This window comes from Hyla sarda, chromosome 1 (assembly GCF_029499605.1).
Source record: "Hyla sarda isolate aHylSar1 chromosome 1, aHylSar1.hap1, whole genome shotgun sequence".
Lineage (NCBI taxonomy): Eukaryota > Metazoa > Chordata > Amphibia > Anura > Hylidae > Hyla > Hyla sarda.
In genome coordinates, this window is record NC_079189.1 from 184,679,632 (window position 1) to 184,750,426 (window position 70,795).

The 70,795-nt window shown below is 45.1% G+C and overlaps 9 non-coding genes across 9 annotated transcripts; all 9 read right to left on the reverse strand.

Annotated features, from left to right (window-relative positions):
• Window positions 1–6,977: 6,977 nt before the first annotated feature.
• Window positions 6,978–7,049, reverse strand: TRNAC-GCA (transfer RNA cysteine (anticodon GCA)). Its single transcript has one exon. It is a non-coding gene; the product is annotated as a tRNA-Cys (tRNA).
• A 13,194-nt stretch (window positions 7,050–20,243) lies between these two features.
• Window positions 20,244–20,315, reverse strand: TRNAC-GCA (transfer RNA cysteine (anticodon GCA)). The gene has a single exon. It is a non-coding gene; the product is annotated as a tRNA-Cys (tRNA).
• A 2,021-nt stretch (window positions 20,316–22,336) lies between these two features.
• Window positions 22,337–22,408, reverse strand: TRNAC-GCA (transfer RNA cysteine (anticodon GCA)). Its single transcript has one exon. It is a non-coding gene; the product is annotated as a tRNA-Cys (tRNA).
• A 2,197-nt stretch (window positions 22,409–24,605) lies between these two features.
• On the reverse strand, window positions 24,606–24,677 carry TRNAC-GCA (transfer RNA cysteine (anticodon GCA)). Its single transcript has one exon. It is a non-coding gene; the product is annotated as a tRNA-Cys (tRNA).
• Window positions 24,678–26,758: 2,081 nt separating this feature from the next.
• Window positions 26,759–26,830, reverse strand: TRNAC-GCA (transfer RNA cysteine (anticodon GCA)). The gene has a single exon. It is a non-coding gene; the product is annotated as a tRNA-Cys (tRNA).
• A 7,470-nt stretch (window positions 26,831–34,300) lies between these two features.
• On the reverse strand, window positions 34,301–34,372 carry TRNAC-GCA (transfer RNA cysteine (anticodon GCA)). The gene has a single exon. It is a non-coding gene; the product is annotated as a tRNA-Cys (tRNA).
• A 9,431-nt stretch (window positions 34,373–43,803) lies between these two features.
• On the reverse strand, window positions 43,804–43,875 carry TRNAC-GCA (transfer RNA cysteine (anticodon GCA)). The gene has a single exon. It is a non-coding gene; the product is annotated as a tRNA-Cys (tRNA).
• A 7,870-nt stretch (window positions 43,876–51,745) lies between these two features.
• Window positions 51,746–51,817, reverse strand: TRNAC-GCA (transfer RNA cysteine (anticodon GCA)). Its single transcript has one exon. It is a non-coding gene; the product is annotated as a tRNA-Cys (tRNA).
• Window positions 51,818–56,273: 4,456 nt separating this feature from the next.
• Window positions 56,274–56,345, reverse strand: TRNAC-GCA (transfer RNA cysteine (anticodon GCA)). The gene has a single exon. It is a non-coding gene; the product is annotated as a tRNA-Cys (tRNA).
• Window positions 56,346–70,795: the final 14,450 nt, after the last annotated feature.

A 70,795-nucleotide genomic window follows, 5' to 3' on the forward strand; every position in this document is an offset into this window, starting at 1 on the left:
AATAAAACCCCCCACCTTTTTATTTTCAACATCCCACAACAGACACAATACCACTTTTGGTAGATCCACAACCTAGAATCCTCCATTCTAGTGGATCACCGTCCACAATGCCCCACAACACTCTCTGACCACTTACCTTGAAAGCCTCCTCTCCTCAGTCCATCGATCTCCTCCAGTCCCACTGCTCTCCAATCTGCTCTCCTTGACATCCGCTTGACTCAGTCCATCCATCAATATCTTTCAGTCCCATGATCCATGGCTCTCCAATCCTCCAGTCATCCCAGGTTCTCACGATCAATCTCATTTAACATCTTCCATCATCAGAATCTTGACAGGATTCGAACTCACAACCTCTGCGCTCCAAGGCAGCAGCTCTAACCACAATGCCATGGGAGCTGCTTGGCAACAAAAGGCAGAGACCAAGGTCTTGTCCTGTTTTGGCACACAGAGCAACTGCACAGAGGAAGAGAGGAGAGGGTTTTGAGGGGGGGGGAGATTTGAACCTTAGAAGTTCTATAGTTCTTTTCTGCCTGACCACAATGCTCCACCACTGAGCTATTGCTAAAAAATTAGCAATAACTGTACCTCAACATTGCAAATTTTTTGCAATAAACTACATACATGAGATATGGTTGAGCTTTGAAGAAAAAATTATGCATTAGCAGGCACTTGGATTTGAACCAAGGACCTCTTGAACCTCTGCGCTCCAGGGTGGCTGCTCATTGACCGGATGAGGCGATTTTCTGCAAGAAACTACATTTGTGGGATATGGTTAAGTTGTAAAGTAAAAAAATGTGTGTTAGGGGGCACTTGGATTTGAACCAAGGACCTCTTGATCTGCAGTCAAATGCTCTACAACTGAGCTATACCCCCGCAACACAAAGCTTGCCAGTGTAAACGCGAAGAGGGGGGGATTCGAACCTAAGTCCGAACTAGCTCTTCGGCTTGCCTGTACTGTTCCAGTCAAATGTATCTGAACAGGTGGGAAAAAATTATTTTTTTAAATCAACTGGTGTCAAAAAGTTATACAGATTTGTAAGTTACATACATTTAAAGCTCTCAATCGTTCCAGTACTTATCATCTGCGTGCCCTGCGTGCCAAAAAGAGAGGGGGGCTCCAATTGTAGATATAGCAAGCCTAAGAAGTAGCTTGGTCTGAGGTCTGAGCCCCTTTGTGCATTTTCTCTTTTTGTCAAAACAACTGGTGCCAAAATGTTATACAGGTTTGTTAGGTCCGAGCCTCCCTTTGTGCATTTTCTCTTTTTGTCAAAACAACTGGTGCCAAAAAGTTATACAGGTTTGTAAGTTACATACATTTAAAGCTCTCAATCATTCCAGTACTTATCATCTGCGTGCCCTGCGTGCCAAAAAGAGAGGGGGGCTCGGATTGTAGATATAGCAAGCCTAAGAAGTAGCTCGGTCTTAGGTCCGAGCCCCCCTTTGTGCATTTTCTCATTTTGTCAAAACAGGCAAAGACCACTGTCATCAATGCCAGTTTCCAGTGTCCAGTGTCCAGTGTCCAGTGTCCAGTGTCCAGTGTCCAGTGTCCAGTTTCCAGTTTCCAGTTTCCAGTTTCCAGTTTCCAGTTTCCAGTTTCCAGTTTCCAGGTAGCTTTCATGGTCTAGTGGTTAGAGCTGCTGCCTTGGAGCAAAGAGGTTGTGAGTTCAAATCCTGTGAAGACCCTGAGGCTGGCAGCAGAGCATGGTGATGGAGTGAGAAATCGGTGGATGTTAAGGTAAGTGTGTGTGTGTGAAGTGGTTGATGGTTGGGCATCCAGAAGGTGATGGAGAAGTGGGTGGGGAGGAAGGTGCTGAGGAAGAAGGTAGTTGGGGTGTTAGTGAGTGGTGGTGGTGGTAGTTGGAGTGAAGGGCTGGAGGCAATGGTGATTGGTAGAAGGGGAGACCATTTTATTGGTATAAATAAAAAAGCAAATAAAAAACCCCACCTTTATATTTTCAACATCCCACAACAGACACAACACCACTTTTGGTAGATCCACAACCTAGAATCCTCCATTCTAGTTCATCACCGTCCACAATGCCCCACAACACTCTCTGACCACTTACCTTGAAAGCCTCCTCTCCTCAGTCCATCGATCTCCTCCAGTCCCACTGCTCTCCAATCTGCTCTCCTTGACATTCGCTTGACTTATTCCATCCATCGATATCTTTCAGTCCCATGATCTATGGCTCTCCAATCCTCCAGTCATCCAAGGTTCTCACGATCATTCTCATTTAACATCTTCCATCATCAGGATCTTCACAGGATTCGAACCCACAACCTCTGCGCTCCAAGGCAGCAGCTCTAACCACAATGCCATGGGAGCTGCTTGACAACAAAATGCAGAGACCAAGGTCTTGTCCTGTTTTGGCACACAGAGAAACTGCACAGAGGAAGAGAGGAGAGGGTTTTGAGGGGGGGGGGAGATTTGAACCTTAGAAGTTCTGTAGTTCTTTTCTGCCTGACCACAATGCTCCACCACTGAGCTATTGCTAAAAAATTAGCAATATCTGTACCTCAACATTGCAAATTTTTTGCAATAAGCTACATACATGAGATATGGTTGAGCTGTAAAGAAAAAATTATGCATTAGCAGGCACTTGGATTTGAACCAAGGACCTCTTGAACCTCTGCGCTCCAGGGTGGCTGCTCATTGACTGGATGAGGCGATTTTCTGCAAGAAATTTGTGGGATATGGTTAAGTTGTAAAGCAAAAAAATGTGTGTTAGGGGGCACTCGGATTTGAACCAAGGACCTCTTGATCTGCAGTCAAATGCTCTACAACTGAGCTATACCCCGCAACACAAAGCTTTCCAGTGTAAACGCACAGAGGGGGGGATTCGAACCTAAGTCCGAACTAGCTCTTCGGCTTGCCTGTACTGTTCCAGTCAAATGTATCTGAACAGGTGGGAAAAAAATATTTTTTTAAATCAACTGGTGTCAAAAAGTTATACAGATTTGTAAGTTACATACATTTAAAGCTCTCAATCGTTCCAATACTTATCATCTGCGTGCCCTGCGTGCCAAAAAGAGAGGGGGGCTCCAATTGTAGATATAGCAAGCCTAAGAAGTAGCTTGGTCTTAGGTTTGAGCCCCCCTTTGTGCATTTTCTCTTTTTGTCAAAACAACTGGTGCCAAAAAGTTATACAGGTTTGTTAGGTTCGAGCCCCCCCCTTTGTGCATTTTCTCTTTTTGTCAAAACAACAGGTGCCAAAAAGTTATACAGATTTGTAAGTTACATACATTTAAAGCTCTCAATCGTTCCAGTACTTATCATCTGCGTGCCCTGCGTGCCAAAAAGAGAGGGGGGCTCCAATTGTAGATATAGCAAGCCTAAGAAGTAGCTTGGTCTGAGCCCCCCTTTGTGCATTTTCTCTTTTTGTCAAAACAACTGGTGCCAGAAAGTTATACAGGTTTGTTAGGTCCGAGCCTCCCTTTGTGCATTTTCTCTTTTTGTCAAAACAACTGGTGCCAAAAAGTTATACAGGTTTGTAAGTTACATACATTTAAAGCTCTCAATCATTCCAGTACTTATCATCTGCGTGCCCTGCGTGCCAAAAAGAGAGGGGGGCTCGGATTGTAGATATAGCAAGCCTAAGAAGTAGCTCGGTCTTAGGTCCGAGCCCCCCTTTGTGCATTTTCTCATTTTGTCAAAACAGGCCAAGACCACTGTCATTGTTGCGAGTTTCCAGGTAGCTTTCATGGCCTAGTGGTTAGAGCTGCTGCATTGGTGCAAAGAGGTTGTGAATTCGAATCCTGTGAAGACCCTGAGGCTGGCAGCAGAGCAAGGTGATGGAGTGAGAAATCGGAGGATGTTAAGGTAAGTGTGTGTGTGAAGTGGTTGATGGTTTGGCATCCAGAAGGTGATGGAGAAGTGGATGTGATGTGGGTGGGGAGGAAGGTGCTTAGGAAGAAGGTAGTTGGGGTGTTAGTGAGTGGTGGTGGTGGTGGTAGTTGGAGTGAAGGGCTGGAGGCAATGGTGATTGGTAGAAGGGGAGACCATTTTATTGGTATAAATAAAAAAGCAAATAAAACCCCCCACCTTTTTATTTTCAACATCCCACAACAGACACAACACCACTTTTGGTAGATCCACAACCTAGAATCCTCCATTCTAGTGGATCACCGTCCACAATGCCCCACAACACTCTCTGACCACTTACCTTGAAAGCCTCCTCTCCTCAGTCCATCGATCTCCTCCAGTCCCACTGCTCTCCAATGTGCTCTCCTTGACATCCGCTTGACTCAGTCCATCCATTGATATCTTTCAGTCCCATGATCCATGGCTCTCCAATCCTCCAATCATCCCAGGTTCTCACGATCAATCTCATTTAACATCTTCCATCATCAGGACCTTCACAGGATTCGAACTCACAACCTCTGCGCTCCAAGGCAGCAGCTCTAACCACAATGCCATGGGAGCTGCTTGGCAACAAAAGGCAGAGACCAAGGTCTTGTCCTGTTTTGGCACACAGAGTAACTGCACAGAGGAAGAGAGGAGAGGGTTTTGCGGGGGGGGGGGGGGAGATTTGAACCTTAGAAGTTCTATAGTTCTTTTCTGCCTGACCACAATGCTCCACCACTGAGCTATTGCTAAAAAATTAGCAATAACTGTACCTCAACATTGCAAATTTTTTGCAATAAACTACATACATGAGATATGGTTGAGCTTTAAAGAAAAAATTGTGCATTAGCAGGCACTTGGATTTGAACCAAGGACCTCTTGAACCTCTGCGCTCCAGGGTGGCTGCTCATTGACTGAATGAGGCGATTTTCTGCAAGAAATTTGTGGGATATGGTTAAGTTGTAAAGCAAAAAAATGTGTGTTAGGGGGCACTCGGATTTGAACCAAGGACCTCTTGATCTGCAGTCAAATGCTCTACAACTGAGCTATACCCCCGCAACACAAAGCTTTCCAGTGTAAACGCATAGAGGGGGGGATTCGAACCTAAGTCCGAACTAGCTCTTCGGCTTGCCTGTACTGTTCCAGTCAAATGTATCTGAACAGGTGGGAAAAAATTATTTTTTTAAATCAACTGGTGTCAAAAAGTTATACAGATTTGTAAGTTACATACATTTAAAGCTCTCAATCGTTCCAGTACTTATCATCTGCGTGCCCTGCGTGCCAAAAAGAGAGGGGGGCTCCAATTGTAGATATAGCAAGCCTAAGAAGTAGCTTGGTCTTAGGTTTGAGCCCCCCTTTGTGCATTTTCTCTTTTTGTCAAAACAACTGGTGCCAAAAAGTTATACAGGTTTGTTAGGTTCGAGCCCCCCCTTTCTGCATTTCCTCTTTTTGTCAAAACAACAGGTGCCAAAAAGTTATACAGATTTGTAAGTTACATACATTTAAAGCTCTCAATCGTTCCAGTACTTATCATCTGCGTGCCCTGCGTGCCAAAAAGAGAGGGGGGGCTCCAATTGTAGATATAGCAAGCCTAAGAAGTAGCTTGGTCTGAGGTCTGAGCCCCTTTGTGCATTTTCTCTTTTTGTCAAAACAACTGGTGCCAAAATGTTATACAGGTTTGTTAGGTCCGAGCCTCCCTTTGTGCATTTTCTCTTTTTGTCAAAACAACTGGTGCCAAAAAGTTATACAGGTTTGTAAGTTACATACATTTAAAGCTCTCAATCATTCCAGTACTTATCATCTGCGTGCTCTGCGTGCCAAAAAGAGAGGGGTGCTCGGATTGTAGATATAGCAAGCCTAAGAAGTAGCTCGGTCTGAGGTCCGAGCCCCCCTTTGTGCATTTTCTCATTTTGTCAAAACAGGCCAAGACCACTGTCATCGTTTCCAGTTTCCAGTTTCCAGTTTCCAGTTTCCAGTTTCCAGTTTCCAGTTTCCAGTTTCCAGGTAGCTTTCATGGTCTAGTGGTTAGAGCTGCTGCCTTGGAGCAAAGAGCTTGTGAGTTCAAATCCTGTGAAGACCCTGAGGCTGGCAGCAGAGCATGGTGATGGAGTGAGAAATCGGTGGATGTTAAGGTAAGTGTGTGTGTGAAGTGGTTGATGGTTGGGCATCCAGAAGGTGATGGAGAAGTGGGTGGGGAGGAAGGTGCTGAGGAAGAAGGTAGTTGGGGTGTTAGTGAGTGGTGGTGGTGGTAGTTGGAGTGAAGGGCTGGAGGCAATGGTGATTGGTAGAAGGGGAGACCATTTTATTGGTATAAATAAAAAAGCAAATAAAAACCCCCCACCTTTATATTTTCAACATCCCACAACAGACACAACACCACTTTTGGTAGATCCACAACCTAGAATCCTCCATTCTAGTGGATCACCGTCCACAATGCCCCACAACACTCTCTGACCACTTACCTTGAAAGCCTCCTCTCCTCAGTCCATCGATCTCCTCCAGTCCCACTGCTCTCCAATCTGCTCTCCTTGACATCCGCTTGACTCAGTCCATCCATCGATATCTTTCAGTCCCATGATCCATGGCTTTCCAATCCTCCAGTCATCCCAGGTTCTCACGATCAATCTCATTTGACATCTTTCATCATCAGGGTCTTCACAGGATTCAAACTCACAACCTCTGCGCTCCAAGGCAGCAGCTCTAACCACAATGCCATGGGAGCTGCTTGGCAACAAAATGCAGAGACCAAGGTCTTGTCCTGTTTTGGCACACAGAGTAACTGCACCATGGAAGGGAGGAGAGGGTTTTGAGGGGGGGGGGGGGGAGATTTGAACCTTAGAAGTTCTATAGTTCTTTTCTGCCTGACCACAATGCTCCACCACTGAGCTATTGCTAAAAAATTAGCAATATCTGTACCTCAACATTGCAAATTTTTTGCAATAAACTACATACATGAGATATGGTTGAGCTGTAAAGAAAAAATTATGCATTAGCAGGCACTTGGATTTGAACCAAGGACCTCTTGAACCTCTGCGCTCCAGGGTGGCTGCTCATTGACTGGATGAGGCGATTTTCTGCAAGAAATTACATTTGTGGGATATGGTTAAGTTGTAAAGCAAAAAAAATGTGTGTTAGGGGGCAATCGGATTTGAACCAAGGACCTCTTGATCTGCAGTCAAATGCTCTACCACTGAGCTATACCCCCGCAACACAAAGCTTTCCAGTGTAAACCCACAGAGGGGGGGATTCGAACCTAAGTCCGAACTAGCTCTCCGGCTTGCCTGTACTGTTCCAGTCAAATGTATCTGAACAGGTGGGAAAAAATTATTTTTTTAAATCAACTGGTGTCAAAAAGTTATACAGATTTGTAAGTTACATACATTTAAAGCTCTCAATCGTTCCAGTACTTATCATCTGCGTGCCCTGCATGCCAAAAAGAGAGGGGGGCTCCAATTGTAGATATAGCAAGCCTAAGAAGTAGCTTGGTCTTAGGTTTGAGCCCCCCTTTGTGCATTTTCTCTTTTTGTCAAAACAACTGTTGCCAAAAAAGGAAAACAGGTTTGTTAGGTTCGAGCCCCCCCTTTGTGCATTTTCTCTTTTTGTCAAAACAACAGGTGCCAAAAAGTTATACAGTTTTGTAAGTTACATACATTTAAAGCTCTCAATCGTTCCAGTACTTATCATCTGCGTGCCCTGCGTGCCAAAAAGAGAGGGGGGCTCCAATTGTAGATATAGCAAGCCTAAGAAGTAGCTTGGTCTGAGGTCTGAGCCTCCCTTTGTGCATTTTCTCTTTTTGTCAAAACAACTGGTGCCAAAAAGTTATACAGGTTTGTTAGGTCCGAGCCTCCCTTTGTGCATTTTCTCTTTTTGTCAAAACAACTGGTGCCAAAAAGTTATACAGGTTTGTAAGTTACATACATTTAAAGCTCTCAATCATTCCAGTACTTATCATCTGCGTGCCCTGCGTGCCAAAAAGAGAGGGGGGCTCGGATTGTAGATATAGCAAGCCTAAGAAGTAGCTTGGTCTGAGGTCCGAGCCCCCCTTTGTGCATTTTCTCATTTTGTCAAAACAGGCCAAGACCACTGTCATCGTTGCCAGTTTCCAGGTAGCTTTCATGGTCTTTGCCTTGGAGCAAAGAGGTTGTGAGTTCAAATCCTGTGAAGACCCTGAGGCTGGCAGCAGAGCATGATGATGGAGTGAGAAATTGGTGGATGTTAAGGTAAGTGTGTGTGTGAAGTGGTTGATGGTTGGGCATCCAGAAGGTGATGGAGAAGTGGATGTGATGTGGGTGGGGAGGAAGGTGCTGAGGAAGAAGGTAGTTGGGGAGTGAGTGAGTGAGTGGTGGTGGTAGTTGGAGTGAAGGGCTGGAGGCAATGGTGATTGGTAGAAGGGGAGACCATTTTATTGGTATAAAAAAAAATGCAAATAAAAACCCCCACCTTTTTATTTTCAACATCCTTCAACAGACACAACACCACTTTTGGTAGATCCACAACCTAGAATCCTCCATTCTCGTGGATCACTGACCACAATGCCCTACAACACTCTCTGACCACTTACCTTGAAAGCCTCCTCTCCTCAGTCCATCGATCTCCTCCAGTCCCACTGCTCTCCAATCTGCTCTCCTTGACATCCGCTTGACTCAGTCAATCCATCGATATCTTCCAGTCCCACGATCCATGGCTCTCCAATCCTCCAGTCATCCTAGGTTCTCACGATCAATCTCATTTAACATCTTCCATTATCAGGGTCTTCACAGGATTCGAACTCACAACCTCTGCGCTCCAAGGCAGCAGCTCTAACCACAATGCCATGGGAGCTGCTTGGCAACAAAATGCAGAGACCAAGGTCTTGTCCTGTTTTGGCACACAGAGTACCTGCACAGAGGAAGGGAGGAGAGGGTTTTGATGGGGGGGGGGGAGATTTGAACCTTAGAAGTTCTATAGTTCTTTTCTGCCTGACCACAATGCTCCACCACTGAGCTATTGCTAAAAAATTAGCAATGTCTGTACCTCAACATTGCAATTTTTTTGCAATAAACTACATACATGAGATATGGTTGAGCTGTAAAGAAAAAATTATGCATTAGCAGGCACTTGGATTTGAACCAAGGACCTCTTGAACCTCTGCGCTCCAGGGTGGCTGCTCATTGACTGGATGAGGCGATTTTCTGCAAGAAACTACTTTTGTGGGATATGGTTAAGTTGTAAAGCAAAAAAATGTGTGTTAGGGGGCACTCGGATTTGAAGCAAGGACCTCTTGAGCTGCAGTCAAATGCTCTACCACTGAGCTATACCCCCGCAACACAAAGCTTTCCAGTGTAAACGCACCGAGGGGGATTCGAACCTAAGTCCGAACTAGCTCTTCGGCTTGCCTGTACTGTTCCTGTCAAATGTATCTGAACAGGTGGGAAAAAATTATTTTTTTAAATCAACTGGTGCCAAAAAGTTATACAGGTTTGTAAGTTACATACATTTAAAGCTCTCAATCATTCCAGTACTTATCATCTGCGTGCCCTGCGTGCCAAAAAGAGAGGGGGGCTCGGATTGTAGATATAGCAAGCCTAAGAAGTAGCTCGGTCTGAGGTCCGAGCCCCCCTTTGTGCATTTTCTCTTTTTGTCAAAACAACTGGTGCCAAAAAGTTATACAGGTTTGTTAGGTCCGAGCCTCCCTTTGTGCATTTTCTCTTTTTGTCAAAACAACTGGTGCCAAAAAGTTATACAGGTTTGTAAGTTACATACATTTAAAGCTCTCAATCATTCCAGTACTTATCATCTGCATGCCCTGCGTGCCAAAAAGAGAGGGGGGCTCGGATTGTAGATATAGCAAGCCTAAGAAGTAGCTCGGTCTGAGGGCCGAGCCCCCCTTTGTGCATTTTCTCATTTTGTGAAAACAGGCCAAGACCACTGTCATCGTCATCGTCATCGTCATCGTCATCGTCATCGTCATCGTCATCGTCATCGTTATCGTTATCGTTACCAGTTTCCAGGTAGCTTTCATGGTCTAGTGGTTAGAGCTGCTGCCTTGGAGCAAAGAGGTTGTGAGTTCAAATCCTGTGAAGACCCTGAGGCTGGCAGCAGAGCATGGTGATGGAGTGAGAAATCGGTGGATGGTAAGTGTGTGTGGTTGATGGTTGGGCATCGAAAAGTGGGTGGGGAGGAAGGTGCTGAGGAAGAAGGTAGTTGGGGTGTGAGTGAGTGCTGGTGGTAGTTGGAGTGAAGGGCTGGAGGCAATGGTGATTGGTAGAAGGGGAGACCATTTTATTGGTATAAAAAAAAAGCAAATAAAAACCCACTCCTTTTTATTTTCAACATCCCACAACAGACACAACACCACTTTTGGTAGATCTACAACCTAGAAGCCTCTATTCTAGTGGATCACCGTCCACAATGCTCCACAACACTCTCTGACCACTTACCTTGAAAGCCTCTTCTCCTCAGTCCATCGATCTCCTCCAGTCCCATTGCTCTCCAATCTGCTCTCCTTGACATCCATCGTTATCTTTCAGTCCCATGATCCATGGCTCTCCAATCCTCCAGTCATCCCAGGTTCTCACGATCAATCTCATTTAACATCTTCCATCATCAGGGTTTTCACAGGATTCGAACTCACAACCTCTGCGCTCCAAGCAGCTGCAGCAGCTCTAACCACAATGCCATGGGAGCTGCTTGGCAACAAAATGCAGAGACCAAGGTCTTGTCCTGTTTTGGCACACAGAGTAACTGCACAGAGGAAGGGAGGAGAGGGTTTTGAGGGGGGGGGGGGGGGGAGATTTGAACCTTAGAAGTTCTATAGTATCTGAACAGGTGGGAAAAAATTATTTTTTTAAATCAACTGGTGTCAAAAAGTTATACAGATTTGTAAGTTACATACATTTAAAGCTCTCAATCGTTCCAGTACTTATCATCTGCGTGCCCTGCGTGCCAAAAAGAGAGGGGGGCTCCAATTGTAGATATAGCAAGCCTAAGAAGTAGCTTGGTCTTAGGTTTGAGCCCCCCTTTGTGCATTTTCTCTTTTTGTCAAAACAACTGGTGCCAAAAAGTTATACAGGTTTGTTAGGTTCGAGCCCCCCCTTTGTGCATTTTCTCTTTTTGTCAAAACATCAGGTGCCAAAAAGTTATACAGATTCGTAAGTTACATACATTTAAAGCTCTCAATCGTTCCAGTACTTATCATCTGCGTGCCCTGCGTGCCAAAAAGAGAGGGGAGCTCCAATTGTAGCTATAGCAAGCCTAAGAAGTAGCTTGGTCTGAGGTCTGAGCCCCCCTTTGTGCATTTTCTCTTTTTGTCAAAACAACTGGTGCCAAAAAGTTATACAGGTTTGTAAGTTACATACATTTAAAGCTCTCAATCATTCCAGTACTTATCATCTGTGTGCCCTGCGTGCCAAAAAAGAGGGGGGCTCGGATTGTAGATATAGCAAGCCTAAGAAGTAGCTCGGTCTGAGGTCCGAGCCCCCCTTTGTGCATTTTCTCATTTTGTCAAAACAGGCCAAGACCACTGTCATCGTTGCCAGTTTCCATGTAGCTTTCATGGTCTAGTGGTTAGAGCTGCTGCCTTGGAGCAAAGAGGTTGTGAGTTCAAATCCTGTGAAGACCCTGAGGCTGGCAGCAGAGCATGGTGATGGAGTGAGAAATCGGTGGATGTTAAGGTAAGTGTGTGTGTGTGTGAAGTGGTTGATGGTTGGGCATCCAGAAGGTGATGGAGAAGTGGATGTGATGTGGGTGGGGAGGAAGGTGCTGAGGAAGAAGGTAGTTGGGGTGTTAGTGAATGGTGGTGGTAGTTGGAGTGAAGGGCTGGAGGCAATGGTGATTGGTAGAAGGGGAGACCATTTTATTGGCATAAATAAAAAAGCAAATAAAAACCCCCACCTTTATATTTTCAACATCCCACAACAGACACAACACCACTTTTGGTAGATCCACAACCTAGAATCCTCCATTCTAGTGGATCACCGTCCACAATACCCCACAACACTCTCTGACCACTTACCTTGAAAGCCTCCTCTCCTCAGTCCATCGATCTCCTCCAGTCCCACTGCTCTCCAATCTGCTCTCCTTGACATCCACTTGACTCAGTCCATCCATCGATATCTTTCAGTCCCATGATCCATGGCTCTCCAATCCTCCAGTCATCCCAGGTTCTCACGATCAATCTCATTTGACATCTTTCATCATCAGGATCTTCACAGGATTCAAACTCACAACCTCTGCGCTCCAAGGCAGCAGCTCTAACCACAATGCCATGGGAGCTGCTTGGCAACAAAATGCAGAGACCAAGGTCTTGTCCTGTTTTGGCACACAGAGTAACTGCACAGAGGAAGGGAGAAGAGGGTTTTGAGGGGGGGGGGGGAGATTTGAACCTTAGAAGTTCTATAGTTCTTTTCTGCCTGACCACAATGCTCCACCACTGAGCTATTGCTAAAAAATTAGCAATGTCTGTACCTCAACATTGCAAATTTTTTGCAATAAACTACATACATGAGACATGGTTGAGCTGTAAAGAAAAAATTATGCATTAGCAGGCACTTGGATTTGAACCAAGGACCTCTTGAACCTCTGCGCTCCAGGGTGGCTGCTCATTGACTGGATGAGGCGATTTTCTGCAAGAAACTACATTTGTGGGATATGGTTAAGTTGTAAAGCAAAAAAATGCGTGTTAGGGGGCACTCGGATTTGAACCAAGGACCTCTTGATCTGCAGTCAAATGCTCTACCACTCAGCTATACCCCCGCAACACAAACCTTGCCAGTGTAAATGCACAGAGGGGGGATTCAAACCTAAGTCCGAACTAGCTCTTCGGCTTGCCTGTACTGTTCCAGTCAAAATGTATCTGAACAGGTGGGAAAACATTATTTTTTTAAATCAACTGGTGTAAAAAAGTTATACAGATTTGTAAGTTACATACATTTAAAGCTCTCAATCGTTCCAGTACTTATCATCTGCGTGCCCTGCGTGCCAAAAAGAGAGGGGGGCTCCAATTGTAGATATAGCAAGCCTAAGAAGTAGCTTGGTCTTAGGTTTGAGCCCCCCTTTGTGCATTTTCTCTTTTTGTCAAAACAACTGGTGCCAAAAAAGGAAAACAGGTTTGTTAGGTTCGAGCCCCCCCTTTGTGCATTTTCTCTTTTTGTCAAAACAACAGGTGCCAAAAAGTTATACAGATTTGTAAGTTACATACATTTAAAGCTCTCAATCGTTCCAGTACTTATCATCTGCGTGCCCTGCGTGCCAAAAAGAGAGGGGGGCTCCAATTGTAGATATAGCAAGCCTAAGAAGTAGCTTGGTCTGAGGTCTGAGCCCCCCTTTGTGCATTTTCTCTTTTTGTCAAAACAACTGGTGCCAAAAAGTTATACAGGTTTGTGGTAGTTGGAGTGAAGGGCTGGAGGCAATGGTGATTGGTAGAGGGGGAGACCATTTTATTGGTATAAAAAAAGCAAATAAAAACCCCCACCTTTTTATTTTCAACATCCCACAACAGACACAACACCACTTTTGGTAGATCCACAACCTAGATTCCTCCATTCTAGTGGATCTGCGTCCACAATGCCCCACAACACTCTCTGACCACTTACCTTGAAAGCCTCCTCTCCTCAGTCCATCGATGGTTAGTGGTTAGAGCTGCTGCATTGGAGCAAAGAGGTTGTGAATTCGAATCCTGTGAAGACCCTGAGGCTGGCAGCAGAGCAAGGTGATGGAGTGAGAAATCGGAGGATGTTAAGGTAAGTGTGTGTGTGAAGTGGTTGATGGTTGGGCATCCAGAAGGTGATGGAGAAGTGGATGTGATGTGGGTGGGGAGGAAGGTGCTTAGGAAGAAGGTAGTTGGGGTGTTAGTGAGTGGTGGTGGTGGTGGTAGTTAGAGTGAAGGGCTGGAGGCAATGGTGATTGGTAGAAGGGGAGACCATTTTATTGGTATAAATAAAAAAGCAAATAAAACCCCCCACCTTTTTATTTTCAACATCCCACAACAGACACAACACCACTTTTGGTAGATCCACAACCTAGATTCCTCCATTCTAGTGGATCACCGTCCACAATGCCTCACAACACTCTCTGACCACTTACCTTGAAAGCCTCCTCTCCTCAGTCCATCGATCTCCTCCAGTCCCACTGCTCTCCAATCTGCTCTCCTTGACATCCGCTTGACTCAGTCCATCCATCGATATCTTTCAGTCCCATGATCCATGGCTCTCCAATCCTCCAGTCATCCCAGGTTCTCACGATCAATCTCATTTGACATCTTTCATCATCAGGGTCTTCACAGGATTCAAACTCACAACCTCTGCGCTCCAAGGCAGCAGCTCTAACCACAAAGCCATGGGAGCTGCTTGGCAACAAAATGCAGAGACCAAGGTCTTGTCCTGTTTTGGCACACAGAGTAACTGCACCATGGAAGGGAGGAGAGGGTTTTGAGGGGGGGGGGGAGATTTGAACCTTAGAAGTTCTATAGTTCTTTTCTGCCTGACCACAATGCTCCACCACTGAGCTATTGCTAAAAAATTAGCAATGTCTGTACCTCAACATTGCAAATTTTTTGCAATAAACTACATAGATGAGATATGGTTGAGCTGTAAAGAAAAAATTATGCATTAGCAGGCACTTGGATTTGAACCAAGGACCTCTTGAACCTCTGCGCTCCAAGGTGGCTGCTCATTGACTGGATGAGGCGATTTTCTGCAAGAAACTACATTTGTGGGATATGGTTAAGTTGTAAAGCAAAAAAAATGTGTGTTAAGGGGCACTCGGATTTGAACCAAGGACCTCTTGATCTGCAGTCAAATGCTCTACCACTGAGCTATACCACCGCAACACAAAGCTTTCCAGTGTAAATGCACAGAGGGGGGATTCGAACCTAAGTCCGAACTAGCTCTTCGGCTTGCCTGTACTGTTCCAGTCAAATGTATCTGAACAGGTGGGAAAAAATTATTTTTTTAAATCAACTGGTGTAAAAAAGTTATACAGATTTGTAAGTTACATACATTTAAAGCTCTCAATCGTTCCAGTACTTATCATCTGCGTGCCCTGCGTGCCAAAAAGAGAGGGGGGCTCCAATTGTAGATATAGCAAGCCTAAGAAGTAGCTTGGTCTTAGGTTTGAGCCCCCCTTTGTGCATTTTCTCTTTTTGTCAAAACAACTGGTGCCAAAAAAGGAAAACAGGTTTGTTAGGTTCGAGCCCCCCCTTTGTGCATTTTCTCTTTTTGTCAAAACAACAGGTGCCAAAAAGTTATACAGATTTGTAAGTTACATACATTTAAAGCTCTCAATCGTTCCAGTACTTATCATCTGCGTGCCCTGCGTGCCAAAAAGAGAGGGGGGCTCCAATTGTAGATATAGCAAGCCTAAGAAGTAGCTTGGTCTGAGGTCTGAGCCCCCCTTTGTGCATTTTCTCTTTTTGTCAAAACAACTGGTGCCAAAAAGTTATACAGGTTTGTGGTAGTTGGAGTGAAGGGCTGGAGGCAATGGTGATTGGTAGAGGGGGAGACCATTTTATTGGTATAAAAAAAGCAAATAAAAACCCCCACCTTTTTATTTTCAACATCCCACAACAGACACAACACCACTTTTGGTAGATCCACAACCTAGATTCCTCCATTCTAGTGGATCTGCGTCCACAATGCCCCACAACACTCTCTGACCACTTACCTTGAAAGCCTCCTCTCCTCAGTCCATCGATGGTTAGTGGTTAGAGCTGCTGCATTGGAGCAAAGAGGTTGTGAATTCGAATCCTGTGAAGACCCTGAGGCTGGCAGCAGAGCAAGGTGATGGAGTGAGAAATCGGAGGATGTTAAGGTAAGTGTGTGTGTGAAGTGGTTGATGGTTGGGCATCCAGAAGGTGATGGAGAAGTGGATGTGATGTGGGTGGGGAGGAAGGTGCTTAGGAAGAAGGTAGTTGGGGTGTTAGTGAGTGGTGGTGGTGGTGGTAGTTAGAGTGAAGGGCTGGAGGCAATGGTGATTGGTAGAAGGGGAGACCATTTTATTGGTATAAATAAAAAAGCAAATAAAACCCCCCACCTTTTTATTTTCAACATCCCACAACAGACACAACACCACTTTTGGTAGATCCACAACCTAGATTCCTCCATTCTAGTGGATCACCGTCCACAATGCCCCACAACACTCTCTGACCACTTACCTTGAAAGCCTCCTCTCCTCAGTCCATCGATCTCCTCCAGTCCCACTGCTCTCCAATCTGCTCTCCTTGACATCCGCTTGACTCAGTCCATCCATCGATATCTTTCAGTCCCATGATCCATGGCTCTCCAATCCTCCAGTCATCCCAGGTTCTCACGATCAATCTCATTTGACATCTTTCATCATCAGGGTCTCAACAGGATTCAAACTCACAACCTCTGCGCTCCAAGGCAGCAGCTCTAACCACAAAGCCATGGGAGCTGCTTGGCAACAAAATGCAGAGACCAAGGTCTTGTCCTGTTTTGGCACACAGAGTAACTGCACCATGGAAGGGAGGAGAGGGTTTTGAGGGGGGGGGGGAGATTTGAACCTTAGAAGTTCTATAGTTCTTTTCTGCCTGACCACAATGCTCCACCACTGAGCTATTGCTAAAAAATTAGCAATGTCTGTACCTCAACATTGCAAATTTTTTGCAATAAACTACATAGATGAGATATGGTTGAGCTGTAAAGAAAAAATTATGCATTAGCAGGCACTTGGATTTGAACCAAGGACCTCTTGAACCTCTGCGCTCCAAGGTGGCTGCTCATTGACTGGATGAGGCGATTTTCTGCAAGAAACTACATTTGTGGGATATGGTTAAGTTGTAAAGCAAAAAAAATGTGTGTTAAGGGGCACTCGGATTTGAACCAAGGACCTCTTGATCTGCAGTCAAATGCTCTACCACTGAGCTATACCACCGCAACACAAAGCTTTCCAGTGTAAATGCACAGAGGGGGGATTCGAACCTAAGTCCGAACTAGCTCTTCGGCTTGCCTGTACTGTTCCAGTCAAATGTATCTGAACAGGTGGGAAAAAATTATTTTTTTAAATCAACTGGTGTCAAAAAGTTATACAGATTTGTAAGTTACATACATTTAAAGCTCTCAATCGTTCCAGTACTTATCATCTGCAAGCCCTGCGTGCCAAAAAGAGAGGGGGGCTCCAATTGTAGATATAGCAAGCCTAAGAAGTAGCTTGGTCTTAGGTTTGAGCCCCCCTTTGTGCATTTTCTCTTTTTGTCAAAACAACTGGTGCCAAAAAGGTATACAGGTTTGTTAGGTTCGAGCCCCCCCTTTGTGCATTTTCTCTTTTTGTCAAAACAACAGGTGCCAAAAAGTTATACAGATTTGTAAGTTACATACATTTAAAGCTCTCAATCGTTCCAGTACTTATCATCTGCGTGCCCTGCGTGCCAAAAAGAGAGGGGGGCTCCAATTGTAGATATAGCAAGCCTAAGAAGTAGCTTGGTCTGAGGTCTGAGCCCCCCTTTGTGCATTTTCTCTTTTTGTCAAAACAACTGGTGCCAAAAAGTTATACAGGTTTGTTAGGTCCGAGCCTCCCTTTGTGCATTTTCTCTTTTTGTCAAAACAACTGGTGCCAAAAAGTTATACAGGTTTGTAAGTTACATACATTTAAAGCTCTCAATCATTCCATTACTTATCATCTGCGTGCCCTGCGTGCCAAAAAGAGAGGGGGGCTCGGATTGTAGATATAGCAAGCCTAAGAAGTAGCTCGGTCTTAGGTCCGAGCCCCCCTTTGTGCATTTTCTCTTTTTGTCAAAACAACTGGTGCCAAAAAGTTATACAGGTTTGTAAGTTACATACATTTAAAGCTCTCAATCATTCCAGTACTTATCATCTGCGTGCAGTGCGTGCCAAAAAGAGAGGGGGGCTCGGATTGTAGATATAGCAAGCCTAAGAAGTAGCTCGGTCTGAGGTCCGAGCCCCCCTTTGTGCATTTTCTCATTTTGTCAAAACAGGCCAGGACCACTGTCATCGTTGCCAGTTTCCAGTTTCCAGTTTCCAGTTTCCAGTTTCCAGTTTCCAGTTTCCAGTTTCCAGTTTCCAGTTTCCAGGTAGCTTTCATGGTCTAGTGGTTAGAGCAGCTGCCTAGGAGCAAAGAGGTTGTGAGTTCAAATCCTGTGAAGACCCTGAGGCTGGCAAGTGTGTGTGAGGTAAGTGTGTGTGTGTGAAGTGGTTGATGGTTGGGCATCCAGAAGGTGATGGAGAAGTGGATGTGATGTGGGTGGGGAGGAAGGTGCTGAGGAAGAAGGTAGTTGGGGTGTTAGTGAGTGGTGGTGGTGGTAGTTGGAGTGAAGGGCTGGAGGCAATGGTGATTGGTAGAAGGGGAGACCATTTTATTGGTATAAATAAAAAAGCAAATAAAAACCCCCACCTTTATATTTTCAACATCCCACAACAGACACAACACCACTTTTGGTAGATCCACAACCTAGAATCCTCCATTCTAGTGAATCACCATCCACAATGCCCCACAACACTCTCTGACCACTTACCTTGAAAGCCTCCTCTCCTCAGTCCATTGATCTCCTCCAGTCCCACTGCTCTCCTTGACATTCGCTTGACTTATTCCATCCATCGATATCTTTCAGTCCCATGATCTATGGCTCTCCAATCCTCCAGTCATCCAAGGTTCTCACGATCATTTTCATTTAACATCTTCCATCATCAGGATCTTCACAGGATTCGAACTCACAACCTCTGCGCCCCAAGGCAGCAGCTCTAACCACAATGCCATGGGAGCTGCTTGGCAATAAAATGCAGAGACCAAGGTCTTGTCCTGTTTTGGCACTCAGAGTAACTGCACAGAGAAAGAGAGGAGAGGGTTTTGAGGGGGGGGGGGGACATTTGAACCTTAGAAGTTCTATAGTTCTTTTCTGCCTGACCACAATGCTCCACCACTGAGCTATTGCTAAAAAATTAGCAATATCTGTACCTCAACATTGCAAATTTTTTGCAATAAACTACATACATGAGATATGGTTGAGCTGTAAAGAAAAAATTATGCATTAGCAGGCACTTGGATTTGAACCAAGGACCTCTTGAACCTCTGCGCTCCAGGGTGGCTGCTCATTGACTGGATGAGGCGATTTTCTGCAAGAAATTTGTGGGATATGGTTAAGTTGTAAAGCAAAAAAATTTTTGTTAGGGGGCACTCGGATTTGAACCAAGGACCTCTTGTTCTGCAGTCAAATGCTCTACAACTGAGCTATACCCCCGCAACACAAAGCTTTCCAGTGTAAACGCACAGAGGGGGGGATTCGAACCTAAGTCCGAACTAGCTCTTCGGCTTGCCTGTACTGTTCCAGTCAAATGTATCTGAACAGGTGGGAAAAAAATATTTTTTTAAATCAACTGGTGTCAAAAAGTTATACAGATTTGTAAGTTACATATATTTAAAGCTCTCAATCGTTCCAATACTTATCATCTGCGTGCCCTGCGTGCCAAAAAGAGAGGGGGGCTCCAATTGTAGATATAGCAAGCCTAAGAAGTAGCTTGGTCTTAGGTTTGAGCCCCCCTTTGTGCATTTTCTCTTTTTGTCAAAACAACTGGTGCCAAAAAGTTATACAGGTTTGTTAGGTTCGAGCCCCCCCTTTGTGCAATTTCTCTTTTTGTCAAAACAACAGGTGCCAAAAAGTTATACAGATTTGTAAGTTACATACATTTAAAGCTCTCAATCGTTCCAGTACTTATCATCTGCGTGCCCTGCGTGCCAAAAAGAGAGGGGGGCTCCAATTGTAGATATAGCAAGCCTAAGAAGTAGCTTGGTCTGAGGTCTGAGCGCCCCTTTGTGCATTTTCTCTTTTTGTCAAAACAACTGGTGCCAAAAAGTTATACAGGTTTGTTAGGTCCGAGCCTCCCTTTGTGCATTTTCTCTTTTTGTCAAAACCTCTGGTGCCAAAAAGTTATACAGGTTTGTAAGTTACATACATTTAAAGCTCTCAATCATTCCAGTACTTATCATATGCGTGCCCTGCATGCCAAAAAAGAGGGGGGCTCGGATTGTAGATATAGCAAGCCTAAGAAGTAGCTCGGTCTGAGGTCCGAGCCCCCCTTTGTGCATTTTCTCATTTTGTCAAAACAGGCCAAGACCACTGTCATTGTTGCCAGTTTCCATGTAGCTTTCATGGTCTAGTGGTTAGAGCTGCTGCCTTGGGCATCCACAATGCTCCACCACTGAGCTATTGCTAAAAAATTAGCAATGTCTGTACCTCAACATTGCAAATTTTTTGCAATAAACTACATACATGAGATATGGTTGAGCTGTAAAGAAAAAATTATGCATTAGCAGGCACTTGGATTTGAACTAAGGACCTCTTGAACCTCTGCGCTCCAGGGTGGCTGCTCATTGACTGGATGAGGCGATTTTCAGCAAGAAACTACATTTGTGGGATATGGTTAAGTTGTAAAGCAAAAAAATGTGTGTTAGGGGGCACTTGGATTTGAACCAAGGACCTCTTGATCTGCAGTCAAATGCTCTACCACTGAGCTATACCCCCGCAACACAAAGCTTGCCAGTGTAAACGCGAAGAGGGGGGATTCGAACCTAAGTCCGAATTAGCTCTTCGGCTTGCCTGTACTGTTCCAGTCAAATGTATCTGAACAGGTGGGAAAAAATTATTTTTTTAAATCAACTGGTGTCAAAAAGTTATACAGATTTGTAAGTTACATACATTTAAAGCTCTCAATCGTTCCAGTACTTATCATCTGCGTGCCCTGCGTGCCAAAAAGAGAGGGGGGCTCCAATTGTAGATATAGCAAGCCTAAGAAGTAGCTTGGTCTTAGGTTTGAGCCCCCCTTTGTGCATTTTCTCTTTTTGTCAAAACAACTGGTGCCAAAAAGTTATACAGGTTTGTTAGGTTCGAGCCCCCCCTTTCTGCATTTTCTCTTTTTGTCAAAACAACACGTGCCAAAAAGTTATACAGATTTGTAAGTTACATACATTTAAAGCTCTCAATCGTTCCAGTACTTATCATCTGCGTGCCCTGCGTGCCAAAAAGAGAGGGGGGCTCCAATTGTAGATATAGCAAGCCTAAGAAGTAGCTTGGTCTGAGGTCTGAGCCCCTTTGTGCATTTTCTCTTTTTGTCAAAACAACTGGTGCCAAAATGTTATACAGGTTTGTTAGGTCCGAGCCTCCCTTTGTGCATTTTCTCTTTTTGTCAAAACAACTGGTGCCAAAAAGTTATACAGGTTTGTAAGTTACATACATTTAAAGCTCTCAATCATTCCAGTACTTATCATCTGCGTGCCCTGCGTGCCAAAAAGAGAGGGGGGCTCGGATTGTAGATATAGCAAGCCTAAGAAGTAGCTCGGTCTGAGGTCCGAGCCCCCCTTTGTGCATTTTCTCATTTTGTCAAAACAGGCCAAGACCACTGTCATCGTTGCCAGTTTCCAGTTTCCAGTTTCCAGTTTCCAGTTTCCAGGTAGCTTTCATGGTCTAGTGGTTAGAGCTGCTGCCTTGGAGCAAAGAGGTTGTGAATTCAAATCCTGTGAAGACCCTGAGGCTTGCAGCAGAGCATGGTGATGGAGTGAGAAATCGGTGGATGTTAAGGTAAGTGTGTGTGTGTGAAGTGGTTGATGGTTGGGCATCGAGAAGTGGAGAGGAAGAAGGTAGTTGGGATTTGAGTGAGTGGTGGTGGTAGTTGGAGTGAAGGGCTGGAGGCAATGGTGATTGGTAGAAGGGGAGACCTTTTTATTGGTATAAATAAAAAAGCAAATAAAAACCCCCACCTTTTTATTTTCAACATCCCACAACAGACACAACACCACTTTTGGTAGATCCACAACCTAGAATACTCCATTCTAGTGGATCACCGTCCACAATGCCCCACAACACTCTCTGACCACTTACCTTGAAAGCCTCCTCTCCTCAGTCCATCGATCTCCTCCAGTCCCACTGCTCTTCAATCTGCTCTCCTTGACATTCGCTTGACTTATTCCATCCATCGATATCTTTCAGTCCCATGATCCATGGCTCTCCAATCCTCCAGTCATCCCAGGTTCTCACGATCAATCTCATTTGACATCTTTCATCATCAGGGTCTTCACAGGATTCAAACTCACAACCTCTGCGCTCCAAGGCAGCAGCTCTAACCACAATGCCATGGGAGCTGCTTGGCAACAAAATGCAGAGACCAAGGTCTTGTCCTGTTTTGGCACACAGAGTAACTGCACCATGGAAGGGAGGAGAGGGTTTTGAGGGGGGGGGGGAGATTTGAACCTTAGAAGTTCTATAGTTCTTTTCTGCCTGACCACAATGCTCCACCACTGAGCTATTGCTAAAAAATTAGCAATGTCTGTACCTCAACATTGCAAATTTTTTGCAATAAACTACATAGATGAGATATGGTTGAGCTGTAAAGAAAAAATTATGCATTAGCAGGCACTTGGATTTGAACCAAGGACCTCTTGAACCTCTGCGCTCCAGGGTGGCTGCTCATTGACTGGATGAGGCGATTTTCTGCAAGAAACTACATTTGTGGGATATGGTTAAGTTGTAAAGCAAAAAAAATGTGTGTTAGGGGGCACTCGGATTTGAACCAAGGACCTCTTGATCTGCAGTCAAATGCTCTACCACTGAGCTATACCACCGCAACACAAAGCTTTCCAGTGTAAACGCACAGAGGGGGGATTCGAACCTAAGTCCGAACTAGCTCTTCGTCTTGCCTGTACTGTTCCAGTCAAATGTATCTGAACAGGTGGGAAAAAATTATTTTTTTAAATCAACTGGTGTCAAAAAGTTATACAGATTTGTAAGTTACATACATTTAAAGCTCTCAATCGTTCCAGTACTTATCATCTGCGTGCCCTGCGTGCCAAAAAGAGAGGGGGGCTCCAATTGTAGATATAGCAAGCCTAAGAAGTAGCTTGGTCTTAGGTTTGAGCCCCCCTTTGTGCATTTTCTCTTTTTGTCAAAACAACAGGTGCCAAAAAGTTATACAGATTTGTAAGTTACATACATTTAAAGCTCTCAATCGTTCCAGTACTTATCATCTGCGTGCCCTGCGTGCCAAAAAGAGAGGAGGGCTCCAATTGTAGATATAGCAAGCCTAAGAAGTAGCTTGGTCTGAGCCCCCCTTTGTGCATTTTCTCTTTTTGTCAAAACAACTGGTGCCAAAAAGTTATACAGGTTTGTTAGGTTCGAGCCCCCCCTTTGTGCATTTTCTCTTTTTGTCAAAACAACAGGTGCCAAAAAGTTATACAGATTTGTAAGTTACATACATTTAAAGCTCTCAATCGTTCCAGTACTTATCATCTGCGTGCCCTGCGTGCCAAAAAGAGAGGGGGGCTCCAATTGTAGATATAGCAAGCCTAAGAAGTAGCTTGTTCTGAGGTCTGAGCCCCCCTTTGTGCATTTTCTCTTTTTGTCAAAACAACTGGTGCCAAAAAGTTATACAGGTTTGTTAGGTCCGAGCCTCCCTTTGTGCATTTTCTCTTTTTGTCAAAACAACTGGTGCCAAAAAGTTATACAGGTTTGTAAGTTACATACATTTAAAGCTCTCAATCATTCCAGTACTTATCATCTGCGTGCCCTGCGTGCCAAAAAAGAGGGGGGCTCGGATTGTAGATATAGCAAGCCTAAGAAGTAGCTCGGTCTGAGGTCCGAGCCCCCCTTTGTGCATTTTCTCATTTTGTCAAAACAGGCCAAGACCACTGTCATCGTTGCCAGTTTCCATGTAGCTTTCATGGTCTAGTGGTTAGAGCTGCTGCCTTGGAGCAAAGAGGTTGTGAGTTCAAATCCTGTGAAGACCCTGAGGCTGGCAGCAGAGCATGGTGATGGAGTGAGAAATCGGTGGAAGGTAAGTGTGTGTGTGTGAAGTGGTTGATGGTTGGGCATCCAGAAGGTGATGGAGAAGTGGATGTGATGTGGGTGGGGAGGAAGGTGCTGAGGAAGAAGGTTGTTGGGGTGTGAGTGAGTGGTGGTAGTTGGAGTGAAGGGCTGGAGGCAATGGTGATTGGTAGAAGGGGAGACCATTTTATTGGTATAAATAAAAAAGCAAATAAAAACCCCCACCTTTTTATTTTCAACATCCCACAACAGACACAACACCACTTTTGGTAGATCCACAACCTAGAATCCTCCATTCTAGTGGATCACCGTCCACAATGCCCCACAACACTCTCTGACCACTTACCTTGAAAGCCTCCTCTCCTCAGTCCATCGATCTCCTTCAGTCCCACTGCTCTCCAATCTGCTCTCCTTGACATTCGCTTGACTTATTCCATCCATCGATATCTTTCAGTCCCATGATCCTCCAATCCTCCAAGGTTCTCACGATCATTCTCATTTAACATCTTCCATCAACAGGGTTTTCACAGGATTCGAACTCACATCCTCTGCGCTCCAAGGCAGCAGCTCTAACCACAATGCCATGGGAGCTGCTTGGCAACAAAATGCAGAGACCAAGGTCTTGTCCTGTTTTGGCACACAGAGTAACTGCACAGAGGAAGGGAGGAGAAGGTTTTGAAAGGGGGGGGGGAGATTTGAACCTGAGAAGTTCTATAGTTCTTTTCTGCCTGACCACAATGCTCCACCACTGAGCTATTGCTAAAAAATTAGCAATGTCTGTACCTCAACATTGCAAATTTTTTGCAATAAACTACATACATGAGATATGGTTGAGCTGTAAAGAAAAAAATATGCATTAGCAGGCACTTGGATTTGAACTAAGGACCTCTTGAACCTCTGCGCTCCAGGGTGGCTGCTCATTGACTGGATGAGGCGATTTTCTGCAAGAAACTACATTTGTGGGATATGGTTAAGTTGTAAAGCAAAAAAATGTGTGTTAGGGGGCACTTGGATTTGAACCAAGGACCTCTTGATCTGCAGTCAAATGCTCTACCACTGAGCTATACCCCCGCAACACAAAGCTTGCCAGTGTAAACGCACAGAGGGGGGATTCGAACCTAAGTCCGAATTAGCTCTTCGGCTTGCCTGTACTGTTCCAGTCAAATGTATCTGAACAGGTGGGAAAAAATTATTTTTTTAAATCAACTGGTGTCAAAAAGTTATACAGATTTGTAAGTTACATACATTTAAAGCTCTCAATCGTTCCAGTACTTATCATCTGCGTGCCCTGCGTGCCAAAAAGAGAGGGGGGCTCCAATTGTAGATATAGCAAGCCTAAGAAGTAGCTTGTTCTGAGGTCTGAGCCCCCCTTTGTGCATTTTCTCTTTTTGTCAAAACAACTGGTGCCAAAAAGTTATACAGGTTTGTTAGGTTCGAGCCCCCCCTTTCTGCATTTTCTCTTTTTGTCAAAACAACAGGTGCCAAAAAGTTATACAGATTTGTAAGTTACATACATTTAAAGCTCTCAATCGTTCCAGTACTTATCATCTGCGTGCCCAAAAGAGAGGGGGGCTCCAATTGTAGATATATCAAGCCTAAGAAGTAGCTTGGTCTGAGGTCTGAGCCCCTTTGTGCATTTTCTCTTTTTGTCAAAACAACTGGTGCCAAAAAGTTATACAGGTTTGTTAGGTCCGAGCCTCCCTTTGTGCATTTTCTCTTTTTGTCAAAACAACTGGTGCCAAAAAGTTATACAGGTTTGTAAGTTACATACATTTAAAGCTCTCAATCATTCCAGTACTTATCATCTGCGTGCCCTGCGTGCCAAAAAGAGAGGGGGGCTCGGATTGTAGATATAGCAAGCCTAAGAAGTAGCTCGGTCTGAGGTCCGAGCCCCCCTTTGTGCATTTTCTCATTTTGTCAAAACAGGCCAAGACCACTGTCATCGTTGCCAGTTTCCAGTTTCCAGTTTCCAGTTTCCAGTTTCCAGTTTCCAGTTTCCAGTTTCCAGTTTCCAGTTTCCAGTTTCCAGTTTCCAGGTAGCTTTCATGGTCTAGTGGTTAGAGCTGCTGCTTTGGAGCAAAGAGGTTGTGAGTTCAAATCCTGTGAAGACCCTGAGGCTGGCAGCAGAGCATGGTGATGGAGTGAGAAATCGGTGGATGTTAAGGTAAGTGTGTGTGTGAAGTGGTTGATGGTTGGGCATCCAGAAGGTGATGGAGAAGTGGGTGGGGAGGAAGGTGCTGAGGAAGAAGGTAGTTGTGGTGTTAGTGAGTGGTGGTGGTGGTGGTAGTTGGAGTGAAGGGCTGGAGGCAATGGTGATTGGTAGAAGGGGAGACCATTTTATTGGTATAAAAAAAAAAAGCAAATAAAAACCCCCACCTTTATATTTTCAACATCCCACAACAGACACAACACCACTTTTGGTAGATCCACAACCTAGAATCCTCCATTCTAGTGGATCACCGTTCACAATGCCCCACAACACTCTCTGACCACTTACCTTGAAAGCCTCCTCTCCTCAGTCCATCGATCTCCTCCAGTCCCACTGCTCTCCTTGACATCCGCTTGACTCAGTCCATCCATCGATAACTTTCAGTCCCATGATCCATGGCTCTCCAATCCTCCAGTCATCCCAGGTTCTCACGATCAATCTCATTTAACATCTTCCATCATCAGGATCTTCACAGGATTCGAACTCACAACCTCTGCGCCCCAAGGCAGCAGCTCTAACCACAATGCCATGGGAGCTGCTTGGCAACAAAATGCAGAGACCAAGGTCTTGTCCTGTTTTGGCACACAGAGTAACTGCACAGAGGAAGGGAGGAGAGGGTTTTGAGGGGGGGGGGGAGATTTGAACCTTAGAAGTTCTATAGTTCTTTTCTGCCTGACCACAATGCTCCACCACTGAGCTATTGCTAAAAAATTAACAATGTCTGTACCTCAACATTGCAAATTTTTTGCAATAAACTACATACATGAGATATGCTTGAGCTGTAAAGAAAAAATTATGCATTAGCAGGCACTTGGATTTGAACCAAGGACCTCTTGAACCTCTGCGCTCCAGGGTGGCTGCTCATTGACTGGATGAGGTGATTTTCTGCAAGAAACTACATTTGTGGGATATGGTTAAGTTGTAAAGCAAAACAATTTGTGCTAGGGGGCACTCGGATTTGAACCAAGGACCTCTTGATCTGCAGTCAAATGCTCTACCACTGAGCTATACCCCCGCAACACAAAGCTTTCCAGTGTAAACGCACAGATGGGGGATTCGAACCTAAGTCCGAACTAGCTCTTCGGCTTGCCTGTACTGTTCCAGTCAAATGTATCTGAACAGGTGGGAAAAAATTATTTTTTTAAATAAACTGTTGTCAAAAAGTTATACAGATTTGTAAGTTACATACATTTAAAGCTCTCAATCGTTCCAGTACTTATCATCTGCGTGCCCTGCGTGTCAAAAAGAGAGGGGGGCTCCAATTGTAGATATAGCAAGCCTTATGATATGGTTGAGCTGTAAAGAAAAAATTATGCATTAGCAGGCACTTGGATTTGAACTAAGGACCTTTTGAACCTCTGCGCTCCAGGGTGGCTGCTCATTGACTGGATGAGGCGATTTTCTGCAAGAAACTACATTTGTGGGATATGGTTAAGTTGTAAAGCAAAAAAATGTGTGTTAGGGGGCACTTGGATTTGAACCAAGGACCTCTTGATCTGCAGTCAAATGCTCTACCACTGAGCTATACCCCGCAACACAAAGCTTGCCAGTGTAAACGCACAGAGGGGGGATTCGAACCTAAGTCCGAACTAGCTCTTCGGCTTGCCTGTACTGTTCCAGTCAAATGTATCTGAACAGGTGGGAAAAAATTATTTTTTTAAATCAACTGGTGTCAAAAAGTTATACAGATTTGTAAGTTACATACATTTAAAGCTCTCAATCGTTCCAGTACTTATCATCTGCGTTCCCTGCGTGCCAAAAAGAGAGGGGGGCTCCAATTGTAGATATAGCAAGCCTAAGAAGTAGCTTGGTCTGAGCCCCCCTTTGTGCATTTTCTCTTTTTGTCAAAACAACTGGTGCCAAAAAGTTATACAGGTTTGTTAGGTTCGAGCCCCCCCTTTCTGCATTTTCTCTTTTTGTCAAAACAACAGGTGCCAAAAAGTTATACAGATTTGTAAGTTACATACATTTAAAGCTCTCAATCGTTCCAGTACTTATCATCTGCGTGCCCTGCGTGCCAAAAAGAGAGGGGGGCTCCAATTGTAAATATAGCAAGCCTAAGAAGTAGCTTGGTCTGAGGTCTGAGCCCCTTTGTGCATTTTCTCTTTTTGTCAAAACAACTGGTGCCAAAAAGTTATACAGGTTTGTTAGGTCCGAGCCTCCCTTTGTGCATTTTCTCTTTTTGTCAAAACAACTGGTGCCAAAAAGTTATACAGGTTTGTAAGTTACATACATTTAAAGCTCTCAATCATTCCAGTACTTATCATCTGCGTGCCCTGCGTGCCAAAAATAGAGGGGGGCTCGGATTGTAGATATAGCAAGCCTAAGAAGTAGCTCGGTCTGAGGTCCGAGCCCCCCTTTGTGCATTTTCTCATTTTGTCAAAACAGGCCAGGACCACTGTCATCGTTGCCAGTTTCCAGTTTCCAGTTTCCAGTTTCCAGTTTCCAGTTGTTTCCAGTTTCCAGTTTCCAGTTTCCAGTTTCCAGTTTCCAGTTTCCAGTTTCCAGTTGTTTCCAGTTTCCAGTTTCCAGTTTCCAGTTTCCAGTTTCCAGTTTCCAGTTTCCAGTTTCCAGTTTCCAGGTAGCTTTCATGGTCTAGTGGTTAGAGCTGCTGCCTTGGAGCAAAGAGGTTGTGAGTTCAAATCCTGTGAAGACCCTGAGGCTGGCAGCAGAGCATGGTGATGGAGTGAGAAATCGGTGGATGTTAAGGTAAGTGTGTGTGTGTGTGAAGTGGTTGATGGTTGGGCATCCAGAAGGTGATGGAGAAGTGGATGTGATGTGGGTGGGGAGGAAGGTGCTGAGGAAGAAGGTCGTTGGGGTGTGAGTGAGTGGTGGTGGTAGTTGGAGTGAAGGGCTGGAGGCAATGGTGATTGGTAGAAGGGGAGACCATTTTATTGGTATAAATAAAAAAGCAAATAAAAACCCCCACCTTTTTATTTTTAACATCCCACAACAGACACAACACCACTTTTGGTAGATCCACAACCTAGAATCCTCCATTCTAGTGGATCACCGTCCACAATGCCCCACAACACTCTCTGACCACTTACCTTGAAAGCCTCCTCTCCTCAGTCCATCGATCTCCTCCAGTCCCACTGCTCTCCAATCTGCTCTCCTTGACATTCGCTTGACTTATTCCATCCATCGATATCTTTCAGTCCCATGATCCATGGCTCTCCAATCCTCCAGTCATCCCAGGTTCTCACGATCAATCTCATTTAACATCTTCCATCATCAGGAACTTCACAGGATTCAAACTCACAACCTCTGCGCTCCAAGGCAGCAGCTCTAACCACAATGCCATGGGAGCTGCTTGGCAACAAAAGGCAGAGACCAAGGTCTTGTCCTGCTTTGGCACACAGAGTAACTGCACAGAGGAAGAGAGGAGAGGGTTTTGAGGGGGGGGAGATTTGAACCTTAGAAGTTCTATAGTTCTTTTCTGCCTGACCACAATGCTCCACCACTGAGCTATTGCTAAAAAATTAGCAATATCTGTACCTCAACATTGCAAATTTTTTGCAATAAACTACATACATGAGATATGGTTGAGCTGTAAAGAAAAAATTATGCATTAGCAGGCACTTGGATTTGAACCAAGGACCTCTTGAACCTCTACGCTCCAGGGTGGCTGCTCATTGACTGGATGATGCGATTTTCTGCAAGAAATTTGTGGGATATGGTTAAGTTGTAAAGCAAAAAAATGTGTGTTAGGGGGCACTCGGATTTGAACCAAGGACCTCTTGATCTGCAGTCAAATGCTCTACAACTGAGCTATACCCCGCAACACAAAGCTTTCCAGTGTAAACGCACAGAGGGGGGGATTCGAACCTAAGTCCGAACTAGCTCTTCGGCTTGCCTGTACTGTTCCAGTCAAATGTATCTGAACAGGTGGGAAAAAAATATTTTTTTAAATCAACTGGTGTCAAAAAGTTATACAGATTTGTAAGTTACATACATTTAAAGCTCTCAATCGTTCCAATACTTATCATCTGCGTGCCCTGCGTGCCAAAAAGAGAGGGGGGCTCCAATTGTAGATATAGCAAGCCTAAGAAGTAGCTTGGTCTTAGGTTTGAGCCCCCCTTTGTGCATTTTCTCTTTTTGTCAAAACAACTGGTGCCAAAAAGTTATACAGGTTTGTTAGGTTCGAGCCCCCCCTTTGTGCATTTTCTCTTTTTGTCAAAACAACAGGTGCCAAAAAGTTATACAGATTTGTAAGTTACATACATTTAAAGCTCTCAATCGTTCCAGTACTTATCATCTGCGTGCCCTGCGTGCCAAAAAGAGAGGGGGGCTCCAATTGTAGATATAGCAAGCCTAAGAAGTAGCTTGTTCTGAGGTCTGAGCCCCCCTTTGTGCATTTTCTCTTTTTGTCAAAACAACTGGTGCCAAAAAGTTATACAGGTTTGTTAGGTCCGAGCCTCCCTTTGTGCATTTTCTCTTTTTGTCAAAACAACTGGTGCCAAAAAGTTATACAGGTTTGTAAGTTACATACATTTAAAGCTCTCAATCATTCCAGTACTTATCATCTGCGTGCCCTGCGTGCCAAAAAAGAGGGGGGCTCGGATTGTAGATATAGCAAGCCTAAGAAGTAGCTCGGTCTGAGGTCCGAGCCCCCCTTTGTGCATTTTCTCATTTTGTCAAAACAGGCAAAGACCACTGTCATCGTTGCCAGTTTCCATGTAGCTTTCATGGTCTAGTGGTTAGAGCTGCTGCCTTGGAGCAAAGAGGTTGTGAGTTCAAATCCTGTGAAGACCCTGAGGCTGGCAGCAGAGCATGGTGATGGAGTGAGAAATCGGTGGATGGTAAGTGTGTGTGTGTGAAGTGGTTGATGGTTGGGCATCCAGAAGGTGATGGAGAAGTGGATGTGATGTGGGTGGGGAGGAAGGTGCTGAGGAAGAAGGTAGTTGGGGTGTTAGTGAGTGGTGGTGGTGGTAGTTGGAGTGAAGGGCTGGAGGCAATGGTGATTGGTAGAAGGGGAGACCATTTTATTGGTATAAAAAAAAAAAAGCAAATAAAAACCCCCACCTTTATATTTTCAACATCCCACAACAGACACAACACCACTTTTGGTAGATCCACAACCTAGAATCCTCCATTCTAGTGGATCACCATCCACAATGCCCCACAACACTCTCTGACCACTTACCTTGAAAGCCTCCTCTCCTCAGTCCATCGATCTCCTCCAGTCCCACTGCTCTCCAATCTGCTCTCCTTGACATTCACTTGACTTATTCCATCCATCGATATCTTTCAGTCCCATGATCCTCCAATCCTCCAAGGTTCTCACGATCATTCTCATTTAACATCTTCCATCAACAGGGTTTTCACAGGATTCGAACTCACAACCTCTGCGCTCCAAGGCAGCAGCTCTAACCACAATGCCATGGGAGCTGCTTGGCAACAAAATGCAGAGACCAAGGTCTTGTCCTGTTTTGGCACACAGAGTAACTGCACAGAGGAAGGGAGGAGAAGGTTTTGAAAGGGGGGGGGGAGATTTGAACCTGAGAAGTTCTATAGTTCTTTTCTGCCTGACCACAATGCTCCACCACTGAGCTATTGCTAAAAAATTAGCAATGTCTGTACCTCAACATTGCAAATTTTTTGCAATAAACTACATACATGAGATATGGTTGAGCTGTAAAGAAAAAAATATGCATTAGCAGGCACTTGGATTTGAACTAAGGACCTCTTGAACCTCTGCGCTCCAGGGTGGCTGCTCATTGACTGGATGAGGCGATTTTCTGCAAGAAACTACATTTGTGGGATATGGTTAAGTTGTAAAGCAAAAAAATGTGTGTTAGGGGGCACTTGGATTTGAACCAAGGACCTCTTGTTCTGCAGTCAAATGCTCTACCACTGAGCTATACCCCCGCAACACAAAGCTTGCCAGTGTAAACGCACAGAGGGGGGATTCGAACCTAAGTCCGAACTAGCTCTTCGGCTTGCCTGTACTGTTCCAGTCAAATGTATCTGAACAGGTGGGAAAAAATTTTTTTTTTAAATCAACTGGTGTCAAAAAGTTATACAGATTTGTAAGTTACATACATTTAAAGCTCTCAATCGTTCCAGTACTTATCATCTGCGTGCCCTGCGTGCCAAAAAGAGAGGGGGGCTCCAATTGTAGATATAGCAAGCCTAAGAAGTAGCTTGTTCTGAGGTCTGAGCCCCCCTTTGTGCATTTTCTCTTTTTGTCAAAACAACTGGTGCCAAAAAGTTATACAGGTTTGTTAGGTTCGAGCCCCCCCTTTCTGCATTTTCTCTTTTTGTCAAAACAACAGGTGCCAAAAAGTTATACAGATTTGTAAGTTACATACATTTAAAGCTCTCAATCGTTCCAGTACTTATCATCTGCGTGCCCTGCGTGCCAAAAAGAGAGGGGGGCTCCAATTGTAGATATATCAAGCCTAAGAAGTAGCTTGGTCTGAGGTCTGAGCCCCTTTGTGCATTTTCTCTTTTTGTCAAAACAACTGGTGCCAAAAAGTTATACAGGTTTGTTAGGTCCGAGCCTCCCTTTGTGCATTTTCTCTTTTTGTCAAAACAACTGGTGCCAAAAAGTTATACAGGTTTGTAAGTTACATACATTTAAAGCTCTCAATCATTCCAGTACTTATCATCTGCGTGCCCTGCGTGCCAAAAAGAGAGGGGGGCTCGGATTGTAGATATAGCAAGCCTAAGAAGTAGCTCGGTCTGAGGTCCGAGCCCCCCTTTGTGCATTTTCTCATTTTGTCAAAACAGGCCAAGACCACTGTCATCGTTGCCAGTTTCCAGTTTCCAGTTTCCAGTTTCCAGTTTCCAGTTTCCAATTTCCAGTTTCCAGTTTCCAGTTTCCAGTTTCCAGTTTCCAGTTTCCAGGTAGCTTTCATGGTCTGGTGGTTAGAGCTGCTGCCTTGGAGCAAAGAGGATGTGAGTTCAAATCCTGTGAAGACCCTGAGGCTGGCAGCAGAGCATGGTGATGGAGTGAGAAATCGGTGGATGTTAAGGTAAGTGTGTGTGTGAAGTGGTTGATGGTTGGGCATCCAGAAGGTGATGGAGAAGTGGGTGGGGAGGAAGGTGCTGAGGAAGAAGGTAGTTGGGGTGTTAGTGAGTGGTGGTGGTGGTAGTTGGAGTGAAGGGCTGGAGGCAATGGTGATTGGTAGAAGGGGAGACCATTTTATTCGTATAAAAAAAAAAAAAGCAAATAAAAACCCCCACCTTTATATTTTCAACATCCCACAACAGACACAACACCACTTTTGGTAGATCCACAACCTAGAATCCTCCATTCTAGTGGATCACCGTCCACAATGCCCCACAACACTCTCTGACCACTTACCTTGAAAGCCTCCTCTCCTCAGTCCATCGATCTCCTCCAGTTCCACTGCTCTCCTTGACATCCGCTTGACTCAGTCCATCCATCGATTTCTTTCAGTCCCATGATCCATGGCTCTCCAATCCTCCAGTCATCCCAGGTTCTCACGATCAATCTCATTTAACATCTTCCATCATCAGGATCTTCACAGGATTCGAACTCACAACCTCTGCGCCCCAAGGCAGCAGCTCTAACCACAATGCCATGGGAGCTGCTTGGCAACAAAATGCAGAGACCAAGGTCTTGTCCTGTTTTGGCACACAGAGTAACTGCACAGAGGAAGGGAGGAGAGGGTTTTGAGGGGGGGGGGGGAGATTTGAACCTTAGAAGTTCTATAGTTCTTTTCTGCCTGACCACAATGCTCCACCACTGAGCTATTGCTAAAAAATTAACAATGTCTGTACCTCAACATTGCAAATTTTTTGCAATAAACTACATACATGAGATATGGTTGAGCTGTAAAGAAAAAATTATGCATTAGCAGGCACTTGGATTTGAACCAAGGACCTCTTGAACCTCTGCGCTCCAGGGTGGCTGCTCATTGACTGGATGAGGTGATTTTCTGCAAGAAACTACATTTGTGGGATATGGTTAAGTTGTAAAGCAAAAAAATTTGTGCTAGGGGGCACTCGGATTTGAACCAAGAACCTCTTGATCTGCAGTCAAATGCTCTACCACTGAGCTATACCCCAGCAACACAAAGCTTTCCAGTGTAAACGCACAGATGGGGGATTCGAACCTAAGTCCGAACTAGCTCTTCGGCTTGCCTGTACTGTTCCAGTCAAATGTATCTGAACAGGTGGGAAAAAATTATTTTTTTAAATAAACTGTTGTCAAAAAGTTATACAGATTTGTAAGTTACATACATTTAAAGCTCTCAATCGTTCCAGTACTTATCATCTGCGTGCCCTGCGTGCCAAAAAGAGAGGGGGGCTCCAATTGTAGATATAGCAAGCCTTATGATATGGTTGAGCTGTAAAGAAAAAATTATGCATTAGCAGGCACTTGGATTTGAACTAAGGACCTCTTGAACCTCTGCGCTCCAGGGTGGCTGCTCATTGACTGGATGAGGCGATTTTCTGCAAGAAACTACATTTGTGGGATATGGTTAAGTTGTAAAGCAAAAAAATGTGTGTTAGGGGGCACTTGGATTTGAACCAAGGACCTCTTGATCTGCAGTCAAATGCTCTACCACTGAGCTATACCCCCGCAACACAAAGCTTGCCAGTGTAAACGCACAGAGGGGGGATTCGAACCTAAGTCCGAATTAGCTCTTCGGCTTGCCTGTACTGTTCCAGTCAAATGTATCTGAACAGGTGGGAAAAAATTATTTTTTTAAATCAACTGGTGTCAAAAAGTTATACAGATTTGTAAGTTACATACATTTAAAGCTCTCAATCGTTCCAGTACTTATCATCTGCGTGCCCTGCGTGCCAAAAAGAGAGGGGGGCTCCAATTCTAGATATAGCAAGCCTAAGAAGTAGCTTGTTCTGAGGTCTGAGCCACCCTTTGTGCATTTTCTCTTTTTGTCAAAACAACTGGTGCCAAAAAGTTATACAGGTTTGTTAGGTTCGAGCCCCCCCTTTCTGCATTTTCTCTTTTTGTCAAAACAACAGGTGCCAAAAAGTTATACAGATTTGTAAGTTACATACATTTAAAGCTCTCAATCGTTCCAGTACTTATCATCTGCGTGCCCTGCGTGCCAAAAAGAGAGGGGGGCTCCAATTGTAGATATATCAAGCCTAAGAAGTAGCTTGGTCTGAGGTCTGAGCCCCTTTGTGCATTTTCTCTTTTTGTCAAAACAACTGGTGCCAAAAAGTTATACAGGTTTGTTAGGTCCGAGCCTCCCTTTGTGCATTTTCTCTTTTTGTCAAAACAACTGGTGCCAAAAAGTTATACAGGTTTGTAAGTTACATACATTTAAAGCTCTCAATCATTCCAGTACTTATCATCTGCGTGCCCTGCGTGCCAAAAAGAGAGGGGGGCTCGGATTGTAGATATAGCAAGCCTAAGAAGTAGCTCGGTCTGAGGTCCGAGCCCCCCTTTGTGCATTTTCTCATTTTGTCAAAACAGGCCAAGACCACTGTCATCGTTGCCAGTTTCCAGTTTCCAGTTTCCAGTTTCCAGTTTCCAGTTTCCAGTTTCCAGTTTCCAGTTTCCAGTTTCCAGGTAGCTTTCATGGTCTAGTGGTTAGAGCTGCTGCTTTGGAGCAAAGAGGTTGTGAGTTCAAATCCTGTGAAGACCCTGAGGCTGGCAGCAGAGCATGGTGATGGAGTGAGAAATCGGTGGATGTTAAGGTAAGTGTGTGTGTGAAGTGGTTGATGGTTGGGCATCCAGAAGGTGATGGAGAAGTGGGTGGGGAGGAAGGTGCTGAGGAAGAAGGTAGTTGGGGTGTTAGTGAGTGGTGGTGGTGGTAGTTGGAGTGAAGGGCTGGAGGCAATGGTGATTGGTAAAAGGGGAGACCATTTTATTGGTATAAAAAAAAAAAGCAAATAAAAACCCCCACCTTTATATTTTCAACATCCCACAACAGACACAACACCACTTTTGGTAGATCCAAAACCTAGAATCCTCCATTCTAGTGGATCACCGTCCACAATGCCCCACAACACTCTCTGACCACTTACCTTGAAAGCCTCCTCTCCTCAGTCCATCGATCTCCTCCAGTCCCACTGCTCTCCTTGACATCCGCTTGACTCAGTCCATCCATCGATATCTTTCAGTCCCATGATCCATGGCTCTCCAATCCTCCAGTCATCCCAGGTTCTCACGATCAATCTCATTTAACATATTCCATCATCAGGATCTTCACAGGATTCAAACTCACAACCTCTGCGCCCCAAGGCAGCAGCTCTAACCACAATGCCATGGGAGCTGCTTGGCAACAAAATGCAGAGACCAAGGTCTTGTCCTGTTTTGGCACACAGAGTAACTGCACAGAGGAAGAGAGGAGAGGGTTTTGAGGGGGGGGGGAGATTTGAACCTTAGAAGTTCTATAGTTCTTTTCTGCCTGACCACAATGCTCCACCACTGAGCTATTGCTAAAAAATTAGCAATATCTGTACCTCAACATTGCAAATTTTTTGCAATAAACTACATACATGAGATATGGTTGAGCTGTAAAGAAAAAATTATGCATTAGCAGGCACTTGGATTTGAATAAAGGACCTCTTGAACCTCTGCGCTCCAGGGTGGCTGCTCATTGACTGGATGAGGCGATTTTCTGCAAGAAATTTGTGGGATATGGTTAAGTTGTAAAGCAAAAAAAATTTTGTTAGGGGGCACTCGGATTTGAACCAAGGACCTCTTGTTCTGCAGTCAAATGCTCTACAACTGAGCTATACCCCCGCAACACAAAGCTTTCCAGTGTAAACGCACAGAGGGGGGGATTCGAACCTAAGTCCGAACTAGCTCTTCGGCTTGCCTGTACTGTTCCAGTCAAATGTATCTGAACAGGTGGGAAAAAAATATTTTTTTAAATCAACTGGTGTCAAAAAGTTATACAGATTTGTAAGTTACATACATTTAAAGCTCTCAATTGTTCCAATACTTATCATCTGCGTGCCCTGCGTGCCAAAAAGAGAGGGGGGCTCCAATTGTAGATATAGCAAGCCTAAGAAGTAGCTTGGTCTTAGGTTTGAGCCCCCCTTTGTGCATTTTCTCTTTTTGTCAAAACAACTGGTGCCAAAAAGTTATACAGGTTTGTTAGGTTCGAGCCCCCCCTTTCTGCATTTTCTCTTTTTGTCAAAACAACAGGTGCCAAAAAGTTATACAGATTTGTAAGTTACATACATTTAAAGCTCTCAATCGTTCCAGTACTTGTCATCTGCGTGCCCTGCGTGCCAAAAAGAGAGGGGGGCTCCAATTGTAGATATAGCAAGCCTAAGAAGTAGCTTGGTCTGAGGTCTGAGCGCCCCTTTGTGCATTTTCTCTTTTTGTCAAAACAACTGTTGCCAAAAAGTTATACAGGTTTGTTAGGTCCGAGCCTCCCTTTGTGCATTTTCTCTTTTTGTCAAAACAACTGGTGCCAAAAAGTTATACAGGTTTGTAAGTTACATACATTTAAAGCTCTCAATCATTCCAGTACTTATCATCTGCGTGCCCTGCGTGCCAAAAAAGAGGGGGGCTCGGATTGTAGATATAGCAAGCCTAAGAAGTAGCTCGGTCTGAGGTCCGAGCCCCCCTTTGTGCATTTTCTCATTTTGTCAAAACAGGCCAAGACCACTGTCATCATTGCCAGTTTCCATGTAGCTTTCATGGTCTAGTGGTTAGAGATGCTGCCTTGGAGCAAAGAGGTTGTGAGTTCAAATCCTGTGAAGACCCTGAGGCTGGCAGCAGAGCATGGTGATGGAGTGAGAAATCGGTGAATGTTAAGGTAAGTGTGTGTGTGTGAAGTGGTTGATGGTTGGGCATCCAGAAGGTGATGGAGAAGTGGATGTGATGTGGGTGGGGAGGAAGGTGCTGAGGAAGAAGGTCGTTGGGGTGTGAGTGGGTGGTGGTGGTAGTTGGAGTGAAGGCAATGGTGATTGGTAGAAGGGGAGACCATTTTATTGGTATAAATAAAAACCCGCACCTTTTTATTTTCAACATCCCACAACAGACACAACACCACTTTTGGTAGATCCACAACCTAGAATCCTCCATTCTAGTGGATCACCGTCCACAATGCCCCACAACACTCTCTGACCACTTACCTTGAAAGCCTCCTCTCCTCAGTCCATCGATCTCCTCCAGTCCCACTGCTCTCCAATCTGCTCTCCTTGACATCCGCTTGACTCAGTCCATCCATCGATATCTTTCAGTCCCATGATCCATGGCTCTCCAATCCTCCAGTCATCCCAGGTTCTCACGATCAATCTCATTTAACATATTCCATCATCAGGATCTTCACAGGATTCAAACTCACAACCTCTGCGCCCCAAGGCAGCAGCTCTAACCACAATGCCATGGGAGCTGCTTGGCAACAAAATGCAGAGACCAAGGTCTTGTCCTGTTTTGGCACACAGAGTAACTGCACAGAGGAAGAGAGGAGAGGGTTTTGAGGGGGGGGGGAGATTTGAACCTTAGAAGTTCTATAGTTCTTTTCTGCCTGACCACAATGCTCCACCACTGAGCTATTGCTAAAAAATTAGCAATATCTGTACCTCAACATTGCAAATTTTTTGCAATAAACTACATACATGAGATATGGTTGAGCTGTAAAGAAAAAATTATGCATTAGCAGGCACTTGGTATAAATAAATAAAAGTTGGTATAAATAAAACCCCCCACCTTCTTATTTTCAACATCCCACAACAGACACAACACCACTTTTGGTAGATCCACAACCTAGAATCCTCCATTCTAGTGGATCACCGTCCACAATGCCCCACAACACTCTCTGACCACTTACCTTGAAAGCCTCCTCTCCTCAGTCCATCGATCTCCTCCAGTCCCACTGCTCTCCAATCTGCTCTCCTTGACATCCGCTTGACTCAGTCCATCCATCGATATCTTTCAGTCCCATGATCCATGGCTCTCCAATCCTCCAGTCATCCCAGGTTCTCACGATCAATCTCATTCAACATCTTCCATCATCAGGATCTTCACAGGATTCGAACTCACAACCTCTGCGCCCCAAGGCAGCAGCTCTAACCACAATGCCATGGGAGCTGCTTGGCAACAAAATGCAGAGACCAAGGTCTTGTCCTGTTTTGGCACACAGAGTAACTGCACAGAGGAAGAGAGGAGAGGGTTTTGAGGGGGGGGGGGAGATTTGAACCTTAGAAGTTCTATAGTTCTTTTCTGCCTGACCACAATGCTCCACCACTGAGCTATTGCTAAAAAATTAGCAATATCTGTACCTCAACATTGCAAATTTTTTGCAATAAACTACATACATGAGATATGGTTGAGCTGTAAAGAAAAAAATTATGCATTAGCAGGCACTTGGATTTGAATAAAGGACCTCTTGAACCTCTGCGCTCCAGGGTGGCTGCTCATTGACTGGATGAGGCGATTTTCTGCAAGAAATTTGTGGGATATGGTTAAGTTGTAAAGCAAAAAAAATTTTGTTAGGGGGCACTCGGATTTGAACCAAGGACCTCTTGTTCTGCAGTCAAATGCTCTACAACTGAGCTATACCCCCACAACACAAAGCTTTCCAGTGTAAACGCACAGAGGGGGGGATTCGAACCTAAGTCCGAACTAGCTCTTCGGCTTGCCTGTACTGTTCCAGTCAAATGTATCTGAACAGGTGGGAAAAAAATATTTTTTTAAATCAACTGGTGTCAAAAAGTTATACAGATTTGTAAGTTACATACATTTAAAGCTCTCAATCGTTCCAATACTTATCATCTGCGTGCCCTGCGTGCCAAAAAGAGAGGGGGGCTCCAATTGTAGATATAGCAAGCCTAAGAAGTAGCTTGGTCTTAGGTTTGAGCCCCCCTTTGTGCATTTTCTCTTTTTGTCAAAACAACTGGTGCCAAAAAGTTATACAGGTTTGTTAGGTTCGAGCCCCCCCTTTCTGCATTTTCTCTTTTTGTCAAAACAACAGGTGCCAAAAAGTTATACAGATTTGTAAGTTACATACATTTAAAGCTCTCAATCGTTCCAGTACTTGTCATCTGCGTGCCCTGCGTGCCAAAAAGAGAGGGGGGCTCCAATTGTAGATATAGCAAGCCTAAGAAGTAGCTTGGTCTGAGGTCTGAGCGCCCCTTTGTGCATTTTCTCTTTTTGTCAAAACAACTGGTGCCAAAAAGTTATACAGGTTTGTTAGGTCCGAGCCTCCCTTTGTGCATTTTCTCTTTTTGTCAAATCAACTGGTGCCAAAAAGTTATACAGGTTTGTAAGTTACATACATTTAAAGCTCTCAATCATTCCAGTACTTATCATCTGCGTGCCCTGCGTGCCAAAAAAGAGGGGGGCTCGGATTGTAGATATAGCAAGCCTAAGAAGTAGCTCGGTCTGAGGTCCGAGCCCCCCTTTGTGCATTTTCTCATTTTGTCAAAACAGGCCAAGACCACTGTCATCGTTGCCAGTTTCCATGTAGCTTTCATGGTCTAGTGGTTAGAGCTGCTGCCTTGGAGCAAAGAGGTTGTGAGTTCAAATCCTGTGAAGACCCTGAGGCTGGCAGCAGAGCATGGTGATGGAGTGAGAAATCGGTGAATGTTAAGGTAAGTGTGTGTGTGTGTGAAGTGGTTGATGGTTGGGCATCCAGAAGGTGATGGAGAAGTGGATGTGATGTGGGTGGGGAGGAAGGTGCTGAGGAAGAAGGTCGTTTGGGTGTGAGTGAGTGGTGGTGGTAGTTGGAGTGAAGGGCTGGAGGCAATGGTGATTGGTAGAAGGGGAGACCATTTTATTGGTATAAATAAAAACCCCCACCTTTTTATTTTCAACATCCCACAACAGACACAACACCAATTTTGGTAGATCCACAACCTAGAATCCTCCATTCTAGTGGATCACCGTCCACAATGCCCCACAACACTCTCTGACCACTTACCTTGAAAGCCTCCTCTCTTCAGTCCATCGATCTCCTCCAGTCCCACTGCTCTCCAATCTGCTCTCCTTGACATCCGCTTGACTCAGTCCATCCATCGATATCTTTCAGTCCCATGATCCATGGCTCTCCAATCCTCCAGTCATCCCAGGTTCTCACGATCAATCTCATTTAACATATTCCATCATCAGGATCTTCACAGGATTCAAACTCACAACCTCTGCGCCCCAAGGCAGCAGCTCTAACCACAATGCCATGGGAGCTGCTTGGCAACAAAATGCAGAGACAAAGGTCTTGTCCTGTTTTGGCACACAGAGTAACTGCACAGAGGAAGAGAGGAGAGGGTTTTGAGGGGGGGGGAGATTTGAACCTTAGAAGTTCTATAGTTCTTTTCTGCCTGACCACAATGCTCCACCACTGAGCTATTGCTAAAAAATTAGCAATATCTGTACCTCAACATTGCAAATTTTTTGCAATAAACTACATACATGAGATATGGTTGAGCTGTAAAGAAAAAATTATGCATTAGCAGGCACTTGGATTTGAATAAAGGACCTCTTGAACCTCTGCGCTCCAGGGTGGCTGCTCATTGACTGGATGAGGCGATTTTCTGCAAGAAATTTGTGGGATATGGTTAAGTTGTAAAGCAAAAAAAATTTTGTTAGGGGGCACTCGGATTTGAACCAAGGACCTCTTGTTCTGCAGTCAAATGCTCTACAACTGAGCTATACCCCCGCAACACAAAGCTATCCAGTGTAAACGCACAGAGGGGGGGGATTCGAACCTAAGTCCGAACTAGCTCTTCGGCTTGCCTGTACTGTTCCAGTCAAATGTATCTGAACAGGTGGGAAAAAAATATTTTTTTAAATCAACTGGTGTCAAAAAGTTGGTATAAATAAAACCCCCCACCTTCTTATTTTCAACATCCCACAACAGACACAACACCACTTTTGGTAGATCCACAACCTAGAATCCTCCATTCTAGTGGATCACCGTCCACAATGCCCCACAACACTCTCTGACCACTTACCTTGAAAGCCTCCTCTCCTCAGTCTATCAATCTCCTCCAGTCCCACTGCTCTCCAATCTGCTCTCCTTGACATCCGCTTGACTCAGTCCATCCATCGATATCTTTCAGTCCCATGATCCATGGCTCTCCAATCCTCCAGTCATCCCAGGTTCTCACGATCAATCTCATTCAACATCTTCCATCATCAGGATCTTCACAGGATTCGAACTCACAACCTCTGCGCCCCAAGGCAGCAGCTCTAACCACAATGCCATGGGAGCTGCTTGGCAACAAAATGCAGAGACCAAGGTCTTGTCCTGTTTTGGCACACAGAGTAACTGCACAGAGGAAGAGAGGAGAGGGTTTTGAGGGGGGGGGGAGATTTGAACCTTAGAAGTTCTATAGTTCTTTTCTGCCTGACCACAATGCTCCACCACTGAACTATTGCTAAAAAATTAGCAATATCTGTACCTCAACATTGCAAATTTTTTGCAATAAACTACATACATGAGATATGGTTGAGCTGTAAAGAAAAAATTATGCATTAGCAGGCACTTGGATTTGAATAAAGGACCTCTTGAACCTCTGCGCTCCAGGGTGGCTGCTCATTGACTGGATGAGGCGATTTTCTGCAAGAAATTTGTGGGATATGGTTAAGTTGTAAAGCAAAAAAAATTTTGTTAGGGGGCACTCGGATTTGAACCAAGGACCTCTTGTTCTGCAGTCAAATGCTCTACAACTGAGCTATACCCCCACAACACAAAGCTTTCCAGTGTAAACGCACAGAGGGGGGGATTCGAACCTAAGTCCGAACTAGCTCTTCGGCTTGCCTGTACTGTTCCAGTCAAATGTATCTGAACAGGTGGGAAAAAAATATTTTTTTAAATCAACTGGTGTCAAAAAGTTATACAGATTTGTAAGTTACATACATTTAAAGCTCTCAATCGTTCCAATACTTATCATCTGCGTGCCCTGCGTGCCAAAAAGAGAGGGGGGCTCCAATTGTAGATATAGCAAGCCTAAGAAGTAGCTTGGTCTTAGGTTTGAGCCCCCCTTTGTGCATTTTCTCATTTTGTCAAAACAGGCCAAGACCACTGTCATCGTTGCCGGTTTCCATGTAGCTTTCATGGTCTAGTGGTTAGAGCTGCTGCCTTGGAGCAAAGAGGTTGTGAGTTCAAATCCTGTGAAGGCCCTGAGGCTGGCAGCAGAGCATGGTGATGGAGTGAGAAATTGGTGGATGTTAAGGTAAGTGTTTGTGTGTGAAGTGGTTGATGGTTGGGCATCCAGAAGGTGATGGAGAAGTGGATGTGATGTGGGTGGGGAGGAAGGTGCTGAGGAAGAAGGTAGTTGGGGTGTTAGTGAGTGGTGGTGGTGGTAGTTGGAGTGAAGGGCTGGAGGCAATGGTGATTGGTAGAAGGGGAGACCATTGTATTGGTATAAATAAAAAAGCAAATAAAAACCCCCACCTTTTTATTTTCAACATCCCACAACAGACACAACACCACTTTTGGTAGATCCACAACCTAAAATCCTCCATTCTAGTGGATCACCGTCCACAATGCCCCACAACACTCTCTGACCACTTACCTTGAAAGCCTCCTCTCCTCAGTCCATCGATCTCCTCCAGTCCCACTGCTCTCCAATCTGCTCTCCTTGACATCCGCTTGACTTATTCCATCCATCGATATCTTTCAGTCCCATGATCCATGGCTCTCCAATCCTCCAGTCATCCAAGGTTCTAACGATCATTCTCATTTAACATCTTCCATCAACAGGGTTTTCACAGGATTCGAACTCACAACCTCTGCGCTCCAAGGCAGCAGCTCTAACCACAATGCCATGGGAGCTGCTTCACAACAAAATGCAGAGACCAAGGTCTTGTCCTGTTTTGGCACACAGAGTAACTGCACAGAGGAAGGGAGGAGAAGGTTTTGAGGGGGGGGTGGAGATTTGAACCTGAGAAGTTCTATAGTTCTTTTCTGCCTTGAGCTGTAAAGAAAAAATTATGCATTAGCAGGCACTTGGATTTGAACTAAGGACCTCTTGAACCTCTGCGCTCCAGGGTGGCTGCTCATTGACTGGATGAGGCGATTTTCTGCAAGAAACTACATTTGTGGGATATGGTTAAGTTGTAAAGCAAAAATGTGTGTCAGGGGGCACTTGGATTTGAACCAAGGACGTCTTGATCTGCAGTCAAATGCTCTACCACTGAGCTATACTCCCGCAACACGTAGCTTGCCAGTGTAAACGCACAGAGGGGGGATTCGAACCTAAGTCCGAATTAGCTCTTCGACTTGCCTGTACTGTTCCAGTCAAATGTATCTGAACAGGTGGGACAAAATTATTTTTTTTAAATCAACTGGTGTCAAAAAGTTATACAGATTTGTAAGTTACATACATTTAAAGCTCTCAATCGTTCCAGTACTTATCATCTGCGTGCCCTGCGTGCCAAAAAGAGAGGGGGGCTCCAATTGTAGATATAGCAAGCCTAAGAAGTAGCTTGGTCTTAGGTTTGAGCCCCCCTTTGTGCATTTTCTCTTTTTGACAAAACAACAGGTGCCAAAAAGTTATATAGATTGTAAGTTACATACATTTTAAGCTCTCAATCGTTCCAGTACTTATCATCTGCGTGCCCTGCGTGCCAAAAAGAGAGGGGGGCTCCAATTGTAGATATAGCAAGCCTAAGAAGTAGCTTGGTCTGAGGTCTGAGCCCCCCTTTGTGCATTTTCTCTTTTTGTCAAAACAACTGGTGCCAAAAAGTTATACAGGTTTGTCAGGTCCGAGCCTCCCTTTGTGCATTTTCTCTTTTTGTCAAAACAACTGGTGCCAAAAAGTTATACAGGTTTGTAAGTTACATACATTTAAAGCTCTCAATCATTCCAGTACTTATCATCTGCGTGCCCTGCGTGCCAAAAAGAGAGGGGGGCTCGGATTGTAGATATAGCAAGCCTAAGAAGTAGCTTGGTCTGAGGTCCGAGCCCCCCTTTGTGCATTTTCTCATTTTGTCAAAACAGGCCAAGACCACTGTCATCGTTGCCAGTTTCCAGGTAGCTTTCATGGTCTAGTGGTTAGAGCTGCTGCCTTGGAGCAAAGAGGTTGTGAGTTCAAATCCTGTGAAGACCCTGAGGCTGGCAGCAGAGCATGATGATGGAGTGAGAAATTGGTGGATGTTAAGGTAAGTGTGTGTGTGAAGTGGTTGATGGTTGGTAGAAGGGGAGACCATTTTATTGGTATAAAAAAAATGCAAATAAAAACCCCCACCTTTTTATTTTCAACATCCTTCAACAGACACAACACCACTTTTGGTAGATCCACAACCTAGAATCCTCCATTCTCGTGGATCACCGACCACAATGCCCTACAACACTCTCTGACCACTTACCTTGAAAGCCTCCTCTCCTCAGTCCATCGATCTCCTCCAGTCCCACTGCTCTCCAATCTGCTCTCCTTGACATCCGCTTGACTCAGTAAATCCATCGATATCTTTCAGTCCCATGATCCATGGCTCTCCAATCCTCCAGTCATCCCAGGTTCTCACGATCAATCTCATTTAACATCTTCCATCATCAGGGTCTTCACAGGATTCGAACTCACAACCTCTGCGCTCCAAGGCAGCAGCTCTAACCACAATGCCATGGGAGCTGCTTGGCAACAAAATGCAGAGACCAAGGTCTTGTCCTGTTTTGGCACACAGAGTACCTGCACAGAGGAAGGGAGGAGAGGGTTTTGATGGGGGGGGGGGGAGATTTGAACCTTAGAAGTTCTATAGTTCTTTTCTGCCTGACCACAATGCTCCACCACTGAGCTATTGCTAAAAAATTAGCAATGTCTGTACCTCAACATTGCAATTTTTTTGCAATAAACTACATACATGAGATATGGTTGAGCTGTAAAGAAAAAATTATGCATTAGCAGGCACTTGGATTTGAACCAAGGACCTCTTGAACCTCTGCGCTCCAGGGTGGCTGCTCATTGACTGGATGAGGCGATTTTCTGCAAGAAATTTGTGGGATATGGTTAAGTTGTAAAGCAAAAAAATGTGTGTTAGGGGGCACTGGGATTTGAACCAAGGACCTCTTGATCTGCAGTCAAATGCTCTACAACTGAGCTATACCCCGCAACACAAAGCTTTCCAGTGTAAACGCACAGAGGGGGGGATTCGAACCTAAGTCCGAACTAGCTCTTCGGCTTGCCTGTACTGTTCCAGTCAAATGTATCTGAACAGGTGGGAAAAAAATATTTTTTTAAATCAACTGGTGTCAAAAATTTATACAGATTTGTAAGTTACATACATTTAAAGCTCTCAATCGTTCCAATACTTATCATCTGCGTGCCCTGCATGCCAAAAAGAGAGGGGGGCTCGGATTGTAGATATAGCAAGCCTAAGAAGTAGCTTGGTCTTAGGTTTGAGCCCCCCTTTGTGCATTTTCTCTTTTTGTCAAAACAACTGGTGCCAAAAAGTTATACAGGTTTGTTAGGTTCGAGCCCCCCCTTTGTGCATTTTCTCTTTTTGTCAAAACAACAGGTGCCAAAAAGTTATACAGATTTGTAAGTTACATACATTTAAAGCTCTCAATCGTTCCAGTACTTATCATCTGCGTGCCCTGCATGCCAAAAAGAGAGGGGGGCTCCAATTGTAGATATAGCAAGCCTAAGAAGTAGCTTGGTCTGAGGTCTGAGCCCCCCTTTGTGCATTTTCTCTTTTTGTCAAAACAACTGGTGCCAAAAAGTTATACAGGTTTGTCAGGTCCGAGCCTCCCTTTGTGCATTTTCTCTTTTTGTCAAAACAACTGGTGCCAAAAAGTTATACAGGTTTGTAAGTTACATACATTTAAAGCTCTCAATCATTCCAGTACTTATCATCTGCGTGCCCTGCGTGCCAAAAAGAGAGGGGGGCTCGGATTGTAGATATAGCAAGCCTAAGAAGTAGCTTGGTCTGAGGTCCGAGCCCCCCTTTGTGCATTTTCTCATTTTGTCAAAACAGGCCAAGACCACTGTCATCGTTGCCAGTTTCCAGGTAGCTTTCATGGTCTAGTGGTTAGAGCTGCTGCCTTGGAGCAAAGAGGTTGTGAGTTCAAATCCTGTGAAGACCCTGAGGCTGGCAGCAGAGCATGATGATGGAGTGAGAAATTGGTGGATGTTAAGGTAAGTGTGTGTGTGAAGTGGTTGATGGTTGGTAGAAGGGGAGACCATTTTATTGGTATAAAAAAAATGCAAATAAAAACCCCCACCTTTTTATTTTCAACATCCTTCAACAGACACAACACCACTTTTGGTAGATCCACAACCTAGAATCCTCCATTCTCGTGGATCACCGACCACAATGCCCTACAACACTCTCTGACCACTTACCTTGAAAGCCTCCTCTCCTCAGTCCATCGATCTCCTCCAGTCCCACTGCTCTCCAATCTGCTCTCCTTGACATCCGCTTGACTCAGTAAATCCATCGATATCTTTCAGTCCCATGATCCATGGCTCTCCAATCCTCCAGTCATCCCAGGTTCTCACGATCAATCTCATTTAACATCTTCCATCATCAGGGTCTTCACAGGATTCGAACTCACAACCTCTGCGCTCCAAGGCAGCAGCTCTAACCACAATGCCATGGGAGCTGCTTGGCAACAAAATGCAGAGACCAAGGTCTTGTCCTGTTTTGGCACACAGAGTACCTGCACAGAGGAAGGGAGGAGAGGGTTTTGATGGGGGGGGGGGGGAGATTTGAACCTTAGAAGTTCTATAGTTCTTTTCTGCCTGACCACAATGCTCCACCACTGAGCTATTGCTAAAAAATTAGCAATGTCTGTACCTCAACATTGCAATTTTTTTGCAATAAACTACATACATGAGATATGGTTGAGCTGTAAAGAAAAAATTATGCATTAGCAGGCACTTGGATTTGAACCAAGGACCTCTTGAACCTCTGCGCTCCAGGGTGGCTGCTCATTGACTGGATGAGGCGATTTTCTGCAAGAAATTTGTGGGATATGGTTAAGTTGTAAAGCAAAAAAATGTGTGTTAGGGGGCACTGGGATTTGAACCAAGGACCTCTTGATCTGCAGTCAAATGCTCTACAACTGAGCTATACCCCGCAACACAAAGCTTTCCAGTGTAAACGCACAGAGGGGGGGATTCGAACCTAAGTCCGAACTAGCTCTTCGGCTTGCCTGTACTGTTCCAGTCAAATGTATCTGAACAGGTGGGAAAAAAATATTTTTTTAAATCAACTGGTGTCAAAAATTTATACAGATTTGTAAGTTACATACATTTAAAGCTCTCAATCGTTCCAATACTTATCATCTGCGTGCCCTGCATGCCAAAAAGAGAGGGGGGCTCGGATTGTAGATATAGCAAGCCTAAGAAGTAGCTTGGTCTTAGGTTTGAGCCCCCCTTTGTGCATTTTCTCTTTTTGTCAAAACAACTGGTGCCAAAAAGTTATACAGGTTTGTTAGGTTCGAGCCCCCCCTTTGTGCATTTTCTCTTTTTGTCAAAACAACAGGTGCCAAAAAGTTATACAGATTTGTAAGTTACATACATTTAAAGCTCTCAATCGTTCCAGTACTTATCATCTGCGTGCCCTGCATGCCAAAAAGAGAGGGGGGCTCCAATTGTAGATATAGCAAGCCTAAGAAGTAGCTTGGTCTTAGGTTTGAGCCCCCCTTTGTGCATTTTCTCTTTTTGTCAAAACAACTGTTGCCAAAAAAGGAAAACAGGTTTGTTAGGTTCGAGCCCCCCCTTTGTGCATTTTCTCTTTTTGTCAAAACAACAGGTGCCAAAAAGTTATATAGATTTGTAAGTTACATACATTTTAAGCTCTCAATCGTTCCAGTACTTATCATCTGCGTGCCCTGCGTGCCAAAAAGAGAGGGGGGCTCCAATTGTAGATATAGCAAGCCTAAGAAGTAGCTTGGTCTGAGGTCTGAGCCCCCCTTTGTGCATTTTCTCTTTTTGTCAAAAAATTAGCAAGTGTGTGTGTGTGTGTGAAGTGGTTGATGGTTGGGCATCGAGAAGTGGTGAGGAAGAAGGTAGTTGGGGTGTTAGTGGGTGGTGGTGGTGGTGGTAGTTGGAGTGAAGGGCTGGAGGCAATGGTGATTGGTAGAAGGGGAGACCATTTTATTGGAATAAAAAAAAAAGCAAATAAAAACTCCCACCTTTATATTTTCAACATCCCACAACAGACACAACACCACTTTTGGTAGATCCACAACCTAGAATCCTCCATTCTAGTGGATCACCGTCCACAATACCCCACAACACTCTCTGACCACTTACCTTGAAAGCCTCCTCTCCTCAGTCCATCGATCTCCTCCAGTCCCACTGCTCTCCAATCTGCTCTCCTTGACATCCGCTTGACTCAGTCCATCCATCGATATCTTTCAGTCCCATGATCCATGGCTCTCCAGTCATCCCAGGTTCTCACGGATTTGAACCAAGGTCCTCTTGATCTACAGTCAAATGCTCTACTACTGAGCTATACCCCCGCAACACAAAGCTTTCCAGTGTAAACGCACAGAGGGGGGATTCGAACCTAAGTCCGAACTAGCTCTTCGGCTTGCCTGTACTGTTCCAGTCAAATGTATCTGAACAGGTGGGAAAAAATTATTTTTTTAAATCAACTGGTGTCAAAAAGTTATACAGATTTGTAAGTTACATACATTTAAAGCTCTCAATCATTCCAGTACTTATCATCTGCGTGCCCTGCGTGCCAAAAAAGAGGGGGGCTCGGATTGTAGATATAGCAAGCCTAAGAAGTAGCTCGGTCTGAGGTCCGAGCCCCCCTTTGTGCATTTTCTCATTTTGTCAAAACAGGCCAAGACCACAGTCATCGTTGCCAGTTTCCAGTTTCCAGTTTCCAGTTTCCAGTTTCCAGTTTCCAGTTTCCAGTTTCCAGTTTCCAGTTTCCAGTTTCCAGTTTCCAGTTTCCAGGTAGCTTTCATGGTCTAGTGGTTAGAGCTGCTGCCTTGGAGCAAAGAGGTTGTGAGTTCAAATCCTGTGAAGACCCTGAGGCTGGCAGCAGAGCATGGTGATGGAGTGAGAAATCGGTGGATGTTAAGGTAAGTGTGTGTGTGAAGTGGTTGATGGTTGGGCATGGAGAAGGTGATGGAGAAGTGGATGTGATGTGGGTGGGGAGGAAGGTGCTGAAGAAGTAGGTTGTTGGGGTGAGAGTGAGTGGTGGTGGTGGTAGTTGGAGTGAAGGGCTGGAGGCAATGGTGATTGGTAGAAGGGGAGACCATTTTATTGGTATAAAAATAAAAAAGCAAATAAAAACCGCCATCTTTTTATTTTCAACATCCCACATGCTTCAACACCACTTTTGGTAGATCCACAACCTAGAATCCTCCATTCTAGTGGATCACCGTCCACAATGCCCCACAACACTCTCTGCCCACTTACCTTGAAAGCCTCCTCTCCTCAGTCCATCGATCTCCTCCAGTCCCACTGCTCTCCAATCTGCTCTCCTTGACATTCGCTTGACTTATTCCATCCATCGATATCTTTCAGTCCCATGATCCATGGCTCTCCAATCCTCCAGTCATCCAAGGTTCTCACGATCATTCTCATTTAACATCTTCCATCATCAGGGTTATCACAGGGTTCGAACTCACAACCTCTGCGCTCCAAGGCAGCAGCTCTAACCACAATGCCATAGCTTGGTCTGAGGTCTGAGCCCCTTTGTGCATTTTCTCTTTTTGTCAAAACAACTGGTGCCAAAAAGTTATACAGGTTTGTTAGGTCCGAGCCTCCCTTTGTGCATTTTCTCTTTTTGTCAAAACAACTGGTGCCAAAAAGTTATACAGGTTTGTAAGTTACATACATTTAAAGCTCTCAATCATTCCAGTACTTATCATCTGCGTGCCCTGCGTGCCAAAAAGAGAGGGCGGCTCGGATTGTAGATATAGCAAGCCTAAGAAGTAGCTCGGTCTGAGGTCCGAGCCCCCCTTTGTGCATTTTCTCATTTTGTCACAACAGGCCAAGACCACTGTCATCGTTGCCAGTCTCCAGGTAGCTTTCATGGTCTAGTGGTTAGAGCTGCTGCCTTGGAGCAAAGAGGTTGTGAGTTCAAATCCTGTGAAGACCCTGAGGCAGGCAGCAGAGCATGGTGATGGAGTGAGAAATCGATGGATGTTACGGTAAGTGTGTGTGAAGTGGTTGATGGTTGGGCATCGAGAAGTGGTGAGGAAGAAGGTAGTACGGGTGTTAGTGGGTGGTGGTGGTGGTATTTGGAGTGAAGGGCTGGAGGCAATGGTGATTGGTAGAAGGGGAGACCATTTTATTGGAATAAAAAAAAAGCAAATAAAAACTCCAACCTTTATATTTTCAACATCCCACATGCTTCAACACCACTTTTGGTAGATCCACAACCTAGAATCCTCCATTCTAGTGGATCACCGTCCACAATACCCCACAACACTCTCTGACCACTTACCTTGAGAGCCTCCTCTCCTCAGTCCATCGATCTCCTCCAGTCCCACTGCTCTCTAATCTGCTCTCCTTGACATCCGCTTGACTCAGTCCATCCATCGATATCTTTCAGTCCCATGATCCATGGCTCTCCAATCCTCCAGTCATCCCAGGTTCTCACGATCAATCTCATTTAACATCTTCCATCATCAGGGTCTTCACAGGATTCGAACTCACAACCTCTGCGCTCCAAGGAAGCAGCTCTAACCACAATGCCATGGGAGCTGCTTGGCAACAAAATGCAGAGACCAAGGTCTTGTCCTGTTTTGGCACACAGAGTAACTGCACAGAGGAAGGGAGGAGAGGGTTTTGAGGGGGGGGGGGGAGATTTGAACCTTAGAAGTTCTATAGTTCTTTTCTGCCTGACCACAATGCTCCACCACTGAGCTATTGCTAAAAAATTAGCAATGTCTGTACCTCAACATTGCAAATTTTTTGCAATAAACTACATACATGAGATATGGTTGAGCTGTAAAGAAAAAATTATGCATTAGCAGGCACTTGGATTTGAACCAAGGACCTCTTGAACCTCTGCGCTCCAGGGTGGCTGCTCATTGACCGGATGAGGCGATTTTCTGCAAGAAACTACATTTGTGGGATATGGTTAAGTTGTAAAGCAAAAAAAATGTGTGTTAAGGGGCACTCGGATTTGAACCAAGGACCTCTTGATCTGCAGTCAAATGCTCTACCACTGAGCTATACCCCCGCAACTCAAAGCTTTCTAGTGTAAACGCACAGAGGGGGGGATTCGAACCTAAGTCCGAACTAGCTCTTCGGCTTGCCTGTACTGTTCCAGTCAAATGTATCTGAACAGGTGGGAAGAAATTATTTTTTTAAATCAACTGGTGTCAAAAAGTTATACAGATTTGTAAGTTACATACATTTAAAGCTCTCAATCGTTCCAGTACTTATCATCTGCGTGCCCTGCATGCCAAAAAGAGAGGGGGGCTCCAATTGTAGATATAGCAAGCCTAAGAAGTAGCTTGGTCTTAGGTTTGAGCCCCCCTTTGTGCATTTTCTCTTTTTGTCAAAACAACTGGTGCCAAAAAAGGAAAACAGGTTTGTTAGGTTCGAGCCCCCCCTTTGTGCATTTTCTCTTTTTGTCAAAACAACAGGTGCCAAAAAGTTATACAGATTTGTAAGTTACATACATTTAAAGCTCTCAATTGTTCCAGTACTTATCATCTGCGTGCCCTGCGTGCCAAAAAGAGAGGGGGGCTCCAATTGTAGATATAGCAAGCCTAAGAAGTAGCTTGGTCTGAGGTCTGAGGTCTGAGCCCCCCTTTGTGCATTTTCTCTTTTTGTCAAAACAACTGGTGCCAAAAAGTTATACAGGTTTGTTAGGTCCGAGCCTCCCTTTGTGCATTTTCTCTTTTTGTCAAAACAACTGGTGCCAAAAAGTTATACAGGTTTGTAAGTTACATATATTTAAAGCTCTCAATCATTCCAGTACTTATCATCTGCGTGCCCTGCGTGCCAAAAAGAGAGGGGGGCTCGGATTGTAGATATAGCAAGCCTAAGAAGTAGCTCGGTCTGAGGTCCGAGCCCCCCTTTGTGCATTTTCTCATTTTGTCAAAACAGGCCAAGACCACTGTCATCGTTGCCAGTTTCCAGGTAGCTTTCATGGTCTAGTGGTTAGAGCTGCTGCCTTGGAGCAAAGAGGTTGTGAGTTCAAATCCTGTGAAGACCCTGAGGCTGGCAGCAGAGCATGGTGATGGAGTGAGAAATCGGTGGATGTTAAGGTAAGTGTGTGTGTGAAGTGGTTGATGGTTGGGCATCCAGAAGGTGATGGAGATATGGAAGTGATGTGGGTGGGGAGGAAAGTGCTGAGGAAGAAGGATGGTGGTGGTGGTGGTGGTGGTGGTGGTGGTAGTGGTGGTGGTGGTAGTGGTGGTAGTTGGAGTGAAGGGCTGGAGGCAATGGTGATTGGTAGAAGGGGAGACCATTTTATTGGTATAAAAAAAAAGCAAATAAAAACCGCCATCTTTTTATTTTCAACATCCCACATGCTTCAACACCACTTTTGGTAGATCCACAACCTAGAATCCTCCATTCTAGTGGATCACCGACCACAATGCCCCACAACACTCTCTGACCACTTACCTTGAAAGCCTCCTCTCCTCAGTCCATCGATCTCCTCCAGTCCCACTGCTCTCCAACCTGCTCTCCTTGACATCCGCTTGACTCAGTCCATCCATCGATATCTTTCAGTCCCATGATCCATGGCTCTCCAATCCTCCAGTCATCCCAGGTTCTCACGATCAATCTCATTTAACATCTTCCATCATCAGGATCTTCACAGGATTCGAACTCACAACCTCTGCGCCCCAAGGCAGCAGCTCTAACCACAATGCCATGGGAGCTGCTTGGCAACAAAATGCAGAGACCAAGGTCTTGTCCTGTTTTGGCACACAGAGTAACTGCACAGAGGAAGAGAGGAGAGGGTTTTGAGGGGGGGGGGGGGGAGATTTGAACCTTAGAAGTTCTATAGTTCTTTTCTGCCTGACCACAATGCTCCACCACTGAGCTATTGCTAAAAAATTAGCAATATCTGTACCTCAACATTGCAAATTTTTTGCAATAAACTACATACATGAGATATGGTTGAGCTGTAAAGAAAAAATTATGCATTAGCAGGCACTTGGATTTGAACCAAGGACCTCTTGAACCTCTGCGCTCCAGGGTGGCTGCTCATTGACTGGATGAGGCGATTTTCTGCAAGAAATTTGTGGGATATGGTTAAGTTGTAAAGCAAAAAAATTTTTGTTAGGGGGCACTCGGATTTGAACCAAGGACCTCTTGTTCTGCAGTCAAATGCTCTACAACTGAGCTATACCCCCGCAACACAAAGCTTTCCAGTGTAAACGCACTGAGGGGGGGATTCGAACCTAAGTCCGAACTAGCTCTTCGTCTTGCCTGTACTGTTCCAGTCAAATGTATCTGAACAGGTGGGAAAAAATTATTTTTTTAAATCAACTGGTGTCAAAAAGTTATACAGATTTGTAAGTTACATACATTTAAAGCTCTCAATCGTTCCAGTACTTATCATCTGCGTGCCCTGCGTGCCAAAAAGAGAGGGGGGCTCCAATTGTAGATATAGCAAGCCTAAGAAGTAGCTTGGTCTTAGGTTTGAGCCCTCCTTTGTGCATTTTCTCTTTTTGTCAAAACAACTGGTGCCAAAAAGGTATACAGGTTTGTTAGGTTTGAGCCCCCCCTTTGTGCATTTTCTCTTTTTGTCAAAACAACAGGTGCCAAAAAGTTATACAGATTTGTAAGTTACATACATTTAAAGCTCTCAATCGTTCCAGTACTTATCATCTGCGTGCCCTGCGTGCCAAAAAGAGAGGGGGGCTCCAATTGTAGATATAGCAAGCCTAAGAAGTAGCTTGGTCTGAGGTCTGAGCCCCCCTTTGTGCATTTTCTCTTTTTGTCAAAACAACTGGTGCCAAAAAGGTATACAGGTTTGTTAGGTTCGAGCCCCCCCTTTGTGCATTTTCTCTTTTTGTCAAAACAACAGGTGCCAAAAAGTTATACAGATTTGTAAGTTACATACATTTAAAGCTCTCAATCGTTCCAGTACTTATCATCTGCGTGCCCTGCGTGACAAAAAGAGAGGGGGGCTCCAATTGTAGATATAGCAAGCCTAAGAAGTAGCTTGGTCTGAGCCCCCCTTTGTGCATTTTCTCTTTTTGTCAAAACAACAGGTGCCAAAAAGTTATACAGGTTTGTTAGGTCCGAGCCTCCCTTTGTGCATTTTCTCTTTTTGTCAAAACAACTGGTGCCAAAAAGTTATACAGGTTTGTAAGTTACATACATTTAAAGCTCTCAATCATTCCAGTACTTATCATCTGCGTGCCCTGCGTGCCAAAAAGAGAGGGCGGCTCGGATTGTAGATATAGCAAGCCTAAGAAGTAGCTCGGTCTTAGGTCCGAGCCCCCCTTTGTGCATTTTCTCATTTTGTCACAACAGGCCAAGACCACTGTCATCGTTGCCAGTTTCCAGGTAGCTTTCATGGTCTAGTGGTTAGAGCTGCTGCCTTGGAGCAAAGAGGTTGTGAATTCAAATCCTGTGAAGACCCTGAGGCTGGCAGCAGAGCATGGTGATGGAGTGAGAAATCGGAGGATGTTAAGGTAAGTGTGTGTGTGTGAAGTGGTTGATGGTTGGGCATCCAGAAGGTGATGGAGAAGTGGATGTGATGTGGGTGGGGAGGAAGGTGCTGAGGAAGAAGGATGTTGGGGTGTGAGTGAGTGGTGGTGGTGGTGGTGGTGGTGGTGGTGGTGGTGGTAGTTGGAGTGAAGGGCTGGAGGCAATGGTGATTGGTAGAAGGGGAGACCATTTTATTGGTATAAAAAAAAAGCAAATAAAAACCGCCATCTTTTTATTTTCAACATCCCACATGCTTCAACACCACTTTTGGTAGATCCACAACCTAGAATCCTCCATTCTAGTGGATCACCGACCACAATGCCCCACAACACTCTCTGACCACTTACCTTGAAAGCCTCCTCTCCTCAGTCCATCGATCTCCTCCAGTCCCACTGCTCTCCAACCTGCTCTCCTTGACATCCGCTTGACTCAGTCCATCCATCGATATCTTTCAGTCCCATGATCCATGGCTCTCCAATCCTCCAGTCATCCCAGGTTCTCACGATCAATCTCATTTAACATCTTCCATCATCAGGATCTTCACAGGATTCGAACTCACAACCTCTGCGCCCCAAGGCAGCAGCTCTAACCACAATGCCATGGGAGCTGCTTGGCAACAAAATGCAGAGACCAAGGTCTTGTCCTGTTTTGGCACACAGAGTAACTGCACAGAGGAAGAGAGGAGAGGGTTTTGAGGGGGGGGGGGGAGATTTGAACCTTAGAAGTTCTATAGTTCTTTTCTGCCTGACCACAATGCTCCACCACTGAGCTATTGCTAAAAAATTAGCAATATCTGTACCTCAACATTGCAAATTTTTTGCAATAAACTACATACATGAGATATGGTTGAGCTGTAAAGAAAAAATTATGCATTAGCAGGCACTTGGATTTGAACCAAGGACCTCTTGAACCTCTGCGCTCCAGGGTGGCTGTTCATTGACCGGATGAGGCGATTTTCTGCAAGAAACTACATTTGTGGGATATGGTTAAGTTGTAAAGCAAAAAAAATGTGTGTTAGGGGGCACTCGGATTTGAACCAAGGACCTCTTGATCTGCAGTCAAATGCTCTACCACTGAGCTATACCCCCGCAACTCAAAGCTTACTAGTGTAAACGCACAGAGGGGGGGATTCGAACCTAAGTCCGAACTAGCTCTTCGGCTTGCCTGTACTGTTCCAGTCAAATGTATCTGAACAGGTGGGAACAAATTATTTTTTTAAATCAACTGGTGTCAAAAAGTTATACAGATTTGTAAGTTACATACATTTAAAGCTCTCAATCGTTCCAGTACTTATCATCTGCGTGCCCTGCATGCCAAAAAGAGAGGGGGGCTCCAATTGTAGATATAGCAAGCCTAAGAAGTAGCTTGGTCTTAGGTTTGAGCCCCCCTTTGTGCATTTTCTCTTTTTGTCAAAACAACTGGTGCCAAAAAGTTATACAGGTTTGTTAGGTTCGAGCCCCCCCTTTCTGCATTTTCTCTTTTTGTCAAAACAACAGGTGCCAAAAAGTTATACAGATTTGTAAGTTACATACATTTAAAGCTCTCAATCGTTCCAGTACTTATCATCTGCGTGCCCTGCGTGCCAAAAAGAGAGGGGGGCTCCAATTATAGATATAGCAAGCCTTAGAAGTAGCTTGGTCTGAGGTCTGAGCCCCTTTGTGCATTTTCTCTTTTTGTCAAAACAACTGGTGCCAAAAAGTTATACAGGTTTGTTAGGTCCGAGCCTCCCTTTGTGCATTTTCTCTTTTTGTCAAAACAACTGGTGCCAAAAAGTTATACAGGTTTGTAAGTTACATACATTTAAAGCTCTCAATCATTCCAGTACTTATCATCTGCGTGCCCTGCGTGCCAAAAAGAGAGGTGGGCTCGGATTGTAGATATAGCAAGCCTAAGAAGTAGCTTGGTCTGAGGTCCGAGCCCCCCTTTGTGCATTTTCTCATTTTGTCAAAACAGGCCCAGACCACTGTCATTGTTGCCAGTTTCCAGGTAGCTTTCATGGTCTAGTGGTTAGAGCTGCTGCCATGGAGCAAAGAGGTTGTGAGTTAAAATCCTGTGAAGACTCTGAGGCTGGCAGGAGAGCATGGTGATGGAGTGAGAAATCGGTGGATGTTAAGGTAAGTGTGTGTGTGAAGTGGTTGATGGTTGGGCATCCAGAAGGTGATGGAGAAGTGGATGTGATGTGGGTGGGGAGGAAGGTGCTGAGGAAGACTGTAGCTGGGGTGGTGGTAGTTGGAGTGAAGGGCTGGAGGCAATGGTGATTGGTAGAAGGGGAGACCATTTTATTGGTATAAAAAAAAAAGCAAATAAAAACCACCACCTTTTTATTTTCAACATTCCACATGCTTCAACAGACACAACACCATTTTAGGTAAATCCACAACCTAGAATCCTCTGACCACTTACCTTGAAAGCCTCTTTCCTCAGTCCATCGATCTCCTCCAGTCCCACTGCTCTCCTTGACATCCGCTTGACTCAGTCCATCCATCGATATCTTTCAGTCCCATGATCCATGGCTCTCCAATTCTCCAGTCATCCCAGGTTCTCACGGATTTGAACCAAGGACCTCTTGATCTGCAGTAAAATGCTCTACTACTGAGCTATACCCCCGCAACACAAAGCTTTCCAGTGTAAACGCACAGGGGGGGGATTCGAACCTAAGTCCGAACTAGCTCTTCGGCTTGCCTGTACTGTTCCAGTCAAATGTATCTGAACAGGTGGGAAAAAAATATTTTTTTAAATCAACTGGTGTCAAAAAGTTATACAGATTTGTAAGTTACATACATTTAAAGCTCTCAATCGTTCCAGTACTTATCATCTGCGTGCCCTGCGTGCCAAAAAGAGAGGGGGGCTCCAATTGTAGATATAGCAAGCCTAAGAAGTAGCTTGGTCTGAGGTCTGAGCGCCCCTTTGTGCATTTTCTCTTTTTGTCAAAACAACTGGTGCCAAAAAGTTATACAGGTTTGTTAGGTCCGAGCCTCCCTTTGTGCATTTTCTCTTTTTGTCAAAACAACTGGTGCCAAAAAGTTATACAGGTTTGTAAGTTACATACATTTAAAGCTCTCAATCATTCCAGTACTTATCATCTGTGTGCCCTGCGTGCCAATAAAGAGGGGGGCTCGGATTGTAGATATAGCAAGCCTAAGAAGTAGCTCGGTCTGAGGTCCGAGCCCCCCTTTGTGCATTTTCTCATTTTGTCAAAACAGGCCAAGACCACTGTCATCGCTGCTATTTTCCAGGTAGCTTTCATGGTCTAGTGGTTAGAGCTGCTGCCTTGGAGCAAAGAGGTTGTGAGTTCAAATCCTGTGAAGACCCTGAGGCTGGCAGCAGAGCATGGTGATGGAGTGAGAAATCGGTGGATGTTAAGGTAAGTGTGTGTGTGTGAAGTGGTTGATGGTTGGGCATCCAGAAGGTGATGGAGAAGGTGATGGAGAAGGTGATGGAGAAGTGGATGTGATGTGGGTGGGGAGGAAGGTGCTGAGGAAGAAGGTAGTTGGGGTGTGAGTGAGTGGTGGTGGTGGTGGTGGTGGTGGTGGTAGTTGGAGTGAAGGGCTGGAGGCAATGGTGATTGGTAGAAGGGGAGACCATTTTATTGGTATAAATAAAAAAGGAAATAAAACCCCCCACCTTTTTATTTTCAACATCCCACAACAGACACAACACCACTTTTGGTAGATCCACAACCTAGAATCCTCCATTCTAGTGGATCACCGTCCACAATGCCCCACAACACTCTCTGACCACTTACCTTGAAAGCCTCCTCTCCTCAGTCCATCGATCACCTCCAGTCCCACTGCTCTCCAATCTGCTCTCCTTGACATCCGCTTGACTCAGTCCATCCATCGATATCTTTCAGTCCCATGATCCATGGCTCTCCAATCCTCCAGTCATCCCAGGTTCTCACGATCAATCTCATTTAACATCTTCCATCATCAGGATCTTCACAGGATTCGAACTCACAACCTCTGCGCTCCAAGGCAGCAGCTCTAACCACAATGCCATGGGAGCTGCTTGGCAACAAAACGCAGAGACCAAGGTCTTGTCCTGCTTTGGCACACAGAGTAACTGCACAGAGGAAGAGAGGAAAGGGTTTTGAGGGGGGGGGGGAGATTTGAACCTTAGAAGTTCTATAGTTCTTTTCTGCCTGATCACAATGCTCCACCACTGAGCTATTGCTAAAAAAATAGCAATATCTGTACCTCAACATTGCAAATTTTTTGCAATAAACTACATACATGAGATATGGTTGAGCTGTAAAGAAAAAATTATGCATTAGCAGGCACTTGGATTTGAACCAAGGACCTCTTGAACCTCTGCGCTCCAGGGTGGCTGCTCATTGACTGGATGAGGCGATTTTCTGCAAGAAATTTGTGGGATATGGTTAAGTTGTAAAGCAAAAAAATGTGTGTTAGGGGGCACTCGGATTTGAACCAAGGACCTCTTGATCTGCAGTCAAATGCTCTACAACTGAGCTATACCCCGCAACACAAAGCTTTCCAGTGTAAACGCACAGAGGGGGGGATTCGAACCTAAGTCCGAACTAGCTCTTCGGCTTGCCTGTACTGTTCCAGTCAAATGTATCTGAACAGGTGGGAAAAAAAATATTTTTTTAAATCAACTGGTGTCAAAAAGTTATACAGATTTGTAAGTTACATACATTTAAAGCTCTCAATCGTTCCAATACTTATCATCTGCGTGCCCTGCGTGCCAAAAAGAGAGGGGGGCTCCAATTGTAGATATAGCAAGCCTAAGAAGTAGCTTGGTCTTAGGTTTGAGCCCCCCTTTGTGCATTTTCTCATTTTGTCAAAACAGGCCAAGACCACTGTCATCGTTGCCAGTTTCCATGTAGCTTTCATGGTCTAGTGGTTAGAGCTGCTGCCTTGGAGCAAAGAGGTTGTGAGTTCAAATCCTGTAAAGACCCTGAGGCTGGCAGCAGAGCATGGTGATGGAGTGAGAAATCGGTGGATGTTAAGGTAAGTGTGTGTGTGTGAAGTGGTTGATGATTGGGCATGGAGAAGGTGATGGAGAAGTGGATGTGATGTGGGTGGGGAGGAAGGTGCTGAGGAAGAAGGTTGTTGGGGTGTGAGTGAGTGGTGGTGGTGGTAGTTGGAGTGAAGGGCTGGAGGCAATGGTGATTGGTAGAAGGGGAGACCATTTTATTGGTATAAAAAAAAAGCAAATAAAAACCCCCACCTTTTTATTTTCAACATCCTTCAACAGACACAACACCACTTTTGGTAGATCCACAACCTAGAATCCTCCATTCTAGTGGATCACCGACCACAATGCCCTACAACACTCTCTGACCACTTACCTTGAAAGCCTCCTCTCCTCAGTCCATCGATCTCCTCCAGTCCCACTGCTCTCCAATCTGCTCTCCTTGACATCCGCTTGACTCAGTCAGTCCATCGATATCTTTCAGTCCCATGATCCATGGCTCTCCAATCCTCCAGTCATCCCAGGTTCTCACGATCAATCTCATTTAACATCTTCCATCATCAGGATCTTCACAGGATTCAAACTCACAACCTCTGCGCTCCAAGGCAGCAGCTCTAACCACAATGCCATGGGAGCTGCTTGGCAACAAAATGCAGAGGCCAAGGTCTTGTCCTGTTTTGGCACACAGAGTAACTGCACAGAGGAAGAGAGGAGAGGGTTTTGAGGGGGGGGGGGAGATTTGAACCTTAGAAGTTCTATAGTTCTTTTCTGCCTGACCACAATGCTCCACCACTGAGCTATTCCTAAAAAATTAGCAATATCTGTACCTCAACATTGCAAATTTTTTGCAATAAACTACATACATGAGATATGGTTGAGCTGTAAAGAAAAAATTATGCATTAGCAGGCACTTGGATTTGAACCAAGGACCTCTTGAACCTCTGCGCTCCAGGGTGGCTGCTCATTGACTGGATGAGGCGATTTTCTGCAAGAAATTACATTTGTGGGATATGGTTAAGTTGTAAAGCAAAAAAATGTGTGTTAGGGGGCACTCGGATTTGAGCCAAGGACCTCTTGATCTGCAGTCAAATGCTCTACCACTGAGCTATACCCCCGCAACACAAAGCTTTCCAGTGTAAACGCACAGAGGGGGGGATTCGAACCTAAGTCCGAACTAGCTCTTCGGCTTGCCTGTACTGTTCCAGTCAAATGTATCTGAACAGGTGGGAACAAATTATTTTTTTTAAATCAACTGGTGTCAAAAAGTTATACAGATTTGTAAGTTACATACATTTAAAGCTCTCAATCGTTCCAGAACTTATCATCTGCGTGCCCTGCGTGCCAAAAAGAGAGGGGGGCTCCAATTGTAGATATAGCAAGCCTAAGAAGTAGCTTGGTCTTAGGTTTGAGCCCCCCTTTGTGCATTTTCTCTTTTTGTCAAAACAACTGGTGCCAAAAAGTTATACAGGTTTGTTAGGTTCGAGCCCCCCCTTTGTGCATTTTCTCTTTTTGTCAAAACAACAGGTGCCAAAAAGTTATACAGATTTGTAAGTTACATACATTTAAAGCTCTCAATCGTTCCAGTACTTATAATCTGCGTGCCCTGCGTTCCAAAAAGAGAGGGGGTTCCAATTGTAGATATAGCAAGCCTAAGAAGTAGCTTGGTCTGAGGTCTGAGCCCCCCTTTGTGCATTTTCTCTTTTTGTCAAAACAACTGGTGCCAAAAAGTTATACAGGTTTGTTAGGTCCGAGCCTCCCTTTGTGCATTTTCTCTTTTTGTCAAAACAACTGGTGCCAAAAAGTTATACAGGTTTGTAAGTTACATACATTTAAAGCTCTCAATCATTCCAGTACTTATCATTCCAGTACTTATGCCCTGCGTGCCAAAAAGAGAGGGGGGCTCGGATTGTAGATATAGCAAGCCTAAGAAGTAGCTCGGTCTGAGGTCCGAGCCCCCCTTTGTGCATTTTCTCATTTTGTCAAAACAGGCCAAGACCACTGTCATCGTTGCCAGTTTCCAGGTAGTTTTCATGGTCTAGTGGTTAGAGCTGCTGCCTTGGAGCAAAGAGGTTGTGAGTTCAAATCCTGTGAAGACCCTGAGGCTGGCAGCAGAGCATGGTGATGGAGTGAGAAATTGGTGGATGTTAAGGTAAGTGTGTGTGTGTGAAGTGGTTGATGGTTGGACATCCAGAAGGTGATGGAGAAGTGGATGTTATGTGGGTGGGGAGGAAGGTGCTGAGGAAGAAGGTAGTTGGGGTGTGAGTGAGTGAGTGAGTGGTGGTGGTGGTAGTTGGAGTGAAGGGCTGGAGGCAATGGTGATTGGTAGAAGGGGAGACCATTTTATTGGTATAAAAAAAAGCTAATAAAACCCCCCACCTTTTTATTTTCAACATCCCACATGCTTCAACAGACACAACACCACTTTTGGTAGTTCCACAACCTAGAATCCTCCATTCTAGTGGATCACCGTCCACAATGCCCCACAACACTCTCTGACCACTTACCTTGAAAGCCTCCTCTCCTCAGTCCATCGATCTCCTCCAGTCCCACTGCTCTCCAATCAGCTCTCCTTGACATTCGCTTGCCTCAGTCCATCCATCGATATCTTTCAGTCCCATGATCCATGGCTCTCCAATCATCCCAGGTTCTCACAATCAATCTCATTTAACATCTTCCATCATCAGGGTCTTCACAGGATTCAAACTCACAACCTCTGCGCTCCAAGGCAGCAGCTCTAACCACAATGCCATGGGAGCTGCTTGGCAACAAAATGCAGAGACCAAGGTCTTGTCCTGTTTTGGCACACAGAGTAACTGCACAGAGGAAGGGAGGAGAGGGTTTTGATGGGGGGGGGGGAAGATTTGAACCTTAGAAGTTCTTTCTTCTACGACATTCGGCAGCACAGAAGGGATATTCCCGGCCTCTTTTATTCCCAGTAGGACCGCCCACCTACAAAAATCTCAAACGAAGATTAACCAACTGGCAACAGACATACCTCATAAGTAGCCAACACACCTGCACGCAATTGTGTTTTTTTCTGTCCTCTTTTCTTCCTGGTAAGCGGTGTTCCACACCCTATTTTTCTGCCCACCTGTAATACCTTTTTCTTTTCTTTTATTTTTCCTTAGGTTCTGTAAAGAAAGGTTTTTAATTAACACCAGTGTCCCAGCAGTTTGTCTGAGGGCCAATGTGGGAAACCCTGGCCTACCTGGTGTCCTGCCATCCTTACTGGCCCATGTGGGTGACCCGGGTGAGAGTAAGAGGCCTGGTGGCTAAGGCAGAGATGTTATGCCCCCTTCTTTGGATCCAGGATGTTGGGGAGAGCCTGGGGTGCTTTCCCCCGTATAGGCTTCATAACAGGAGGTGTTGGTGCGCTGCTGGGTGTAAGCTGGTGCCGGGAGTTGCGAGTGTTCCCTCCCCCTTCCTCCCCCCTGCGCCGGTAAGTATACCTTCTTTTCTCCTGCAGCCCGCCTGGATGTCCTTCTGCGGCCGCGCCGTGGATCGCAATGACAGTGCGCGTGCGCAGGAGCTGGGTCGTGCCGGAAGTGACGAGTTTCCCGGCGCGACCGGAAGTCGGGCTGTACGGAGTCGGCGGGGAGGAAGGACATTTAAACAGGCAAGAAGCCGGCGTTCGGTCTCCTGGAACGGAGGCAGACGGACTTCTTGCCTGTAAAGGTAAGTGTGCACACTGTCACCAATGACGATTTTCTGATGCACACTGTCACCAATGATTTATTTTATGGCACACTGTCACCAATGGTGACTGAGGCACACTGTCACCAATGATGACTGAGGCACACTGTCACCAATGATGACTGAGGCACACTGGCACCAATGATGACTGAGGCACACTGTCACCAATGATGACTGAGGCACACTGTCACCAATGACGATGTTCTGATGCACACTGGCACCAATGTTGATATTAAAGCTCTCTGACACCTATGCTTTGTAGGTGCTCTCACCTAGGAGTTTGTGCCCTCTGACACCAATGATGATCAGGGGCACACTGACACCAATTATGGTTAGGTGCACACTGGCACCAATGCTTATCGCACCATTTAACTGCTGGACACTATTATTTTAGCCTGTACTTACATTGAAGTAACCTGACTGCACTAATCTTGGTTAGGACATCAGTATGATCTGTGTACACTGATTTGATGCCTGTTTTTGGGTCCTCTAGCACTGTCTATGTGAATTAACCCCTTAGAGGTCAGGCTGCAGAGTCTAGGTTTTGCTGTACAGAAGGTTTTTAGCCCTAGTAGAGCGTACTTCTTGTGAGGGGGTCTGTCTTGCACTTTGATGTGGTGTTTTGCTTACTCCCTCTGTCTGTATTCCTTCCAGATGTCGAGCCTTTCTACCCCTAGGAAAAGGAAGTCAAAGTCTAAACACAGACTCTGCGTCTCCTGCGAGCAACCGTTGCCTGAGGATCAGAGGGGTGATCTGTGTAGTACCTGCAAGCATCATCTCAGGAAGAAGCCCGCTAGACACAAGTCTCTATGCATGAGTTGCCTTCAACCTTTACCCCCTAATGCCAGTTCTACTGTGTGTAAGAAGTGTTCTGAGCCTCAGGAGACTGCCGACTTCCTTCAGGAGGCGAAAGGTTTTTTCTCTTGGTTTAAGGAGAGTTTCGGCTCCACCTCTGAGCAGGCCGCTAAGAAATGTAAGCTAAAAGAGAAGAGGCAGTTAGTTGTTAAATCCCCTTCACCGCCTATCACTACTGACACCTCCAGTGTTTCAGAGTCGTATTCAGAGGAAGTCGTTTCTGAAGACTACTATCTCTTCAGGAAAGAGTTTGCTGATAAACTAGTGATTGCAGTGAAGGACGTTGTTGAATCATCTAAGGAGAAGGTGGCAGCTCAGGATAAGAATAGTCTTTATTATTTTCCAAAGAAGGTGTCCAATGTGTTTGCAGCCCATCCGGTGTTAAAGACAGTGATGGAAAAGGAGTGGAAGAAGCCGGAGCACAGGTTAGAATTGGGGTCCAGGTTTCGTTCAGTTTACAAGCTGGATCCAAATGATTCAGAGAAGTGGGAGAACCCAGCCAAGGTAGACACACCAGTGGCTAAGCTATCTAAGAGTACTCTTCTGCCTGCAGATGATACCTCTATTCTGAAAGACCCTCTAGATAAGAAGATGGATACTCTCCTGAAGCGTACTTATTCTTATACAGCTGCAATGACTAAAGCGGCCTTATCCGCAGTACCAGTTGCTCGGGCCTTAAGAGTCTGGCTCAGTCAGTTGAGCAGGGACATAGAAGAAGGAGTTCCCAGAAGGGAGCTACTGGAGGAAGTCGCCACCCTGAAGGTAGCAGCGGAATTTTCCTGCGATTTCCCGCTAGATGTAACCAGAGTCTGCGCTAAGAATCTTGCAGTTTTAAATTCTGCCAGAAGAATTGTTTTTCTTAAGCCTTGGCCGGGCGAGACCTCTTCAAAGATTAATTTTTGTGCCCTTCCCTTCGAGCCGGGTTTCCTGATAGGCTCCCAGTTAGAGGATATTTTAGCTCCAGGCAAGGAGACGAAGGAGTTAAAATTTCCTTTCTCAGAAAAGAAGAAGTCCTTTCGTCCCTTCAGGGTCAGGAGGTCTTTTTACAAGAGAAGATCCTTTCAGGACAGAAGATCCACTCGTCGCTTCCAGAACAGCAACAAAAGAGGGAAGCAGACGCAGTCCAAACAACCCAGGTCAGAGTTCTGACGCCAGGCTCCGGGATACTGTAGGGGGCAGGCTGCTGAGACATCAAGCAGCCTGGCAGAAGATTACAACAGACAGCTGGGTCTTAGAAATTATCTCTATAGGTTACAGCCTAAATTTCCTGGAGTGTCCTCCAGAAAAGTTTCTCTTGAACAAGAGCGATGGGGTTATGCAGTCTCTCCTACAGGAATTCTTGATGAAGGATGCCCTGGAGCCAGTTCCGGTGAACCAACTAGGACAGGGGGTGTACTCCCCGATCTTTCCTGTCCCAAAGCCAGGCGGCAGATGGAGGCTCATAATCGACTTGCGATACCTAAATCGATTTTTAAAAAGAGAAAAGTTTCGCATGGACAACATAAGATCCGCCACCACTTTACTCCAGAAGGACGACTGGATGATTACCTTAGATCTCATGGACGCCTATTTACATGTCCCGATAAACCTCGAGTCAAGAAAATACCTCAGACTCGCAGTCGTCCATCATGGAAAGGTGGAACATTTTCAATTCCGCGCTTTACCCTTCGGCCTGTCTTCATCCCCAAGAGTATTCACGAAGGTAGCAGTAGTCATTGTAGCAGCCCTAAGACTACAGGGAGTCCAGATCGTGCCTTATTTAGACGATTGGCTGCTCGTTGCAACGTCTCAAGATCTTCTACTACATCATCTGCAGAGGACTCTGAATCTCCTCCAAGAGTGTGGTTTTCTTCTCAACAAAGAAAAATCAGACCTCGTGCCTGCAAGACGGAAGAAATTCCTAGGCCTCATTTTGGATTCGTCCGCAGAGAGAGTCCTCCTGCCACTGGACAAACAGATGAGGATTATACAATCTGTCACAGATCTGATTCAGACGCCGGTGATGCAGATAAGAACAGCGATGAAAGTTTTAGGACTGATGACTGCTGCCATAGAGGCAGTACCATGGGCCAAGGCCCACATGAGAGAACTCCAGACAGAGATTTTGCAGGTTTGGGATCGTCGTCCAGAAAACCTTTCAGCCCCGCTGTGTCTCTCACCTCACACACGATCAACTCTTCACTGGTGGTTAGACAAGGAGAATTTGTCACGAGGCAACTGCTTCAGACTACAAGATCAGTCTATAATTACAACAGACGCCTCAAAGTTCGGCTGGGGAGCGCATTACAACGGTCAGTGGATCCAAAAATCCTGGTCTCCAAGAGAAAGACTGTTCTCCTCAAACCTGAGGGAGCTAAGAGCAATAAGATTAGCAGTGATGCATTTTACTCCCCTTGTCAAGGACACTCCAGTGCTGGTCCAGTCGGACAACTCAGTCTCAGTACATTACTTGCGGAAACAAGGTGGAACAAGGTCTCAGGCTCTGCAAAACGAGTGCAGCATGCTCATGAACTGGGCCGAACACCATCTCGCCTCGCTCTCGGCGATCCACATAAAAGGGGAGCTGAACTACCAGGCAGATTTCCTGAGCAGGTACACCTTGAACCCCAACGAGTGGGAGCTGAACCCGAAGTACTTCTCCCAAATCATTCTGAGGTGGGGATGTCCCCAATGGGACCTCATGGCTACCCGACAGAACAGGAAGTTGATGAAGTTCTGTTCCTTGTACAAGATAGATCAACCAGATCATCTGGATGCTCTGACCATGAGCTGGAGGGGGCTTCATGTATATCTGTTTCCTCCAATCCCTCTCATGAGCCGTGTCTTGAACAAGATCATCCTGGACAGACCCACAGTACTACTTATAGCCCCTTTCTGGCCTCGCAGGGATTGGTTCCCGCTTCTGCTTCGACTGTCAGAAGGCAATTTCTGGAAGTTCCCTCTACACGAAGATCTACTTCTCCAGAGAGGTTTTTTCCATCAACATCTAGAGCGCTTACATCTGACTGTGTGGAGTTTGAAAGGAGAAAATTTAGAGACAGCGGCCTGTCTGAAGAAGTCATAGACACTCTTCTATCAGCTCGCAAGCCATCTACTAACCAGCTATACTCTAGAGTATGGAGAAGATTTTTATCCTGGAAGGCTGAGAAAGGGGACCCAGAGATCTCGCTTCCAGTGGTGCTGCAATTCTTGCAGGACGGCTATTTGAAAGGGTTGAAGCCCAATACACTCAGAGTTCATGTAACAGCTATTAACTCTTTTACAGATGGTCGATTTGCCAACCAACCCTTGATCTCCAGATTCTTTAAAGCTCTAAAGAACCTTAGACCGACTGTCAAGACTCCAGTTGCCATTTGGGACTTGCCACTAGTCCTGAAGAGTCTCACAGGGGCACCCTTCGAACCGATCGCTGAAGCAGATATCAAGTGGGTCTCTTGCAAAGCTTTGTTCTTGGTGGCAATCACGTCTGCTAAACGTCTTGGAGAATTACAGGCCCTGTCTTCCAAGTCTCCCTACATCAAGTTCACACAGAGTGGAGTTCTGCTCAGGACTGTTCCCTCCTTTGTTCCCAAGGTCGCTTCAGAAGTCAACGTCAACAGAGAAGTTTTTTTGCCAAATTTTTGCCCCCCTGAAGATGAAGATAATCTTCAATCTCTAGATGTGAAGAGCACTCTGTTAAACTATCTCTCCAGAGTAGAAGGTTTCCGTAGGGACGAAAATTTATTTGTACAGTTTGGAGGACCAAGAAAGGGGTGTAAAGCGGCAAAGGATACACTGGCAAGATGGATAAAATCCACAATCATAGAAGCTTACAGGTTGGAGAATTTAGAGCCGCCTTTTCCTTTGAAAGCCCATTCAACTCGTGCTACGGCGACTTCGTGGGCTGAGAGAGCGCAAGTGCCGCTGAATGACATCTGCAATGCTGCTTCGTGGTCAACTTCATCCACATTTATCAAGCATTATCGGCTCGACATCCAGGCACAGAGTCCAGCCTTCAGTTCGGGGGTTTTGTCTGCTGCATTACAAGATTGAACCCCCCCTTTTTTGTTGTTATTAGCTGCTAGCGAGCATCCCTTCTGTGCTGCCGAATGTCGTAGAAGAAAGTGAAAATTGTATATTTACCGTAATTTTGCTTTCTTCAAGACAGAAGGCAGCACATATAACCCTCCCAATAAATTTAATTTGTGCAACCAGAAAAGAGTCTAGTCATTTACACAATTGCGTGCAGGTATGTTGGCTACTTATGAGGTATGTCTGTTGCCAGTTGGTTAATCTTCGTTTGAGTTTTTTGTAGGTGGGCGGTCCTACTGGGAATAAAAGAGGCCGGGAATATCCCTTCTGTGCTGCCTTCTGTCTTGAAGAAAGCAAAATTACGGTAAGTATACAATTTTCACTATAGTTCTTTTCTGCCTGACCACAATGCTCCACCACTGAGCTATTGCTAAAAAATTAGCAATGTCTGTACCTCAACATTGCAATTTTTTTGCAATAAACTACATACATGAGATATGGTTGAGCTGTAAAGAAAAAATGATGCATTAGCAGGCACTTGGATTTGAACCAAGGACCTCTTGAACCTCTGCGCTCCAGGGTGGCTGCTCATTGACTGGATGAGGCGATTTTCTGCAAGAAATTACATTTGTGGGATATGGTTAAGTTGTAAAGCAAAAAAATGTGTGTTAGGGGGCACTCGGATTTGAACCAAGGACCTCTTGATCTGCAGTCAAATGCTCTACAACTGAGCTATACCCCCGCAACACAAAGCTTTCCAGTGTAAACGCACAGAGGGGGGGATTCGAACCTAAGTCCGAACTAGCTCTTCGGCTTGCCTGTACTGTTCCAGTCAAATGTATCTGAACAGGTGGGAAAAAATTATTTTTTTAAATCAACTGGTGTCAAAAAGTTATACAGATTTGTAAGTTACATACATTTAAAGCTCTCAATCGTTCCAGTACTTATCATCTGCGTGCCCTGCGTGCCAAAAAGAGAGGGGGCTCCAATTGTAGATATAGCAAGCCTAAGAAGTAGCTTGGTCTTAGGTTTGAGCCCCCCTTTGTGCATTTTCTCTTTTTGTCAAAACAACAGGTGCCAAAAAGTTATACAGATTTGTAAGTTACATACATTTAAAGCTCTCAATCGTTCCAGTACTTATCATCTGCGTGCCCTGCGTGCCAAAAAGAGAGGGGGGCTCCAATTGTAGATATAGCAAGCCTAAGAAGTAGCTTGGTCTGAGGTCTGAGCCCCCCTTTGTGCATTTTCTCTTTTTGTCAAAACAACTGGTGCCAAAAAGTTATATACGGTAGGTTTGTTAGGTCCGAGCCTCCCTTTGTGCATTTTCTCTTTTTGTCAAAACAACTGGTGCCAAAAAGTTATACAGGTTTGTAAGTTACATACATTTAAAGCTCTCAATCATTCCAGTACTTATCATCTGCGTGCCCTGCGTGCCAAAAAAGAGGGGCTCGGATTGTAGATATAGCAAGCCTAAGAAGTAGCTCGGTCTGAGGTCCGAGCCCCCGTTTGTGCATTTTCTCATTTTGTCAAAACAGGCCAAGACCACTGTCATCGTTGCCAGTTTCCCGGTAGCTTTCATGGTCTAGTGGTTAGAGCTGCTGCCTTGGAGCAAAGAGATTGTGAGTTCAAATCCTGTGAAGACCCTGAGGCTGGCAGCAGAGCATGGTGATGGAGTGAGAAATCGGTGGATGTTAAGGTAAGTGTGTGTGTGAAGTGGTTGATGGTTGGGCATCCAGAAGGTGATGGAGAAGTGGATGTGATGTGGGTGGGGAGGAAGGTGAAGAGGAAGAAGGTTGTTGGGGTGTGAGTGAGTGGTGGTGGTGGTGGTGGTGGTGGTGGTGGTGGTGGTGGTAGTTGGAGTGAAGGGCTGGAGGCAATGGTGATTGGTAGAAGGGGAGACCATTTTATTGGTATAAAAAAAAAGCAAATAAAAACCCCCATCTTTTTATTTTAAACATCCTTCAACAGACACAACACCTTTTTTGGTAGATCCACAACCTAGAATACTCCATTCTAGTGGATCACCGACCACAATGCCCCACAA